Source organism: Aphidius gifuensis, linkage group LG2 (assembly GCF_014905175.1).
Source record: "Aphidius gifuensis isolate YNYX2018 linkage group LG2, ASM1490517v1, whole genome shotgun sequence".
NCBI lineage: Eukaryota > Metazoa > Arthropoda > Insecta > Hymenoptera > Braconidae > Aphidius > Aphidius gifuensis.
The window spans coordinates 16,201,844-16,256,078 of NC_057789.1; the positions used below are offsets into that span (position 1 = coordinate 16,201,844).

Genomic DNA, 54,235 nt, shown 5'->3' on the forward strand with positions numbered 1-54,235 from the left:
TATTCATATATATATCAGATCAAAATTATTTCGCATCTTATTTAATTTTTATTTTTTTTTTTACCAGGTAAAGTAATCTAATAATCATTAACATTGAATATATTGTATATCATGATCCATTTATTCACTATTTATTATACATTATTAATATTATCAAAGAATGGTAAGAAAAATATATATGCATATGATTAAATTAATTTTTTTTATTGATTACATAATAATAATATATTTTGAGCAGGTTGTTTAAATTTCTTTTTCAAATTCAATCAATTTTTAATTAATTTATTGAATATAAAATATTATCATGACAAATATATCTAGGTATCTTAAATTTAATATTTTAAATATACAAACCTTAAAGTTTCCATCGAAATAAAGATTTTTTGCCTTATTCAATCGTTTTAAAACATCATTATCAGCAAAAAAAAGAATCGTTCCTTCGTCTCCATTACTTGGATACAACAATGCTTGGTAATATTTTTTATATTCGTGGTGTTTAGATAATTTTTCTGCTAACTCTTCAAGGGATTTAGCCTCTGTAATCCAATTATTTTTTCTAACATGGTTAATTATTCCCGCAGCAACACGCAATGGTACAGCCAGAGCAGCATTTGGATAACTTAAAAATACAATTAAATAGTTGTCAATAAATATATAAATCAGTAAACGAAAATTCTATTTTACAATAATAATTAATGATAATATAGAATTATTTATGATAAATTCAATGCTTGCCTTTTAATGACCTGGTCGTATATTACTTGAGATTTTCCAGGATGTTTTGCTGCATCTCGCAGTTTGTTTTTCATAGCATCAATTTCGATTACATTGGGTTTAGGATCATGCTCATGACCTTTTTTTCCTGGATTTAAAATTAATTTGCCATTGATGTTGCGTGTAATTCGTACATCACAATGGTACAGTTTTGATTTCTTATAGCTGCATTCATATGTTTTCTTTGTAGAATTATTGTTGGCTGGTTTATAAAATATATTATCTTTGTAAAGGTATTTATATGTGCCCTGTTTTATTCCATGAAGACGCTGCAAATCAGCATCAATCTACAAATTATTAATTTTATTTAGTTTTTAACATTCATATATACATAGATATACATAGCTATATAAATAATGTTTTAAATGTTTTTAAAAAATTATATTCAGTGATATATTAAAAATATACTTGGAAAAATCGTTTACTTCTGTAGATGCTAGATATTTTAAGATAATTTCGAAATTACCCAAAAAGTTACTTGAAAAAAGTTTTACTAATTATATATTATGACATATAATAATATATTTATTTTGGCATGTAAATTGAATTATACATTACTGGTAGTTTTTTAATTCACATAATGATAATTTCTACAGATTTTTCTTGGGGCAAATATTAAAAAAAAAAAAATATTCATCGATTAATACATCGAATAACCTTTTGAAAATTTGACCAGAGGTTCATTATTATATAACAATAATAAAACAATGAATATTGTAAAGTTATTAGATGTAATTGTTTATAATAATAATTATTCAAAGTAAAAAAAATAAGAAAAAAACTTTTTTTTTTTGCTAATTTTTTTTTTTTTACAAGTAATTACGTCTAATAACTTTACAATGTAAATTGTTTTATTAATTACATGACGTAATGAACCTGTGGTCGAATTTTAATCAAGTTATTCAATGTATTAGTATGTGTAAATGATTTTTTGAGTTGTATGTGTAAGTGTGTTTAAACGCATTGTCCCGCGGTATTTTAATTTTTTTCTAACACTAATACATCGAATAACCTTTTAAAAATTTTACCAGAGGTTCATTATTATATAACAATAATGAAACAATAAATATTGTAAAGTTATTAGACGTAACTTTACAATGTTGATTGTTTTATCAATTACATGATGTAATGAATTTTTATCAAGTTATTTAATGTATGAGTATTTGTAAATAAGTTATTAGACGTAATTACTTGTAAAAAAAAAAATAAGCAAAAAAAAAATTTTTTGATGTGTAAACGTCTTTAGGCGCGGGTTGGGTTAGAGTAAAAGGAAAAAACATAGAGTTTAGACGTCAGATCCGGTAACGGATCTGGGCAGGAATCCATTTTCTGTTTGCGTTTTTACATGGCTGCCATAATTCTAAACATGGCTGCCGTAATTTTAAACATGGCGCCTCCATGATCCAAGCTTTGAACACTAGATACACTACACACACATTACACACAGCTACATTTTTCAGTGATATTTTGGCAATATATAGTAATTTCGAGTGATTTAAACGCGCGTGTGAATTAAACATTGTCGAGCGGGTGGATTAAATGACGGAGGCGCCATGTTTAGAATTATGGCAGCCATGTAAAAACGCAAACTTTTGCGTGTCGTGAGTTCGCACCCTCAGTCTACATTGCGCCTTGCAGCGCCATGGTAATCGGTCGGTAACCGTTCCCATCAGCCGTTCTGTAGTATAGATGAATTTAAATGCGCGTATTTATATATTTAATTTATTTATTATTATATATATATATGCGCCGTTGTATATATTAATATACAAGTATTGTATTTGTATGTATGTATTGTATGCAAGTATTTTTCATTTACAAGATTAATATACCTATTATTATTGTTTATATAAAATAATATTTCCTAAATACAAAACATAATATTGAATTATTATACAATAATAATTTATTTATAATATTGACTAATTTTATGTTTTAAATAAAGAGAAATAGACATTGATGACTGATGTGTTAGTTTGAAAGAGAAAATTATTATTGTAATTGTACAGAAGAATTTCAGAAGATATTATCATAACCGAGACAACATGTTTTTTTATTCGGTTTTTATAGAAAATTTTCTCACGATTACGGGAAAAATACGGAAAAAATTCCTACGAATGCGCAGTGGTTAAAAATGGAGTTGAAATATGAAAAAAACGGCTATTTATCGGTTATAAATCGTGTAGTTATTGAAATAACGATTAATTCTCGAATTTAATAATGGCCATCAATGAATCTCGTCAAGTAAAAAAAAAAGTCAACATAAAAAAATTCGATATCGCGAATAGTTTTCGAGTTATAATAACTTATATATTTCGATATATTAAGTTTTTTTTTTAAATATTAATAAAGGCAATCGATAAAACTCGCCAAGCTCAAAAAAAAGCCCAATAAAAATTTTTATATCTCGAATAGTTATCAAATTATCGATATTTTTTTTAAAATGTATACAATTTTTTTTTCTCAAAAAAAAAAGTTGAAATTTTTGTTGTTTTTTTCAAAAAAACTGCTAATTATTGATTGTCGCGTATTGTTAAAAAAATGAATTGACGCATAGAAGGACGTCGGAGGTAACTGCTAATTATTGATTGTCGCGTATTGTCAAAAAAATGAATTGACGCATAGAAGGACGTCGGAGGTAACTTGATGAAACTTAGAAAAAATAAGAAGCCTCGTGGTCTAGTGGTCAAGGCGTTTGCCCAGAAAGCAAAAGACCCGGGTTCGATTCCCGGCGGGGGAACTTCGATATTTTTTCTAAGTTTCTGGTTTTTTTCAAAGCACGAATATATATTTTTTTTGCGAAAATAATGAATATATCCAAGTTTTTTTTACGTGGTCGCTAGGTTTTTTACTTAGCTATATTTTTTACTTAGCTATTTGTTTTACTTAGCTATATTTTTTACTTAGCTATATTTATAGCCAAACACACAATACCTACATAATTTTACCAGCTATATCTTTTACTTAGCTATATTTTTTACTTAGCTATTTTTTTTACTTAGCTATATTTTTATAGCCGAACACACAATATCTACATAATTTTACCAGCTATATTTTCAACTTAGCTATATTTTTAACTTAGCTATATTTTTTACTTAGCTATATTTTTTACTTAGCTTTATTTTTTTACTTAGCTCTATTATATTATCAATTATGAAAAAAATTATCATTAACATTAGAAAGATATCGATAATTCGAAAACTATTCGCGCGATCAAAAAATTGTATTCGATTTTTTTTTCTCCTTGATGAGTTTAATCGACTTCCATTATTGAATGAATTAATAAAAAAAAATCGATATATCGAAATTTTAAAAAATATTATAACTTGAAAACTATTCGAGATATTGAAATTTTTTTAAAAACATTTTCTTCTCCCCGACGATCTCTATTGATTGCCATTATTAAATTTGAGAATAATTCGTTATTTCAATAACTATACGACATTCAACCGATAAATAGCCGTTTTTTTTCATATTTCAACTTCATTATTAACCACTTTGCGCATTCGTAGGAATTTTTCGTAGAAACACGCCGAAGATGTTTACACATAATAAACCCGCGAGTCTAGATGGCTCACAAAATTTTTTTTATATTAAGTTATATGTAAAAGGATTTATTTTTGAATATCTAAATCAGCTGCCAGAAGCATCTGTCTATAGAGCAAAAAAGCTAACATATTTTTAAATTTGACCACAAAACAATTAACATTGTAAAATGATTAGACGTAATTACTTGTAAAAAAAAAAAAATTAGCAAAAAAAAAAAGTTTTTTTCTTATTTATTTGATTTTAAATAATTATTATTATAAACAATTACATCTAATAACTTTACAATATTTATTGTTTTGTCATTGTTATGTTATAATAAACCTCTGATTAAATTTTCAAAACGTTATTCGATGTATTAGTGTTAGAAAAAATTAAAAATACCGCGGGAATATTCCAAACTGTCTCATGGTACTTATAAATGTTAAAAAAAAAAATCTGTCTTTTTTTAATAAAATATTTAAAAAAAAAAAAAAAAAAAAAATGTAAAGTTATTCAAACAAAATCATTCGAAAGAAAGAAAAAAGAAAGATTATTAAAAAAAAATTAATATTTTACATTATAAAAATTATAGAATGAAAAAAAAAAAAAATCTATTCAATTTTTTTTTTCACTAAAATTTTGGGGCAACGTAGTTTGAGCCGGCCCTGTTAGAGTGGCTGATTTGGTGAGTAGTGTACATAGGAGAGTTCTGGACCAGCCCCCTGCTGTGCCCCCCCTTCCCCCCGCGAAACCCGCGACCCCCCACTGTGATTCACGGGTGATTTCCCGGAATCCGCGAGGGCCCACCTCAGTGGTCCGCGAATTAATTAATTAATTAGAGCACCGTCATCATGGGGGGTCCCGATTTAATTTCGTAAGATTGCATAATGGATTTCTATTATTATTTTTATTATTATTATATTATTTATTTATTATTTATTTATTTATTTTATTTATTTATTTATTTATTTTTTTTTCATGGGAGGCCATCTTGAATTTTTAAATTTTTAAATGCCCGCGGAATATGTCGGTAAAATAGTTTTGAATTATTATTTTTTTTTCATAGGAGGCCATCTTGAATTTTTTAATTTTGAATTTTTAAATGCCTGCGGGATATGTCAGTAAAATAGTTCTTATTATAGAGAAAAAAAAATTTTCCCCAACCGGGATTTGAACTCGGACCCTTGGCATGAGAGTTTACACGCTATCCTCTGAAACAAACATGAGATTATGCTATATCCTATCGGTAAAAGAATATTCCTTCATATATTATACAATGAAGAACTAAATTGCCTTCGATAGCTCAGTTGGTAGAAGCAATGGACTGTAATTAGTTTGATTAAAATATAAGAGATATCCAGAGGTCGCTGGTTCGAATCCGGCTCGAAGGAATATTTTTTTTTTTTTTTTTCTATTTTATATTGATATATAAAAACAATGTTGATGAAATTAAAAAAAATTTGTCTTGATGATGGTTCGAACTGAGGACCAATCATTTTATAGGTTGGAACCTTAGCTCTTGCATCATCAAGACAAATTACAGAAAGTATTGTAAGTAGTTTCATTATTTCATCAACTATTTGATGTTTGTAAAATAAGTTGTAGAGGGGGTAAAAAAATGGTAGGGGTAAATAGGAAGTGGAAGGGATAGAAAAAAGAGGGGAGTGGTTATTCAGAGGTATAAAAGAAATTTCATCAGTTCAGAACTGGTCACTATTCAGTTGAGTTGAGTTGAGTTGAATAGATATATATTGAAACAAAATGTCAGCATTCATTGATTTTCAAGGATTTCAAGAACCTCAAGGTTTATTTTTGTTGTAAAAGAATTGGTTATTCAACCTTTAAATTCTAGATCTTCACCAACTAACTGAAGAGTATAAAAAAACTGTGAATATATGTGAAAAAGATTATCATAAGATATCTTGGGAAGCTGGTCATGATCAATATAATAACGTATTAACAATCAATGAAGAATTAGTTGGAAAATTTAATTATTTATTTGTCAAAGGTAAAGATAAAAGAAATGGTTAACATTTATTTTACGTTTTAATCCAATGACAATTTTTAATTTGGAAGACTTGGGATGTCCAGATATAAAAATATTAGAGATGGAACATCCAGCAATACGACATATGAATTCACATCCTTTATGCAGTTCTTACAAATGTGCATATGAAAATGCACAGAGATACAAATACTGGTATATTAAAAAATTTTCAACAAGAGCCAACATGAAAAAATCCATTTTACATTTTTGTGCAGTTGAAAATATAACTGACTTGACACAAAAAGATATTGCTGCACTTCCAGTGATGGCTATTATAAAATTTGCATCACATCAAATTGATGAAATTTGGGAAAAATTATTAGTAGAACAACGTTCAAATCCAACAATTTCAAAATTAAAACGATGTAAAAAACATCCAATACAAAATAATTGTGAAGATGATGTTGGAATATCTTATTATGTACTAGAAAAAGATTGTTTAAAATGTAAAGAAGGAACTGACAATGGAGAATTGAATTTTATTAATGAATAAATGATGCAAAACCGAATTTTTAAAAGTTGTTAATTTTTTTTTTAGAATTATCCTTCCTTCCTTTAAATATAAGATATGAAAAAATAAAGATTTAGTTTGTATAATAAAATAATAATAGAAACAAGTTTCAACAAGTTTTAACATGTTTGAACAGAAAAAGAAAAAAATTCTGTCTAGATTTCATTGTTATAAAAATTGATGAATCATCTGACGATGATGGATTAAAAGATTAAATTTTAGAAAATATACTGAAACATGTTCAAACAGGAATTATTAGCTTTTTCTCAAAAAAATATTTTTTTACATCTATTGTTATAAATTCCATGAAGAAGATTATAGGACTAAAAGATTAAAAGATTAGAATAATAGAAAGTAAAAATTATTTTCTGAGAAGAAAAATTTTTAGTCGGGATAAGCATCACCTGATTTTTCCTTCTCCCACAAAATTTAAACCAATCACAACGTTCCCCCACTCTTAAAAAATTTATAGTAGGGATAAGCATAACCTGTTTTTCCCTTCTCCCACAAAATATTAACCAATCAAAACGTTCCCCCACTCTTAGTGAAAAGAGGAAAGGGAACTTTTTCGTTGGTGGGGGACCTGAGATTTAGTATATATTCTCGTGCACAGAGACTAAGCATCACTCATCGTTCAGTCCATCAGCTGTAGTGCGCCCAGTCTTAGAAACCAACAAGTAAGTTTTATCATATATTTATAAATTTTTATTAACTTATTGATATTATCATTGTTTTTTAATTATTTTTTTAACTAAAAAATAACTTTTCCATTTACAGATATTAAAAATGGGTTTTGCAAAAGCAAAAAAACTTCAAAAAGCTAACGAACGCAAATCATTAAAAGATTTTAAGAGAAAAGTAGTTTATAAAATTACTAAAGTAGCGAGATTTCCAACATCAAAGTATGGTCCAGCGCTAACAGTTGAAATAAACAATGAAAATTATGCATATCTACCAAAAAGATTTGCTACACATTTCAATCAAGATGATCAAGAATTTAAGGAGCTAGAAAATGCTGTCAAGAAAGGAACACTAACCATGGTTCTTGATGGTGAAAATAACCAAGATGTAATATTAGATGATAGTACATATGATCTACGTGATTTCGATGATGATGAGGAAATGTGAATAAATAAATAAATAAATAAATACACTAAATCAAATTATTTTCGTTTGTTTTTATTTAATTAAAACCATAGGTTACAATTAATTTATGTTAACTTATGTACTATTCCACTTATTGGTCTATATTCAATTATTTTATCATGTAAAATTAAGCAATATGCTGTCGTTCCTTGAGGAAAATTTTCTTTTGATTCAAATTCCAAGCGTACATCTACAGCACCAGTCTTCAAAAACTCATTTTGTTTACTACAATCAATAACAATTAATGGAGATTTTTTAATAAAATTATCTTTTGTTACTAAATCTATTTTTGAGCCATAGTAAGACTCTGCAAAATTAGCATACATATCATATAATAAAGCAAATTGATTTTTTTCAATATCAAGATTCAAATTCCCATATGAAAAGATAAGAATTAAGATAAAGTTTAACATTTGTTATTTTACAATGATCAAAATGTGTTACATCTTTTTGCCAATCATTTTTTCTATTTGATTGAAAACCAAGAATAACATAACGTGGCTTTTCCAGTTGAGTTGCAGTTTTCACTGTCCATATATGATGAGTTGTTTGTGGCAGCAATGGATACTCATATAAGTCCCACGATCTAAATCCAATAGAAATGACAGGATCTTTTTGTATATATTTCATTATATCAATTTTATTTTTGTTTGATAACATTATATACGGTACAAGCCATTCAGCTTTTGTAAGTTTTAAATCAAATTCTGGCATATTAGGAACTCTCTCATTATCTCGTACGATCGCATTCAAATTTGAACGTGATCGTATCATAATGAGTTCATGTTTCGCATTGACAATTATTTTTTGATAATCTTCAGCAAAGCCAAAAATTATATTTAATGGAACGCATATATCAAAATATCCATCATCATTTATCAATTTCATACCATTTTGATTTATCCACCCTGCATTTTCATAATTCATTCTTGAACTTAATGACAAATAATTTTTCATTGTAGATGTTATACCAACATTCTTTGATTTATCAATTAAAACTCCATTTAATTCATAACGCATTTCATCAAACAAAAAACACATAGCATTATTTACTAACGTTAAAGGATAAATATCAGCAAGTGGATCTTCTGCATTTGCAGCAACACGTTCTTGCGTTAATTTTCCACTCATACGTATGTAGCTTTTTGATGGTAGAACAAACAAATCTTGATTCTGTATTGATATTCTTATTTCATCACTATTATCGAAGCTCGTTGATCCAAATGACTGATGAGCATGTAGCTCATAGTTGGATATTTCATTGTTAAATTGAACTGGCGCGTTTATATCGAAAATATTTTCATCACTCATTTTGACGTGTAAAACAATTAAGACAAGTTATATTTATCCAATTAAAGTTCCAAAATTTTTTTTTACTTTTAGACCTAGACTCTGCAGGTAATTTATATTCTGAGATGTCAACTTCTTGACTGCTCGATTCAGACTGACTGGAGGTGTCCATGATGTGCTGCTTTTATACGATGCCCCACGTTTTATAGCGCGTGAATTGAAGCAAATTCCCATTCCTATGATTTTACGTGTAACGTAATGGTTATAGTTTCACCACGGAAATTTACTAATTTTCCGTTTTGATCAACAATTTTTAATTGTAAATGATCAATGGTTTTAACAGTAATTGGTAAATAGATTGGATTAGCTGGTACTTCAATTATTTTATAACCAGGTGGTACAGCAGGAAAAGAGTTATATATTGTATGAACTTTTTGTTGATTCACGTAAGCTCCTGTTGTAATGTTGCACTCGATTCTCAATGTATTCACTTTTAAAATATTAATCGGGTAGTTTGATTCATATTTTGTTTTAGAACTCAATATTCTCGGTGTAAATCCTAGTAAACGTGCTGGTGATTTTGGTTTTACAAAATCAATGTCTCTTTCACTTGTAATATATGAATGTAGAGTATTTTTATTATATGTAATTTTGATATTATATTTTTCTAAGTAAGCAGCTAGATCATCTATTTCATAACTTCCAGTTGGTATTTCAATTGTATCATAACTGTTCAAATATGTAATCATATTATTTTCATGATCGATATTTGGTAATGAATTAAATGATAAAAATGAAATAAGTGCTAATGAATAATTTTTTTCACTTGATAATTGTATGGGTGGAAAGTAATCAGTTTCTAAGACTGAAGATTTACCGGTGAGAGTTAAAGTAAACGTATCGTTCATTGTCAAGGTTGATAAATAACTGATTGGAAATTTTCTTTTCTTCTGCTTTTATAGTTTTCCTGTGAGAAATGCGAGACATAAATGTCCACAATTATACGTATTCCAATCTTGATAACGTTTATGATTATAATTGATGCTACCAACATTAAGATAACTGACAAGATCTTTCGGTGGCTGTAAGTTGCCAAAACTATCAAAGTATATTGCTGAATTATTATTGAGTTTTTTATATGCTACCCAATGTGTTCCAGGATTCCTTTTATCATCTAAATTAATGATTCCACACTCTTGTTTCCAAGGTCCATCTTTTGGCATATCATTTCGCATAAAAACTCCACGGAAATTAGCAATTTTTGATTGTTTAGCAAATTTTAATAAATCACCATCAGTTAAAGCTCTTTGTGGTAGCATCAGTTGAAGTTTTTTGGAGAGAGATAAAGTCCCATACCGCTTTTATGTGGTGTTAAATAAAGTCCTTTTCCTATTGCAATTGATTCCATCATTTTATTGTGTCGCTTATTTTCATTTAATTGTTCTTTACTTGTCTTTACTGCATTGATAGCTTTGACAACACCAGATGCTCCACCAACTAATCCACCCAATGCTGATATAGCTGAGAAAATCGGGATTAAAAGTGGTAGTGCACCACCGATATGTTTAGCAACTGGTAAAACTCTAGGTACTGTAATAGCTTTCTTGCCACCATTTTTTTTAATAGCTGCTCTCGCACTGTTTATTGCTGATTTAATTGCAACTGATGAATTATTTGATCCCTTCATTGCTTGTTTTGCTGCTTGTACGATTTTTGAAAATGATATTTTCTTTTTTGTTATTTTCTTTTTTTTAACTGCACGTTTTTTTTTATTTTTTATTAATTTTCCTCCAGTCTTTTTTTTTATTTTTCTATTTTTCAACGAAGATAATGGTTTTTTTTTTTTTCTCGTACATTTCTTTTTCTTTTTTTCATTAACACAACCCATACCAAATTTTGATTTTACTTTCATTGCTCCAGTAACGAATGTAGCTGCTGCTCTCTCACTTAAACTTGCGTCTTTAGAAAAAATACGTTTAGCTGCTTCACGAGCTAAAATATCATCAGCTGCGTTTCTTGCCTTGATATCGTTGCGATTTTTTGAATAAGCAATATCGTGATTTTTACAGGCTGCGTCCAAAGGATTAATTCCCGGATCTCCTCTTGCTAAACGTTTTTCTAACTTGGTACCTGGTCCACAATATGAATAACCAGGCAGATGGAGTTCGAATGGTAACTTGTTGATTATTTTATTGAGTATTCCTTTTCCACAACGTTTTTTGTTCTTTTTCTTTTTTGATGTATGCTCAATCATAGCTTATAACAGACTGATTTGCTTTGGTATAAAACGGTTGAATTTATATGATTTGAGCTCAGTGCTCATCACGATGGAATACCAGAAACAAGCTTTAAAATTACCAGTTATAAACTTTGATATAATTACATCGAAAAGTGGTAATGGTTTAAAAGAAAAACGACATGGTGATTTACTACCTAATACAATAAGATGTGCGATAATTGGAGGAAGTAATTGTGGTAAAACGAACGCTTTAATGAGTTTAATTGTTGATCCAAATGGTTTACGATTTGCAAATATTTATATTTATAGTAAATCATTATACCAACCAAAATATCAATATTTAGAAAAGTTACTAGAACCACTTGAAGAAATAAATTATTATAAATTTTCCGACAACGATCAAGTCGTACCAGTTTATATTTGACGACGTTGCAACTGAAAAGCAGGATCATATTAAAGCATTTTTTTGTATGGGAAGACATAAAGCTGTTGATTCATTTTATTTATGTCAATCATATGCGCGAATACCTAAACACTTGATACGTGATAATATTAATTTTTTGATTATCTTTCCACAAGATGATACGAATTTAAAGCATATACATCACGATCATGTTAACATTGATATGGAGTATAGTAAATTCCGGCAGATGTGTGTGGATTGTTGGAAAGAAAAATATTGCTTTCTGTGTATCGATAAAGATAGAGATATAGATAAAGGAAGATATAGAAAAAATTTTGACTGCTTCATAACTATAAATAACAAAACGATTTGTTAAATTTTATTAGTTAATTGTAAAATCGCAAAGGATCAACATGCCTCTTTGTGAGCAAGAACTAGTTGATGAAACAAAATTTTTAAGTGAAATTGAAAAAGTACAAGACGTTATTCGGAAAAAATATCAATTGATAAAATTAGGGAAAGAAAATATATCAGATGCTGCAAATGAATATCTTAAACCTGTTGTCACACCGCTCAACAAATTAGCTGCACAACTGCCAACAACAACGGTTAGCAAAAAATCATTAATTGATGATGATAAATCATTTCCGGATGAAAAAAATACGAATGATAAAAAAAAAAATAATTCAACACATGAGGACAATTTTAGTACTTCTGATATTGAAGAATCAGTTTATGAACAAGAAGCTGAATATGATACTGCTGATGAAGGCGAGGAAACATTTGTGGAAGAATCAAATAGAGATTTAATAGATGATTACTTAGGAAAAATCAATAGTATACAGTGGGATAAAGATTATGGTGTTAAAAAAGTGAAATCTGACTACAAAATTGGAAATGCGAAAATTTTCTTTAACGATGATGAATTAAATATTTTTGATACACTATACAAAATAACACCTGGATTAATGGAATTATTATTTATCAAATCACCAGACAGAAGAACTATTACTGATATTGATGAAAAAAATTATAATGAAATTATTAATAATACAAATGCACATCATCAATATCATAGATCTAATATGCCAATAAAAAATTCAGCATCTCGGAAATACATTGATTTTATTGCACCTCATAAGAATGATAATAATGAGCATTATGGTACTGGATTATTACCAACGGTTATGACTCTTAGAAAAAATAATCCAACTAGAGTCAATTATATCTATTGGGACGATCCGAATGAACTTGTTGATCGATTACGATTATTAGTAGCATCAAGAACAGCTGGTAATCCGAATCATGATAATGAGATCATGTCAATTATTGAAGAGTTGAGAGAATGTGGATTAATATATTAATATATTAATATAAAAAAATCAGTCTGTATACATCCGTCAGTGAACTATGACTGATTATAAAAGACGTTGTGCGTGAGTTACACGCTCCAGCAAGAAAAATTTTTACGACGTAAAGTTGATATTCGTGATAAGGATGAAACGTGGCAAGCTGATCTTGTTGAAATGATTGAACATTCAAAGATCAATTCTGGATATAATTATATTTTAACAGTCATTGATATTTTCTCAAAATTCAGCTGGGCTGTTGGACTCAAAAATAAAACTGGAAAAGAGGTAACAGCAGCAATGGAATCAATATTCAAAAAAGGTCGAATATGCAAAAATCTTCATGTGGATCAAGGAAAAGAATTTTATAATTCAACATTCAAAACAATGTTGAAAAAATATAATGTTCATATGTATTCAACATTTACTCATTTAAAAGCATCAATAGTTGAACGATTCAATAGAACACTAAAAAACAAAATGTTTTTTGAATTTAGCATGCAAGGAAATTATAAATGGTTGAAATTGCTGCCAGAATTAATTAAAAAATATAATAATACAAAACATCGCACAATTAAAATGAAACCAGTTGAAGTTGTTGGTAAAAATATTAAAATATTAAAACAAACTGTATTTAAAAGTTTAAATCATTGTCATGTTAAAATCAAATTTAAATTAAATCAACATGTAAGAATAAGTAAATATAAGCATGTCTTTGATAAAGGATATAAACCAAATTGGACAAACGAAATATTCACAATTACTAAAATTAATAAAACATCACCTGTAACGTATAAGCTTAAAGACTATCAAGGAAATCCAATACAAGGAAGCTTTTATACTGAAGAGCTACAAAAAGTTCGACATTCTGACATTTATTTGATTGAAAAAGTTTTGAAAAGACGAGGGAATAAAATGTATGTAAAATATCTTGGATTTGACAATAGTCATAATCAGTGGATAGATAATCAATAAACTAATAAATAAAAAAGCAACGTGTATTTATTTTCTAACATTAATTTTCATTATATACATTTATACAACTTTTATTTACATCATTCATATTTTCTTTTATATATACTTTTACTCAAACACATTCGTTCAACAGGTATATAACCCCATGGCAAAGTGTCAGTCTCACCATCAATTAGCTGTCGTTTATCATCTTGCCAACTGAGAGCAGGTTTTTCAGTTGTTCTTGTTGTTACTTCATGTTTATGAGATCTTATTATATTTTGTTGTTTCTTTAAAATAACATGATTAATTAAACAATTTTTATAATCATTAAAAGTTATTTGCCTTACAGTTGATCTTTTTACACCCTTTGCTCTCATATGAACATGATTTTTTAATGAATCATTTTCATTCACTATAACATATGAGTATAATTTACTTCGTAAACCAATGAATTCCTTCATTATTTTTCCGTTATTTTCATCTTTCATAATACCAATAACTTTTTTATTTTTTAAAGGAATTCCATATTGATTATTTTCTGGATAATCAGATGTATCAAATTTATCAGGATTATTACGTATCAAATCATATATTATGACTAAATATGTGGTAAACAGCAGAATCAGTATCACCATATGAATATTTGACTTCATCTCCATATTCTGGTTTTATAAAATTATAATGAAAATCATACATATATGTTTTTGACATTTCCAAAATAGAAAGTCCAAGATAAATCGGTTTATCTAAAAGTATCCTTGTTGGTTTCATCACAATGATTACAAGATCATCAATGATTAAATGACTGTGAAAGTTTGGCTTTGATATATAAAATCTTGCTCCACCTCTACCACCATATTTTTGTACAAGTTTTATCGATTTACGAGTTCTTACAGATTCAAGAGTTTTACCATAAATTGCATTGATGAATAATTTTCTAAGATCTTTTTCAAATGCATTACGAGCTTGTTTTCGTAACTCTGTGTTGAGATCAATATATGGTTTAAGCCATGCACTTTGTTCAAATTTTAAAACACGATGAACTTTAGTAATAATCATCCCCAAAGAACAATATTGTTTCAAGTTCCTATAATGGATAACATAATTTTTTTTATTGTCTAGAGTTGCCAGTAGTTTTGGAGTTTTACTGGTTTCTAGAGGTGGTTTTTCGCGTACTGGTGCTAACGGAAAATCTTTATGATGATGATGCAAACTTGTAGGATAATCTAAATCAACTTCAAGAATGTATCCGCATTTTGAATTATCAGCAATTGAATTTAATGTGAATATATCAAAGTTATCAATCCATTGAAATTTACATGTTGGAAGATATTCCCTCATTGCAGCTCCGTACATATTGTTTAAATCGAAATACATTAAAAATGACTCTTCTTCTTCAATATTATATTCACTGCCCATATATCGATTATTAGCTCTTCCATATCGATTTGAGACTTGTGATAAACCACCTCTTATACCTTGCTCAATAAACAACATCATTTCAGGATCTGTTAACAATTCTAGTTCAATCTGAGTATATCTCAACATTGCACTAAAACTAAGTCCAGGTAGTGTATAATAATGTGCTGGGTCTAACTTATATGTATTCAAACAATCAGCTCTGAAGCTTTCAAAAACATCAGCTAAAAGGGCAACATCAGTTTGTAGATATAAATCAGAATATTCCCCAAGTGTTTTTATATTGAACTTTTGCCAAACATTTAGAGCATGTGCGTATGCTTCATCAGAAATATTTTCTTCATTCAATTTTGAATAAAATTGATCTTTCGATGGAAGTGTTGTATCATCAAATTTTTCCCATTTGTCAAGATAATCATATGGAAAAACTCCCTTCTTTGTAATTAAATTGAATTCATCAACATTTTTACATAGACTTTTTGTTATTGTTTTTTTATTATTATCTAAATTATTTGATAATGAATCGATGGAACTAGCCATGAATCTATATGAGTCAATGAATCTCAATCTTATTCTAGTACCCTTGACACGTTTTGTAAATGAAATATATCTTTCTTTATTGATTCCAAGTATATCAATTTTACCTTCGAACTGGTTTTTTAATTTTTTAATGATAAAATGTGCATCATAGCCTGTGAGGTTATGAAATACTACTGGGATAATACATGATTCTTGATAATTAATATTGCATATTTGATGGGCGGCACCTCGGTATTCTGAAGTCCAGTGCGAGTGATCACGTACTTTTACGTCATTTTTCGTGAAATTTTTGTTACAAATATAACATTTTTTTGCATTCAAAAATTGTAATTCTTCATCTCGCGTAAGAGACATTGGTTTAATATCATCTATTATTTTATTGACTTGATGAGCAATTTGTTCAAGCTCTGAAATAAACCATTCAATTGAATTTTTACCTCTATGAAGATTGAACTTGGAAAGTGAGTCATCATAACTACACTTTAAATAATATGCTGCACTACTTGGAACATGTTTTTGATAAACTTGATTTTTTTCAAGTTCTTCACTCTGCACTTTTTTCAATAAACATTCTAAATCACCATAAATTATAAACGGTACCGTTAATTGATGTTTATAGCTTATAAATTTTAAAATATTATTTTTTGCAGTCGGTAATAACATTGCACTTTTACATTTTTCACTACATAATTTTTCATGATTATCACAAGATTTTTGAGATTGAAAATGACATAAGCAGCGATCGCAAATTATTTTTTTTCCATTATGTTTAGAAATTTGCGCACTTACTAATCTTGATAAATTTTTAATCCAAGCGAAATGATATTGTGATAAATTTTTTTGTGAATCCAACTCATCATCATCATCATCATCATCATCGTCATCATCATCATTTTTTGCTTCTTCATCTCTTTTGATCATTATGAGATGAATTGTTTCCAAATTAGATTCATTCTTGCTAATATAATATGGTACAATCTTTTCTTTTCTACGTTTTTTATTTTTTTTTTCCTCATCATCATCACTTTCATCATCATCATCATTCTCTATTCCATAAATATTAATTTTCAATTTATTTTTTTTTTCAAAAATTTTGATTTTTTCCCATGTTATGGGGAAAGTGATTTCGCTATGATTTAACGTATCAAAATGTTTTTTATATTGACTCACACGGTCAGCATGGTGAGGCACCTTGTATAAACATGCTAAAACTGACCAAATAAAACAAAAATTGTCTGAATTTTTAACGTTCACAACTGAATGAGTTTTAATTATCCATGATGGCATTTCAACGAAAGATGAATTACCACCTTGCAGTGGTATGTAATCGTTTATTTGGATTTCAAGATGAAGGATTTCATGTAGTTTCCAACCAGATCCATTTAATTCAGCATCTTCAACATCTTCTAAAAAATGTTCAAAATTTTCCTTAAATAGTTGGCTTAGATCTGATGATTGTAAAACCTCAAAACTACCTTCGCTGAAATATTTTGTTTCAACTTCTACACTATTAGTCGAAGGTTTTTCGATTTCATAGTTTAGAGCTAATACAGTATTGACTTTGAGCGCATTTTTATCTTGTAAAATAAGAGCTATCTGACTAATCAACATTTCTTTAGCGTCAGAAAGAAAGTCTTTCACATCTTTATGTTTTAAATTAATTATAATGCTTGTCTTCATTCTGTTTCTGAATACATTTTCTAAATCTTGCCATTCAATGTAATTTTCAGAGGTATCGTTTGATACCTCAACTGTTGAAGATGCACCTGCACCTCGTACTTGCAAACTTTGCAGTCTGAATAAATAAGTTGTCAGTATTCCCACTGTTGCCTGAGTGCATTTTTTATGAGCAGCTGACAGACTTGCACATGATTTATTATAATTTGAAATATCTCTGCGTAATGAAACAATTGTAGAATTGATTTCATAGTGATCTGGAACTTGGTGTAAACGTTCAACTATTTTTCGATAATTCTCTCGAAGTTGTTTGCATTGTGCGTTTAAATCCATTTTATTTTAATATTTGTTGATTAACCTAAAAATCAAAAAAATATTAATGTAGAATGATTGCAAGTAAACAACTAATGATAATTGACTTAAAAAATTTCAAAAAATATGTAAAAATTGCAAAGATAATGATGGATTATAAAAAGATTTTGAGGTTATTTTTTTTTAGAAAAATATTCATGTAAAATGATAGCTAGTGAAAATCTAAGGATAGTTTATTAAAAAATTTTATAAAATATCTTAGGATTATTCAAATATTCATTGATTATTAAATTGTGGGTAAGACTCACCTGATATTTTTTATATAACTATATATCGTTTTGACAGCAGACCACAATAATATTCGTTTGGTTAACCTTAAAAAACGGAAAATATTAATGTAGAATGATTGCATGTAAAAATCTATAGACAATTAACTTAAAAAATATTCAAAATTGCAACGATAATGATGGATTATAAAATGATTTTGAGGTTATTCTTTTATAGAAAAATATTCATGTAAAATGATAGCTAGTGAAAATCTAAGAATAATTGACTTGAAACATTTGGAAAATATTCAGAAATTGACAAGATAATGATGGATTACAACAAAAAAATTTTGAGGTTATTTTATATATTGAAAAATAACAACCTAGTGCAAAAGATATCGTTGTAGAATGATAGCTAGTGAAAATCTAAGGATAGTTTATTAAGAAATTTTATAAAATATCTTAGGATTATTGAAATACTCATTGATTAATAAATTGTGGTTAAGACTCACCTGATATTTTTATATAACTATATATCGTTTTGACAGCAGACCACAGTGAATTTGTTAGAAGAATGAGTTGGATGTGCTATCATTTATATAGCTTTATCCCTACTTTTTTTGTTGAACACTAGCGACATCATCACACTAGCGCCACCTTTTTTTTTCATATACAACTAGCGACATTTTCAATAACTTCTATTAACACTCACAAAAAAAAAAAAAAAAAAAAATTCAGAAACAGGAAAATATTTCATATGAAAAAATAAAAAAACCAAAGGATTAATTTAAAAAAAAAAACAACATACTTGAATAAAATTTGAAATTATTTATTTATTTATTTAATCATTATTCAATAAAACAAATAATCTTGTGACCACATTGGGTCACGACAAATTCGTCCCCTTCTGGACCTCTCACTCGGCGTATAGGAGCAATTGTAAAAATCTGCATCCTCGACCCTCCGAACCAGCTCCTCTGGTTCCAAAATGACGGTGTCTGCATCATCATCATCATCATCGTCATCTTCATCATCATCATCATCATCACTAACCAAGTCAATGACTGGAATATCCATTGAAGCATCCTGATCATCATCATCATCATCATCATCTTCATATTCTTGTTCACGCGTGTCTCTGATCACTGTAAAGAAAAAAAAACAACAATGAATTAAAATATTTAATTAGAAAAAAATAATTGAAAAAATAAAAAATAATTAAGAAAATACTTACAATGTATTACATCGTCTTCATCATCGCTGATCAAGTCAATAAAAGGTATGTCCATTGAAAGATGCTGTAAAAATGATCAAAAAGAAACAAAATATAAAAACTAATTGAAAATTTAAAAAACTACTTTTCGTACTAAGTATATGAATTAAAAAAGAATTTTTTTTTGTACTAATTATCAAAGCAATACGTATAAATCTACTTATCATAAAAGAAAAAATTTTTTTGTATCAAGTATGAAAGCAATACGTATAACTTTAGTTACCATAAAATAAAAGAAACTATTTGTACTAAGTATGAAAGCAATACGAATAAATTTAGTTACCATAAAAAAAAGCAAATTACAAAGACCCAAAAAACAAATTTTAAAGACTCTACTGAAAAAAAAGCAAATTTCAAAGACTCTAAGAAAAAAGCAAATTTTAATAACTCTACTGAAAAAATAAAAGAAGAAAATTCCAATGGCTCTAAACAAAAGCAAATTACAATGACTCTACTGAAAAAAAAAATAAAAAAGCAAATTACAATGACTCTAAAAAAAAACAAACTTCAATGACTAAGAAAAACAAATTTCATTGACTCTAAAAAGCAAATTAATAAGACCCAAAAAAGAAATTTCAAAGACTTTACTGAAAAAAAAAGCAAATTTTAAAGACTCTAAGAAAAAAAAAAAAAAAAGCAAATTTTAATGACTCTACTAAAAAAAAAATAAAAAAAAGCAAATTTCAAAGACTCTAAGAAAAAAGCAAATTTTAATGACTCTACTGAAAAAATAAAAGAAGCAAATTCCAATGACTCTAAACAAAAGCAAATTACAATGACTCTACTGAAAAAAAATAAAAAAGCAAATTACAATGACTCTAAAAAAAAACAAACTTCAATGACTAAAAAAACAAATTTCATTGACTCTAAAAAGCAAATTAATAAGACCCAAAAAAGAAATTTCAAAGACTTTACTGAAAAAAAAAAAGCAAATTTTAAAGACTCTAAGAAAAAAAAAAAAAAAGCAAATTTTAATGACTCTACTGAAAAAAAAATAAAAAAAAGCAAATTTCAAAGACTCTAAGAAAAAAAGCAAATTTTAATGACTCTACTGAAAAAAACATAAAAAGCAAATTTCAATGACTCTAAAAAACAAATTTCAATGACTAAAAAAACAAATTTCAATGACTCTACTGAAAAAAAAAAAAAAAGCAAATTTCAAAGACTCTAAGAAAAAAGCAAATTTCAATGACTCTACTGAAGAAAAATAAAAAAGCAAATGACAATGACTCTAAACAAAAGCAAATTACAATGACTCTAAGAAAAAAAGCAAATTTTAATAACTCTACTGAAAAAAAAAAAATAAAATAAAATAAAAAAAGCAAATTACAATGACTCTAAAAAACAAATTTCAATGACTCTACTGAAGAAAAAAGCAAATTACAAAGACAAAAAAGAAAAAAAAAAAAAAAACAACAAAATAGAGGGATTGAAGGAAGAGGAATTAGTATTGTTTTTTGTTTTTTTGTTTTTTTTTTTTTTTTACAAATATTAATTGATATTATCCTGCATCTATACCTCCTCCTCATCGGGTTGAATTTCCTCCTGAAAAAAAAAAAAAAAAAAGAAATGAATTAACATAAAAAAAAAAAATGATAAATGTACGAGAAAAAAACTAATCAATTACCTCGTCTTCGCTTGCTACCTCATCGTCAGCATCATATCCTGTATCCTCTTCATCTGCAACAAAAAAAAAAAAAAGAAAAATATGGATTAGAAACTAAAATTAGTGAAATAAATGAAAATAATTAAAAAAATAGAAAAATAAAAAAATTACCTCTAGGAATAGAAATGGGAACGATGATGACTTCCATTGGTTGCTCCTCGTACTCCTTCTGCAACCTCTCGAGCGTCAAAATCCTCCCTCTGAAACGCTGCTTCAAGAGCCTCTTCCACAAACATGTTCTCTGAAAATATAAATAAATAAAATCAAAAAAAAATTTTTACATTTTGTAATGCATTTCCTTTTAATTTATTTTATTTAATTTATTCTTTTTATTAAATAAATTCGCGGTTTTTCTATTATATTTTTTCCTTGCAAAACACGTGTGTAAATTGCACGCGTGTTCAGAAAAGAAAAAATATAATAGAAAAACCGCAAATTTATTTAATAAAAAGAATAAATAAAATAAAATAAATTAATAGAAAATACAATTCAATTAATAAGAAAAACTAAAAAGATTAAAGAGAACACGTGCTTGAGTGATGCAATTTTCTCATGCATGCATTCTAACCATTCTTTTTGTTTTTTCACATTAATTTTATGATTTTTATTGTATTTTCTTTTAATTTATTTTATTTTATTTATTCTTTTTATTTAATAAATTTGCAGTCTTTTTTATTATATTTTTTCTTTGCAAAAACACGTGTGTAAAAAAAAAAATTGCACGCGTGTTCAGAAAAGAAAAAAATATAATAAAAAGACTGTAAATTTATTAAATAAAAAGAATAAATAAAATAAAATAAATTAAAAGAAAATACAATAAAATAAAAAATTAATAAGAGAAACAAAAAAGAAAGGTTAGAACACGTGCTTAATGATGCAATTTTCTCATGCATGCATTCTAACCATTCTTTTTGTTTTTTCACATTAATTTTATGATTTTTATTGTATTTTCTTTTAATTTATTTTATTTTATTTATTCTTTTTATTTAATAAATTTGCAGTCTTTTTTATTATATTTTTTCTTTGCAAAAACACGTGTGTAAAAAAAAAAATTGCACGCGTGTTCAGAAAAGAAAAAAATATAATAAAAAGACTGTAAATTTATTAAATAAAAAGAATAAATAAAATAAAATAAATTAAAAGAAAATACAATAAAATAAAAAATTAATAAGAGAAACAAAAAAGAAAGGTTAGAACACGTGCTTAATGATGCAATTTTCTCATGCATGCATTCTAACCATTCTTTTTGTTTTTTCACATTAATTTTATGATTTTTATTGTATTTTCTTTTAATTTATTTTATTTTATTTATTCTTTTTATTTAATAAATTTGCAGTCTTTTTTATTATATTTTTTCTTTGCAAAAACACGTGTGTAAAAAAAAAAATTGCACGCGTGTTCAGAAAAGAAAAAAATATAATAAAAAGACTGTAAATTTATTAAATAAAAAGAATAAATAAAATAAAATAAATTAAAAAAAATAAAATAAAAAATTAATAAGAGAAACAAAAAAGAAAGGTTAGAACACGTGCTTAATGATGCAATTTTCTCATGCATGCATTCTAACCATTCTTTTTGTTTTTTCACATTAATTTTATGATTTTTATTGTATTTTCTTTTAATTTATTTTATTTTATTTATTCTTTTTATTTAATAAATTTGCAGTCTTTTTTATTATATTTTTTTTTTTCAAAAACACGTTTGTAAAAAAAAATTGAACGTGTGTTTAGAAAAAAAAAATATAATAAAAAAAGACTGTAAATAAAAAGAATAAATAAAATAAAATAAATTAAAAGAAAATACAATAAAATATAAAATTAATAAGAGAAACAAAAAAGAAAGGTTAGAACACGTGCTTGATGATGCAATTCTCAAGCACATGTTCAGAAAAGATAAAGTATTATAAAAAAAAAAACCACACCAATAAATAAATAGAAACAGAAAAACAATAGAATAGAAAATAAATTAATTGATAAAATAAAAAATGAATGACTTACCCTTTTATTATTTCTTCCACTCATTTTACTTTTTTCTTTAAAACTTCTATCAAATAACCGCATCACACACAAGACCGAACTTAAAGAAAATCGTTCAGGGAAAACGTTGGAAAATCGGTAGCCATAGAATAAAATAGAGTCCATGATGGAATATGCTGCAAGAATGCAGCGCCTTCTTGCAGAGAATAAAAAACTATCTTACCGACATAGTCCGCGGGCATTTGAAAAATTTAAAAAATCGAAAAAATTGAAAACTATTTTACCAGCATATTCCGCGGCCATTTAAAAATTTAAAAATTTAAAAATTTAAAAATTCAAGATGGTCTCCTATGAAAAAATAAATAAATAAATAAATAAAATAAATAATAATAATAATAATATAATAATAATAAAAAATAATAATAATAATAGAAATCTATTATGTAATCTTAGAAAATTAAATCGGGACCCCCCCATGATGACAGTGCTCTAATTAATTAATTAATTCGCGGACCCCTGGGGTGGGCCCTCGCGGATTCCGGGAAATCACCCGCGAATCACAGTGGGGGGTCGCGGGTTTCGCGGGGGGGGGCAGCAGGGGGCTGGTCCAGAACTCTCCTATGTACACTACTTTGGTGGCGAGCTTCAGCGTCATTTAAGCAATTTACAATAAATTTTCTCTTATGATATATTTTGCAGATATTCAGATATTGACTATAAAAAAAAAAACCAAATAAAAACCTATATGTTTTAATTGGTAATATGACAAAATAAATTTTACAAAATAAATCCGACAAAATAAATCCGGACAAAAAACAACGATTATAAATGATAATTTTATAGATATTTAGTGTTGAAAATTTTTTGTTCATTTTATTTTATATTTTAGTTATTATTATTTACTGCGGGGTGTCAAATTCGACTCAACAAGGACAGGGAACAGAGAGATCTCTCTATTTCTCGTCCTATGCAAGGGATCCCTGACGCCCCGCAGAAAATAATCATAACCAGAATATACACTTTTTTTTATAAAATTATTTGACAAATAAAATCTTATATTATTATTTTAGGTGATTTTAAAAAAGTCTAAAATATTAATCGAAAAGAATGTGATACGGTAGCATACTTTTCATATTATTATATATATTAAATAATTATTTTTTATTATATTAAATATCTCAATAATTATGTCTTTAGAATAAAATCTTGATAGAAAAGGTCAAGTTGCAACATAAAGTCAAAGTTGCAATATTAAATGTAGAATATATAAATGGAAATTTTAAATTTAAAGTTGAGATAAAACAAATATCTGGATTATTAAAGTAATTATGAATAATAAAAATAATAATAATAATAATATTCCTGCGCATAAAAATAATGAAGATTCAAATATTGCATGAGTAATTAAATGAAATAAAGTTAATTTTGTTAAATTTAATGAAATAGTTATTATTAATAATCCTAATTGTCTTAATGTTGATGACGCAATAATTTTTTTAAAATCATATTCAAATTTAAAGAAGAGATTCTATTCTTATAAATAAAGACACTATTGGCAGTACCTCACAGTGATAGTTCGATTAAGTTGACAGATACAGTTAGTCACGCCCCATAAGGGAAAGCGCCCTTCAGGCGTCATTTTAATTTTATTTTAAACGTCTTCCGCCCTGTTAGTTTTTTCAACATATACATTTGTCAATATTAGAGGTTTTGCCAAATAAAGAAAATATATATAGGTATGTTTATATGTTAATTGACTCATTGCGTGAGGTTTCTTGTCTCGTTTTCTTTTTTCCTCAATTCATATCACTTATCAAAGAGTAAGTTCCAATTACAGTGATAATATTTTTACATAAAAATAATACAGAATAATTTTTAATTCTAAAGTGAATTCGTGATTGTAATTAGAAACCGTATAAGTCAAGCTATTTAATAAAAATAAGATACAAATATCTGTTTGCTAATTTAATAAATATTCGTCAAGATTAACATCAAATTGTTGTAAATGTAAGGATGTTTTGGGCCATGATTAATTCATTCCTACAATGACTTTGTTCTTTATTTACTTTCCGACTGTAAACATGTGATTCTTCTTCAAGGTTTATGGCCACTTATTGTGTGACCTGATATTTATTTTTTGTCTCTTATTTTTTTCTTTCTCATGTCTTTTAAGTTGTTTTTTTCTGGAAAAAAAGGAAAATAGTAACGGTTACACTACAAGGCCTTGAGGCCTTCAAAAGTTTTTTTGCGGCAAAGATAAAAATTTGAGGAGTTGAACACAAGATGTTCCATACTACCTAAATTTTCGAAAATATTCTTTTGTATGAATTTCGAGAAAAAACAAGAAATCTTAGACATCACCAATGTTCGGAGAATTTTTTTTTTTTTCATGTACACATAGATGTAAAACATTTGTAAAAAGCAATAAAATAAAATAAAATAGAATAAAACAAAATAAAATAAAATAAAATAAAATAAAATAAAATAAAATATAAAATAAAAGAACGTTTAGTATTTCACTGACGAATAATTTATTATTCTACGTTTTTCCATTTTAATTTTATAATGTATTGTTTTTAATTTTATAGTATATAATGTAAATTTATTGGAATATTTTTTAAATGCAAGTTATCAATATGATTTTGTAATTTTTGAATTATTATGTACATATTATAACGTTGTAATTCGAATTATATAATTAAAAATTATCCATAATACATTCGATTCAATGTCGATTCTTCAGTTATGCTTATTAAAATTTACTTTTTTGTATTTTATAATGTGATTAAGATGAAAATTTTACATTTATTTTTCTTTAAAATTTATTATTGTAATGTGTTATTATATTTATATTTATGCATATGTGAGTAGTCATATAAATTTTAAAAAATGTCAAATAATTATCGCATAAAAAAAAATTTGTTTCATATTTATGACTTTTTAAAATAAATTATTCGTCATTAAATTTAAAATAATAAAAAATCTCATGCAACTTTTTCATCAATAATTATCAACTTTGAATAAATTTATTTTTTATTTAAATTCTAAAATAACGACGATTTCTTACTGAAACTTGAAACTTTATTTTATTTGATTTTTATTGCTATTTACAAGTGACATGCAGCTGTAAATAAAAAAAAAAAATTTTCTTTTTTTTCTTTTTTTTTCATACAAAAGATTATTTCCAAAAATTTTGACCGTATATATTAGCCCTCTTCCTTTTCTCAATTTTGTTATCTTATGCCGCAAGAAAAGGTTTTCAAGGAATCTCGAAGATATATAACGGTTAATATTTCCTTTAATTCTATTTCATGTATTATTTTTTTGTACACTTAACTTTAATTTAGCGAGACAAATTATAAAATATGACCTTTTAAAAAAAATATAAAAAACAATTACATGATAAATTTCTTTTTTTTTTTTTTTACAAGCGTCTGACATTGACCATATAATATAATCAACTTTGTAAAATAAATACATTTTCTACTTTCATATATCAACAACAAACAATATAAATTGTTTAAAAAAGTCAAGCACGAAAATGGATGGTTTTTCATACTTGTTTCTGATTTTTCTATTTGTTTTTCTAAATGTTTTTTTTCAAAGCCATTAGATATTTTCTACTTGTAGTAGTTGAGATTGTCTCGAGAAAAAAAATGTCAGGGTTAAAAATTTTTTTTGTGTATATCTAGATTTATACTGCAAGCCAAAGTTTTTTTATTTAATAATATAGTATGTAATAATAGTTGTACAACAATTATTACATGAATTATTTGATGTTTATTTTCCGAAATATTACATTAATCTATATGTAATTTTCATTGAAATAAACTTTTTATTTTTTTACAAATTCAATAGTCTTTATAAACCTTGACATTAAGCTTTAATTCTTTTTTCGTTTTTATAAAAAAAAAATTGTATATTTAAATTTTAATTTGATTTGAAAAATAAATTTAAATATACACAGTTTTAAAATATTGATATATAACCAAACAAAATGAACAAGATTTAAATTTTTAAAATTGCATCTTATTATTTTTTTTTTCATTAAAAATAACTTGCACTTGCAAGGTTACTAGATGAAAAAAAAAATCAAGATAAATTAAGTTATTATTGATCAATATAGATAAAATTAAAGAAAAAACTCAACAGAGTTTATGATAGTTATTGTATAATAATTAAAAAAACCACTAATGACAATATTTCAAATTTTGCTATTTGCAAGTGTCTTGCAGCTGTAAATAAAAAATAAAAAATATGGGTACTGCCTGTTGGTGATATCTCATTTTTCCTTTTTTTTTTTAATTTTATATAAAAGATTTTTCTCACAAATTTGACCATAGGTTTTCAAGGGCTCTCATAGATGTAACACAACGGTTACTATTTTCTTTGTTTATTTTTGTATATACTTTCTTTAACTTTAATCTACCGAGACAAAAAATAAAATAAGACTTTACGAAAGGATTTACAAAATATTCACAAGAAATAATTACATTTTCAATTTTTTCTTGTTTGAAGGTTACAACCCGGAATATAATAATATTCAATACTATTCAATTATTTATTAATTTAGTTGTTTAAAATTATTGAGTCCTTTCCAGCACTGTGAAAAATTAACAAATCCGTGCAATCATTTATTGATCTCTATTGATTTATTTTATATTTATATTTTTCATTGTCTTTTTTTTTTATTTTGTTTTTCAAAGAATGAAAGACGAAACGGGACTCAATAAATTTAAGTGCGTGCCATAGATAGCCATCAAGAAAATAAAAAAAAACAAAAATTTTAAAAATAAAAATTAATTATCGTTTACAAAATGCAATTGTGAGAGTATTTTCGCTGCTTCATTTTTCTTATTTTTTTTCATATAATTAATTTTAATTTTTTTCAATGATACTTAAAAATCCAAATAATAGAAGAAAAGCTGCAACTCCAAGGAAGTTATATTCTCAACGCAAAAAAAACCATAAAGTATCTTATAAGCGAAGGCAGCGTTTATTCAGTTGGCAATTAGGTACACTGAGAAAAAAAAATTCTAGAACTAATACAAAAACTTCTCAATTATAGAACTTTTGTTCTTGCAAAAAAGGTTCTTGGATTATGGAAAAATTTTCTTATATTAAATAAAAAACTTCATAATTCGAGAACAAAAAATTTCTTGAATTATGGAAATATTGTCTTGAATTATAACAAATACGTCTTGAATTATAAAAAAAAATTCTTAAATAATAACAAAACTTTCTTGAATCATGGCAAAATGTTCTAATTTTTAGAAGTAAGGTTCTTGGTTTATGGCCAAATAGGACTTGGATTATGACAAATACTTCTTGAATTATAAAAAAAAATTCTCGAATAATAACAAAAATTTCTTGAGTCAAGGCAAAATGTACTAATTTTTAGAAGTAAGGTTCTTGGATTATAACCAAATAGGTCTTGGATTATAACAAATACTTCTTGAATTATAAAAAAAAATTCTCAAATAATAACAAAAATTTCTTGAGTCAAGGCAAAATGTACTAATTTTTAGAAGTATGGTTCTTGGATTATAACCAAGTAGGTCTTGGATTATAACAAAATGTACGCGATTTTAGAAGTAAGCTTCTTGGTTTATGAAGTATTTGTTATAATCCAAGAAAAATATTGAACAAATCAAGAAAAAAAATTCTTTTACATAAATAAATATAAGAGAAAAAAAAAATTATGTTAACAATCATTTTTTTAATTGTTTTTTTTTACTATTCGAACCTTTGTTGGTCGAATTTTTTTTTTTTTTTTGTATCAGAAAATTTTGCCTGAGAAGTGACTTGAACTCCTGACCCTAACAACGCTACCTAAAAATCTACCTATTCTAATTCCGACGCTTTACCGAGTTAACCACGACGCGATTATATATACGACTACGATTTTATTTTCCTTATGATACCAAATTTTTTTATTTAAAAATTAATGACTTGATCTAATAAAATTTATGTACTGAAATATTGATAAACACGAATGTGTTTAAATTATTACAAATAGATATAATAAAAATAAAAAAATTAGTTTATTCATTTATTAAAATATTTATATCAAAGAAAATTTAGGAGACATTTATTTTAATCTTTTATTGTATGAATAATATTAATGCATATAATACACAATATTTTTTTTTTCAAATTTTATAAACACTTGTTTTAATTACTGAATTTCGAATGAATTGTCAATTGAGGGTCTGAATGCAATGACACGTTGAAGTACACGCTTGAAGACATGGAAACGCATAAAAGGACTGGAAGATATTCCGGAAGTAACTATATTCAAAGATAATTTGAAAAAAAGATGGGCTGAAAAAATTAAGTATATTATTCCTTACTCTGCTGACCGAACATCTGACATAATAGAATCAGTTGCACGTCTCATCACTCGAAATGTTTTTCATGAAAAAGGAAGCATATTGAATGTTCTAGGTACAGTAACAATATATACAAATTTTTTATCATTTATTATTATATAGTAATAAAAAATGTATTACCCCCATATGTCTTAAAAAAACATCTATATAAGTGGCTCACTATCAGTAACCTAATAAAAGTGGCTCAATACTTTAATTCATTTTAAAAACGAACAAACATTTAAAGAACAATAGACAAATAAATAACGTGCTACTTTTTCGAGTATAAATCACTTTTAGACATATTTGTTTTTTATATTTTAGTTTTTTAATATAACAATAATAAAATTATAAAATAAAAATTTTATGTTTTATTATTTCGATTCTTTTGTATTAAAGTCGTGTGTCATGAATAATTTTGGGGCATTGTTTTTTGATTTAAAAATTATAAGTAAGAGTATGACTAAACAATTTATTATTTTATTGGGTCACCTTATATAAAAAAAAACGGGGCAACATAATAATTTTTGAAAATTGAGAAAAAAATGGGACAAAATGAGACACTTAAAAAAATTTAATCGTATAAAAATTTACAGTTTTAATTTTTTTTAATTTTTTTTTTTTATTAATTAATTTTCAACTTGAAAATCATCAAATCATATCAAAAATATTCAATGAACCTGCTTCCCCTTATACATATATATTTGTATATTTATTTTGATAAATTTCATTAAACATATATGTTTAACATTGTAACGATTCTCGTTGCCTTAAAGGCTAAGCCACATAGACAACGGTTCGACTCTTCAACTAGCGACATCATCAACATCAAGTCACATTAGAATAGGGCAAATCCCCCCTCTTTTGATTTGTAAAATCGAGTAAAATAATTAGTGAGTGAAAACTCGCTCTCTTGTCTTTGAGACGTCAGACTGACTGGACCTCTGTTTTAACCAGTCGTCTGGCGACGGTGAGTTGAGGTTATTTTTGTATGTTGAACATGGTGGATCAACCACCATGTGTTACCTTTTGTTTAGCTTTGTTTTTGGATGATCAACTCAAGGCGGATCCTCGAGCTGACCATGATACTTTCGATACTTTTGATATTTAGAATTAGTTTGTTTATTAATTAATAATTAATATTTTGTTGGACGCGGTCCCCTTTAGAATAGGATTTTTGAGATAAATATGGATTAGTTTATTTTGTATTTTTGAGTTACGTTGGCTATTTGAGTTACGTTGATAATTGAGTTTGTGTTTGATAAATAAATATAAAGTAAAATGAATTAATAGTGTTTCTTTTGTTATTATTTTGGGTTATTTATTTATTATTATTTTCAGGTAAAATTAATTATAACAGCTTTATCCGGCCCTTCTACCAAAACCCACACACTGAGCGACCCTGCGGCTTTCCTCTAGATTGCTTGTTTCGGTTGTTTTATTCATTTGTTTGATTGTATTTTGTCCAGGTATGAATGTGTTTTGAGCGCGAGATTGTGTTATGCCTTTTTCCGGTTTTAAGGTGATTTGAAAACCCCTGATTTTAATTACTATGTTTTTGGATACAAATTATTATTATTATTATTATGTTTGATTTATTGGTTTTTAGCTTTGTTTATTAGAAAGGACAATTTACAGGTAAAATGGCGGTAACAAGTGGTCCGAGAAGATAACTGGCAGAAATGTCATGTTACAACATTTATATATCTAATTGGCAGATAATATAAAAAAATGGTTTGTCAAACCAGTACAAATGAATGATCTTCTTAAATTATCAATAAAAAATGATATCAAAAAAGCAGCAAGGAATTGGCATCAAAGCACTGAGTAAATATCTTTAAATTAATATAATAACGATAATATTATTATCGAGCATCATAAATTTATTTTTTTTTTCAAGTTATAGATTATCTATAAATGATTTCTTAGAGACTTGTCTGCAAAAAGATGCATTGCGAATAATTCTTAGAAAAGTGGAAATAGAAAAAACCCGTTAGTATTTAAATATTTTTTAAATCGGCCATACATTTATATATACATTTTAAATAATAAAATGCGCATTTTTTTTAGGCAAATTGAGTGTTACAGCGTTGGAACAAGACATGAAAGATCATCCAAACAGCCCTCGAGACGTCCGTGAGCCAATTCTTTTCAAGAGATCCGTTCAATGCATATTGATGATGTCCTTGAAGCAGTTATTAATGAAAACAGTGACAATTTGGAAAATCAAATACCATCTAACCATACTTCAGAAGAATCATCTATATATTTCAATAATAGCTCTAATAAACCAAAAAAACAAGTAGATACAAAAGAAGCCGCTTCCAATCTTAAAGCTCTTCAAGGTAATACGTTATTGTCTACAACATCAGCTGCAAATCATATTAACAATAAAATCAGCCAAGTAATAATGCGACCCGCGAACAGCTCTCATAAAAAATGTCGCAATACACTTGATAAAATGTCAGCAACAATAAATGGTATTTATCCGATGTATTTGAATAAATTTAAAGAAAAAAAAAAACATATAAATAACATTCTAAGCATAAATATAATTGAATTTTTTTTCTTTTTCACAGCGAAACCAAAGTCAACCGGAAAAAAAAACACCCAGCTTAAAACGTCCATTAAAATCAACAATTAAAAATAATAATGGCCAACTGGAGGATAAAAAACAATGCCTCGAACAAAAACGAGATATTTTGGTTGACGACGAAGATGTGAAATCATATTTGATAGCAACATATCCATCTTTTGTCCAGAAATTTCAACAACACTAACATATTACTTATAATTATCATTTATCTATGATTCACACACGGAAAAAAATTTTTAGCTGCAGCAACGAGCTAGATAGCTGTCTCTCCTATCCACGGCTAACTAACCTTTGGATAGTTAGCAGAGGTTTGTTATTTTGGCAATCCACATTTGACAGGTTACTATTCTTGTGAAAACAGCGTGTCTACTCGTTACATTAGCTATACTTTGGATAGCTGTGGTAGCTATCCAAAGCCTGACAAGCTGGTATCGCTGTAGTAGCTATTTAGGATTGCGTATATGCATAACTATAAGTATATAGACATACGAAGTAAAAACAATATATTAATGTACATTTACTAATTTTTAAAATTATTATCTGATTAATTTTATACTAAATTTGATGCACCAAATAAACGCCAACTTAAATACAAAATCTTATGCTAAATTTTTAATAACTATATGCATTATTTTAGTCATTGTTAATAATAATTTGATGCATCTGTCAAAAAAGAGAGGTTATGAACACAACAGCTGTTAACATTGAGATTATGTCGAACCTGACAAGTTGGTTAGCCACGCTAGCTATCCAGTCGGCTGGAATAACTAACCAATTGTCTTTTTAATATAGCGGGCTTGATTATTAAATCAACTATCCTTTTTTAACTATCCAACGCCTCGTGAGTGCAGCTAAAAATTTTTTTCCGTGCAGTAAAAATAGGAATAAACAGAAAAAAAATTTTTGTTTAGTTTACAAATTTTGGAAAACAATATAAATTAATAATAATAAAAAAGTAAATTTAGAATTTGTCATGATAATATTTTATATTCAATAAATTAATTAAAAATTGATTGAATTTAAAAAAGAAATTTAAACAACCTGCTCAAAATATATTATTATTATGTAATCAATAAAAAAAATTAATTTAATCATATGCATATATATTTTTCTTACCATTCTTTGATAATATTAATCAAGAGGCACGGTAGTGCCTCGAGTCAAGTATGAGAAAGAAAGTTTATGTGTGTTGATGAGAATATGTGTGAGATGAGATTTTAACTACTACTACCGTGCCTTATTATACATCAAATATTTTGTCCCCTTCCGTCGCGAATCTATTAGAAATTTAATTAAAATATGATAGAGTTAAATGAGGATGCTGAGGTTTGGTAATGATCCCATAAATCGATGTCGAGCTTTTTTTTAAAAAAAAAATCAGATTTTTCCGTTGCTCAATTATATTTAAAGCATAATTTTGATATTTACGGTCTTTTCATTTTTCTCAAATCGACCAGATTTCTTCCGTTCAGTTGGTAATGGTAAACTTTGCAATTATTTCTTTTCTCTTTTTTTGTGTTGCTATATTGGCTGCACTGCATAATTTTATTATTATTTTATTTATATTCATTCATAACATAACCTCCAGAATATGTTGACTCTCACGTCAAATGCAGTTAAATGTAAGAAAAAAAATAAACAACATAAACAACATAAATATATAAATAAATAATATAAATGAATATTGTTTATGATGAGCTCATAGTTCAGTAAAAAAAATCCCAAAATGCACTCATGATTCTTGACAGCATATAAAAAACATTCAAGAGTTGCTTGTCAATATGGTCCTGAAAAATGTCATCAAGAAATTCAGCATCTCATGACAAATATATTTTATTTTATATATACATACAAAACATCCACCGAAAATATTTAAGGTATGTATCATTTGTTCATTTATTTATTTATTATTTTACAAATTATCATTTTATAAATTTACAAGGCTGAAAGTGTATTTTCATTTGATACACCGCTAAAATAATTGTTTAAAAATAATGAATTTATAAATACTTCTAAACATGAAAAAAAAAAAATTTATAAATTATTTAATTTATACTTCTAAACATGAAAAAAAAACATTTATAAATTATTTAATTTATATTATTCAAGGAATCACCAAATGGATTATTCATCAGTTTGAAAACATTTCTTGTTTTTAGTCGTGACTTTGTTAAATATAATGAAACTTATGAAATAATAATGTTCCCAAATTTTACAAGTATGATATATCCATCAGTTGATTTACCAGAACAGGTATAAATAAATAACGCTAATAATAATATACAAATTGAAATATAAATAAACATATCAAAATTAATTTTACAGATAATAAAATCGATTACTGGAATATTAGAAGCTGAATCAGCAATTAAAATTGCTGAAAGAGAAGCATTAGCTGGTACATGGGATGGTAAAGCAAGAATAATAACAAAGTAATTATACAAAAAAATAATAATAAGTTTAAGTATAAATATTTATTTGTTTTTTTGAATTTTTAGACATGCAACAACATTGCCACAATTAAATAATGGTAAAAAAATACCACCAACTAATTGGAAATGTAAAAAATGTGATTTGACACAAAATTTATGGTTAAATTTAACTGATGGTAGTATATTATGTGGACGTAAATTTTTTAATGGTACTGGTGGTAATGATTAATGATCGCATGTAATTAAGCATTATCGTACAACTGGTTATCCACTTGCTGTTAAATTAGGTACAATAACAAAAAAAGGTAATGGTGATGTTTATTCATATGATGAAAATGATATGGTTGATGATCCAAATTTAATAATACATTTATCACATTAGGGTATCAGTATTTCAAATATGGATAAAACTGAAAAATCAATGATTGAACTTGAGCTTGATTTAAATCAAAAATTTGGTGAATGGGTTGCATTACAAGAAGCATCAAGTAAATTAATACCAATTTATGGTGCTGGTTATACTGGTTTAAATAATCTTGGTAATTTATGTTATTTAAATTGTGTTATGCAAACATTATTTATAATACCAGATTTTATTAAAAAATAAGTTGATGAATCAGTTAATATATTTAATGATAATTATAATGATCCAGCAAATAATTTCGATACACAAATATCAAAACTTGGTTGTGGTTTATTATCTGGTAAATATTCAATCGAACCAAATAATAATAAATTAAATTAAATAATGAAGATTATAATCGTCAAGGTATATCACCAAGAATGTTTGAAAATTTAATATCACGTGGACATCCTGGTTTTTCATCAAATCGTCAACAATTGATTGTTTTAAATTTAAAGTTGAAGAATATAGTAGTTCTGGTAAAGTAAAATATTCATATAGACCAGAATATTTATTACCATTACCAATACCACTTAATAGTGCAATTAATAAAGATGAAGTTAAGGGATTTCGTCGATTTTTTTCCGAATATGAGAATGCTTTGAAATTTATACAGTAGATTCTTGAAATACTAATACATTTTATGTAATTTTTTGGTAATTGTTTGGAAGCTCGTTATTTTTTTATTAATTTTCAAAGTTGACAACTTTTAACATGGGCTCTTATGGAGAATACGATTTTTGTCAAAAAAAAAATCCATTAAAATACCAATATCTCCAATCGACAATATGACATCGTGAAAAAAAAACTATCGGGTTATAAAATGAGACAAAACAAAACGTATGGAAAAAAAATAAAAGAGGTTTGGAGCTTAGTTTTTTTACAATTAATAATTAAAGTATGAAAAAATTGATTTTTATGAGGAATTATTGAAAAATCACTAGAGACCTCTTGCGGATGACTTTGAGAAACACAATATTTCTATGAGTGCGAAAAAGACAAAAAACAGGAAAAATGTTGTCTCACTCTTCGTTTGAAAAAAAATCGACGAAATCCCTTAATACATATGAAAATGATAAAAAAGCAGCTGAACTAAATGGACAATCATTTGATAGAAATAATACAATTATTAGACCACATATTAAACTATCATCATGTTTAGAATCATGTTTATATTTATTAAAAAAACAACACTCACTCTTTTTTTACAACAATAAACCTAGATGGCATAAAAATCAACGTGTGAAAGAAAAAAAAATAAATAAATACCAATTTCACGTGATAACTATTGTTCAGTTGAGGAACAACATTCAGTAGATATTTGTATATACTTTTTTTAAGAAAAAAGAAAATTGGGGAATCAAAAATTGACAATAAATAAATTGTAAAAAAAATTTCTTTTGGTTTTGTTTTAATACAAATTATCTTTATTTAGTTTTAGTTGAGTCTTAATTTTTTTTTAATATTTAAAAGGTTATTTTTTTTTAGTTTTTCAGTATGTTTGTTTACTTATTTATCAAGAGGCACGGTAGTGCCTTGAGTCAAGTATGAGAAAGAAACGTATTTGTGTTGATGAGAATATGTGTGATTATGAGAGTTACCCTGGTAGAAATATTACTCCGGCATTATTCCGGCATTTCTCCGTTTTTGGCCCATTTCCGGAGAAATTACTCCGGCATGAGGTTGATGGCGGAGAAATTATTCCGGTATAAAAGTAGTGGCAGATTTATTTTTCCGACATTAATCTCATGCCCGAGTAATTTCTCCGGAAATGGGCCAAAAACGGAGTAATGCCGAAGAAAGCCGGAGTAATGGCGGAGAAATATTTCTACCAGGGTAACTACTACCGTGCCTTATTATACATCAAATATTTTGTCCCCTTCTGTCTCTAATCTTTTAGAAATTTAATTAAAATATGATAGAGTTGAATGAGGATGCTGAGGTTTAGTAATGATCCCATAGATCAATGTCGAGCTTTTTTTTAAAAAAAAATCAGGTTTTTTCGTTGCGGTAATATATATTTAAAGCATAATTGATATTTACGGTCTTTGCGTTTTTATCAGTTTTTATCAAATCGACCAGATTTCTTACGTTCAGTTGGTATAAAACTTTACAATTATTTTTCTTCTCTCTCCTAGACGTCTCTCTTTTTTTTTAGTTTTTATATTTTAGCTGCACTGCCAATATTAATTTAAAGTGGACATTTAGCTTTCTGAAATTTTTTTTTTCAAAAAGACTTTTGCTATTTATATTTATACTTCTTTAATAATTTATCTTCATATGTGCATCTATTTTTTTATTATTTTTTTTTCTTTTAAATAATGCTAAAATGGCTACGTGCAATAGAACTCACATTTTCTTGATTTTTTTTTAACAGATTCTGCCAGATTATTTTTACCAGGGATAGGTTAAAACAAATCAATTACAAAGAATAATAAGAACTAGGGTGCTATTCTTGGTCCCGTATTGCGGGAATTATTGCAAGTCTTGCAATAACGATTCGCCGACAAGAAATATTAGTCTTGATAGAAAAACATGAAGGTGCTTTTTGTTGCTTTCATGTAAATTTTACCTAATTTTTGCATTTGCATACCACAATGGCAGCTTCACATGAGAGCAACAACAAGCGCCTTCATGTTTTTCTATATCTTAAGATAAAAAATATTTTTTGTATGGGGTAGTCTAAAATAGACAAGCTTTGAACACCTTGTTTATTTTGATGATCAGGACGTATGATATGTTGTTATTTTTAATTGTAAACGATCAAAAGACTTTACAAAAAGATATGATATCAAACAAAAAACAAAAATAAATTTTTGTACAAAAAGGAGAGTCAAGTATTCGAAATTATTATTTTTTTTTTTTTAAACATACAAAAAAAGAGAATATCAAAAAAGTCAAGTACAAAAGTACTAATTTCTTTAAAAATCATTGACCCATATGAATGGTCTTAACTTTTGACAAAATTTTATACTTGACCCCGCCCGGTTCCTTTCAAATAAAATTTTGAGTCTTTCACACAAATTTAGACTCATCAATAAGAAGTGAAAAGTAGAAGCACTTCATCTGTATCAAATTGATTAATACGAATATGAAACATAATACGTATGTAATACTGAACTATCATACTTAGCCAACCACTCGTGAAAATATTTCTCCGCGATTACTTTGTATTTCTCCACGATTAGTCTGAATTTCTTTAAAATTAACCCATACGGAGAAATGTGTGAAAAAATTTTTTCAAATTTTTCTGAAATCGTTGTTAAGCGGCAAAAAATGACGTCAGTAATATAGTTCGAAAAGTAAAATGTAGGGGCGCTTTTAATCTATAATGCATAGAGTGGGTATAAGCATAAATAATAATGCATAAAGTCGGTATAAGCTTATCCCCCTTCTAATAATGCATATTGCATGATATATGAAAGATGTACATTATGTATAAATAGATATCCGTCGTCAATATTATAAACAATTATAAAAGTGTGTAGGCTTGAAACTTTATTTGGGAAGAACTGGGCGGGGTCAAGTATAAAATTTTGTCAAAAGTTAAGACCGTTCATATGGGTCAATGATTTTTAAAGAAATTAGTACTTTCGTACTTGACTTTTTTGATATTCTCTTTTTTTGTATGTTTAAAAAAAAAAAATAATAATTTCGAATACTTGACTCTCCTTTTTGTACAAAAATTTATTTTTGTTTTTTGTTTGATAATCTATACAATAAAAAAAGGACCAATTTCTTGGAAACGCAGTTTTATGCAAAGTACTCGTCCGATTTACTTGAAATTTAACATAGTTATTCAGTTTGGCTATCTGATTGTTTAGATGACAAAAAAAATTACCCTGGCGACTTTTTGCGATCACCAGGAGTCAAAAACTTATTTTTCCATCATCTTCAGGATTTTCTCAATTTGATAATATATCATCTATTTTTTCTTCTGGTTTACTTAAAGATGATATATTTTTTCTGGTCTATTGGAAGATATGATATTTTATTCATGAATTTTTGATTATTGCTTTACGGTATAGAAAAAATAATTATTATTTGCATTTTTTTTATTTCCGATTGATTCAAAATTTAACATATATATATGCTGTTTGGTTGTGTGATCATGTAGATGACAAAAAAAATAACCATGAATAAGATTTGTGATCACCAGGATGTGAAAACTGATTTTCTCATCATCCTCAGGGTTTTTTCAATTTGATAATATATAATTTGTTTTTTTTTTCTGGTCTATTAACAGATATGATATTTTTTTTTATGGTTTATTGGAAAATATGATATTTTATTTGGGAATTTCAGATAAATGTTTCATGTCATAGAAAAAATAATAATTTGCATTTTTTTTCAAGTATACAGCCTACTTCAGATATGTATACAATATAAAATAAAAAACGATCGATTTTAAAAAGTATAAGCTGTCAATAAGATTAACCTATATTAAAACTGATTCAAGTTTACGAAAGTTCAATAGCAACAAACTAACCGTATCAATGAATTTAATTTGAACAAAACTATCAGTAGCATACAAATAATATTCTTATTATGCCTAAAAGGAAAAAAAATATTGAATGAAAATCTTTGTTGGCAAAAAGATTGAAAAAATTTAAAGAACCTCATAATACACAACAAAAAAAATCTAAAATAATTCTGGACACGAAAGCATTTAACTATACTTATAGCGATATATATGATGATGATTGTCGTATTTCTATTGGTAATATGGATGTTGAATGTAAACATTGCCATGCTTTGAGATTTAAAGATGAATCTGATAGTATGTGTTGTGCAAACGGAAAAATAAAATTGCCTTTTTTTAGTGAGCCTGAAGAGCCTTTATTCACTTATTTATCTGGTTTAACAGATTATTCGAAGCATTTTTTAGATAATATAAGAAAATATAATTCATGTTTTAACATGACTTCATTTGGTGCAAATAGGAAAAAAGAGTCAGGTTATCAAACTACCTTCAAAATTCAAGGACAAGTTTATCATAGAATAGGGTCCCTTGTTCTTTATGATGTCGATGAATCTGCTTTTTTACAAATATATTTTATTGGTGATGATCAGATAGAGTCAGAACGTAGGTGCTCAATTGTCCCAAATGTACAACAAGAAATTATCGATTCTTTACAAAACCATTTGCACAAACATAATTTATTGATAAAATTATTCAAAATCTCATTAGAAAATATGCCAACAGATGAATGCAAAATAGTTCTCCGAGCTGATAAAATCCCTTCAAATGAACATGAACGACGTTTTAATTTACCTGTTGTTCAAGAAGTAGCAGCAATAATCAATGGAAATGAATTTATAAGACGTGATATTATATTACAAAAACGTAGTAACGAATTCGTCATATGATGCTCTACAATATCCACTAATCTTTTGGCAAGGAGAAGATGGATATCATTTTGAGTTGAAGCAAATAAAACCTAATACTAGATTAACTACAAATAAAAAAGTTTCAGCAATGGATTTTTATGCACAAAAACGTATGATACGTAATAATCCAAAAAATTATTTATTATGTTATAAGCAATTGTTAAATCAGTTTGTCGTTGATATGTATGCGAAAATTGAAAGTGAACGTTTACGTTATATTCGATGTAATCGAAAAACTCTTAAAGTAGAACAATACATTCATTTAAAAGATGCATTCGAAAATGATGAAAATGTAAATAATATAGGGCAAACATTTATTTTACCAGTAAGTTTCATCGGTAGTCCAACGCATATGCATGAATATATACAAGACGCTCTTTGTTATGTAAAACATAATGGAAAACCATGTTTATTTATTACATTTACATGTAATAATCGATGGGATGAAATTAAAAATTTATTGTTACCTCATCAGCAACCGAGCGATCGTCATGACTTGATAGCTAGAGTATTGAAATGTAAATTGAGAAAATTAATTAATCTGATAACAATACATAAAATTTTCGGTGATGTTATATCTTGGGTTTACTCAATAGAATGGCAAAAAAGAGGTTTACCCCACGCTCATATTTTAGTATGGTTGAAAAATAAAATTCATGCAAACCAAATTGATGATATTATTTCTGCTGAGCTACCAGATCCAGAACAAGATCCACTTTTACACGAAATAATTTAAAAAAATATGATACATGGGCCATGTGGACCATTGAATCCTATTTCACCATGTATGAAAAACGGTAAATGTTCATATAATTATCCCCGTGCTTTAATTGATGCTACAAGATCAGATAGAAATGGATATCCTTTGTATAGAAGAAAAAGTGTAGTAAATGGTGGTTTTCAGACTACTATTAATGCTAAAATTCATAATAAATATGAAAAAATAAATATCGATAATCGTTGGATTGTTCCTTACTGTCCACTTATTTCTAAAATAATGGAAGCACATGTTAATGTCGAATTATGCAGCTCGGTCGTTGCGGTTAAATATATATTAAAATATATACATAAAGGTAGTGATCAAGCAATTTTTACCATAGAAAATAAAAACGATGAAACATTGTAGGCATGGCCAATCGCTGTAAGCAGTTGGCAAAAAAAGAAACTAATGACTTCAAGTAAAGTATATCCCATTAGCATAGAATTTTATTGTTTATTAAAAAAATGTTATTAACTATTGAGCGAATACTTTCATGGGCACAAAAAACGAATTCCTCACGAAATTTCCTTGAAGAAAATCGTATTATATATGCGGAACATATTACGAGTATTGGTGTAAAAATTGATTCAAGTGATGAGTATCATGTGTTTGCCACTTGTAGACGGAGAGAATTTCCGATATATTATCAAAATGTGATTTTACTTTGACAGGTTGTTGTTTGTCTAACCTCGAAAATGCATAGAAACTTAGATCTCTATTTCTCCTGGAATAACTGTTGCACCCAGAAACGTAAAGTCTTGTTTTTTTTTTTTTTAATCAATTTCGGTGAAAATTTTGTACCAGACATTTCAAACTATTTGTAAAAATATTATTTGTTTAATAATTTAGCATATATACTGTGTATACCACATACGAATGACTGGAAGAGTTAGTTTCCAGAAATTCACTACCAGACGTCGTGGTGAATTGTGCGTTTCCCAATATAAGTAGTAATGAAGCAATATGGTGAATTTGTGGATTTAAAATTCATGATCGATAACCAAATATTAAACATTGGAATGTTCACCTCGAAAATGGACAAGGCGTTAATTTTTTAAATGAAAATATAGAAACAAAAGCTTAGACAGCACCAGAAACAACATTAACTGCTTTTTTTAAATTATGTCAAATAGATGATTTTGCAAGAACATTATTATACTATGAAATTCCGAAGTATTTTACATGGGATAATTCAAATAATGTTTATCAATATCTGGTCAAAATTTAGAGCATTGGGGCATAATATCCCCTGTTCGAAATAATAATATTCAAGATTCAGAAATCATACGTGAAACGTCATATGATATTAATAACTTGGGTGAATATATTAATGGTAATGAATTATTATTAATCGACGACCAAAAAAAAGCATATAAAAAGATTATTAAAATATGTGAAAATGATAAAGGAGGACTTATTTTTTTAGATGCCCCAGGAGGAACAGGTAAAACATTTTTATTGAATTTAATATTAGCAAAAATTCGCATTAGTGGAAAGATAGCATTAGCAGTGGCCTCATCTGGTGTAGCAGCAACTTTATTACATGGTGGACATACTGCACATTCAGCACTCAAATTGCCAATTAATTTTAATTTATCTGATGAGCCAATTTGTAATATTATAAGTAACCCTGCAACATGTAAACTGTTAAAGCAAACTAAAATAATTATTCGGGATGAATCTACAATGGTCAAAAAAAAAGGATTAGAAGCCTTATAGATAGAACTTTGCAAGATTTAAATAACAAAAAATTTATAATGGGGAAAATTGTTGTTATTTTGGCTGGTGATTTTTGACAAACTCTACCAATTATTCCACGAGGAACATCAGCTGATCGAATAGATGCATGTTTAAAAAAATCATATTTATGGAAACATGTACAATTAATAACATTAACGAAAAATATGCGAGTATTTCTAACGGGTGATTCTACTTTAGCAGAATTTTCGAAACAATTATTACTACTTGGAGATGGAAAATGGGAGAAAAATTCTGATGATACCATCACATTCCCATCAAATTTTTGTAATATTGTAGAATCAATAGATTCATTAATAGAAAAAGTCTTTTCTAATATACATTAGGGTGGCCCTTAAAAAGGTCAATGGTGAATTTTTATGAGTGCACCCTCTAGAATGGTTCCAAATAAATAAAAAAAAATCCTGACAAAATTTCAAAGCTCTATCTTAATATTAACCCGTGCCTCAAGTCACTTACTTTTTCCCGTTTAATTAACATGGTATATTTTCTATATTTTAGTAACAATACTGTAGCGTCATCAAAAAATATGTAAAAAATCGCATATTATGCCAATTTCTTTATTTTTCTATGTAGAATTTAACCGCTTTCACCGCTCGCCGAAATTTTCAATATTGGACGTACTATATGGGTTGACCCAACCCAAAACTCTCTGAATTACATCCCAGAGAGAAATCTAAGTTGATTTCCGACAGTCAACATCCAGTGGACGTCGAAAATCGAGCTCGGATCGACGTCGAAACGTTACGCGAAAAACGCTCGATTCGACGTCGATCCAGAGGGAGCCCTAATACAATTCTGTAATAGAGATTGAGACAAGGGTTCTCATTATGAGAACTTTCATATCAATTAAAATAAATAGTTTAATTTAATATAATGATGATAATATAATCATTAATTTTTGAATTTAATCTTGTCTAATCTGGACTAATTTATGCATTTAATATTATTGAATATTTGATAAATAGTTATTCTTTATTACTGCAATAGGATTTAATTGTTGATTTATTTATTTATTTCGATTGATTCTATTTCTTGGTATTTCAATTTATTAAAATAAATTGTATGTATTTTATCTGTCAAATAAGTGATTGAAATACTAAGAAAAAGTAGTAGCTGAGAAAAAAATGTAGCTAAGGAATGAATGTTGCCAAAGAATTATTTTTCAGGAAATAATGTTGCTTGAAAAATAAATTTTGGCAACTGTAATTCTAGCTCATCTTTCTTAACTACATCTTTTCATAACTACTGCTTTTCCTTGGACTTTTTGTGTCAATATATAATATACATGTAATTTTATTTTTAAAAATATAAAATGTCCGGGAAAAGTAGTAGCTCAGGAAAAGATGTAGCTATAAGGAATTAATGTTGCCCAAGAATTATGTTTTAAGGAATTAATGTTGCAAAAAACATAATTTTTTTAACCACATTATTTTCTCAGCTGCTGCTGTCCCTTGTTATTTCATTTTTTTATTTGACAAATAAAATTAATACAATTTTTTTTTAATAAATTTAAATACCAACGAAAAAATTAATATGAATAATAAATCAATAAATAATAAAATTCCTTCGCAATAATAGTGAATTACAGCTATTCATTAAATATTCAATAATAATAAACGGATAAAATAATCAATCGGAAAACAAATTCATAAATTGATTATTATCAGAGCCGGGAAGTTCGTCTGTTAATTCAGCTTGCCGTAAATACCATGGCAACATGGTGAAATATAGTTTAAAAAAAAGACGATCTGAACCTCGTACATGGAAAAAATGGCCTCAAAAAATGGCCTTATTTTTTTTGGCCTCTTAAAAATGGCCTCAAAAAACGGCCTTATTTTTTTTTGGCTTCTTAAAAATGGCTTTAAAAAATGGCTTTATGTTTTTGGCCATTTTTTGAGGCCATTTTTAAGAGGCCAAAAAAAATAAGGCCATTTTTTAAGGCCATTTTTAAGAGGCCAAAAATATAAGGCCATTTTTAAGGGCCATTTTTAAGCGGCCAAAAAAAATAAGGCCATTTTAAAGGGCCATTTTTTCCATGTACGAGGTTCAGATCGTCTTTAAACTATATTTCACCATGTTGCCATATTATTACGGCAAGCCAAAATAAAGACGAACTCAACTCTAATCGTAATTATTCAACACTGTCTTACGCATGTTGAAGAATCAGCTGTTCATATAGTACGTCGTTACATACTCGAGCCTATATTGAATTTTGACAGTAAATTAAATATTACTCATTGAGTTTTAATTATTGTGTTTACAAATCGATATAGATTAGCTCAGCATTTGCAATATGGATTTTGCAATACGACCTTTATTTTGATAATAATGTTAATAATAATAAAAATAATAATAATATTAATGTTAATAATGAGAATAGTAAAATCAAATTTTTTACAGAATTGAGTGTTTTTTAAAATTTTTTAATTAATTAGATCAATAAAGTCAGACCGCCATTTCGTATTTGAAAGAGCAGTTAATAAGTCTAAATCATATGAGATATTTAAAAAAAAATGACCTATTATTTTTATCTTTCAGATTATAAATGTTAACAGAAGAATCCAGTGTAAACGGATTGTAGTTTTTTTTTTTAATGTAATTCAGAGAGTTTTGAGTTGGGTCGACCCATATAGTAGGTCCAATATTGAAAATTTCGGCGAGCGGTGAAAGCGGTTAAATTCTACATAGAAAAATAAAGAAATTGGCATAATATGCGATTTTTTGCATATTTTTTGACGCCGCCACAGTATTGTTACTAAAATATAGAAAAATTGCCATGTTAATATCAAGATAGAGCTATGAAATTTTGTCAGGATTTTTTTTTATTTATTTGGAACCATTCTAGGGGGTGCACTCATAAAAATTCATCATTGACCTTTTTAAGGGCCACCCTAATATATATGCTAATTAAACAATTACAATATCATTTATCGAATGATTAACACATACCTTATATAATTAAGAATTATATTTGATATTATAATTACTAATTTATTATTTAAATATTTTTTTGTTTATTGCTAAATTATTTTCTCATTTATATCAACTGATATTCCTTTATAAAAGTACAAAATGTAAATGGTGTTGCCATCTCTTAACAACTTGGAGAACTTATTATAATCTTTTTTACCATAGAGTACTTACCATATCGCCATCTATTGAAAAATTAAAAAACTAACAATAACCATTTTTACCAATTCACAAAAAAAAAAAAAAAAAAAAGTTACTAGTGTTCAGTTTAGATGTGTTCAGTTTCGTTTTCCCTAGGAGTTTAGTTTTGTGGAGTTCAGTTAATTTGTGTGCAGTTTCACTTGTGTTCAGTTAATGACCTACCAAAACCGACACCCCAGGTGGGGATCCTTCGGGGATGTTCGGTTTTCCTCCTTGGTCCAGTTCCACTTTCCTTATGTCGCTTATTTTCTTATTGGTTGAGAAAAATCTTATGATTTACCAACCTTAATTAAAATTATTTCTAATTGTTTAATTATGACATGAGTGGTACCGTGAGAATCCATATATTTTTAGGATTCTGTCGATATCACTCATTATATTAATTTATATTTAAGTTTCTTAATTAAAATTGGCGGTAGATGAGCTTGGCAATAGTGCCGGCTCAAGTAATTTGTTGGGGGTGCAAAACCTCTAGCTCCCTTAAATAGAATACATTGACGGTCCGTAAGATGGAGCTAGGGGTATTAAAAAGTACCCTGAATATTTAAGGTTGTATATAAATCGGGACGTACCGCAATTCAGGCCCGTGGCACCCCATGGCGGCTTATTGTGTATTATGGCCTTTTCTACTATTCGTGTTTTTATTTTATTTTATCTAGTTTTGGCTCCAAAATAAGGGACTTAGTTTTTTTTCGTGAAATTTTCTGGACTTAGGAAAAATGTAGCTAAGTAAAATAATGTAGATATTGATTGTTTGGCTTTCATTACAGCTAAGTAAAAAATTCAGCTAAGTAAAAAAATTTAGCTAAGTAAAATCATGTAGATATTGATTGTTTGGCTACAATTACAGCTAAGTAAAAAATTTAGCTAAGTAAAAAAATTTAGCTAAGTAAAAAATCTAGCTAATTAAAATAATGTAGATATTGATTGTTTGGCTACAATTACAGCTACGTAAAAAATCTCGTGGATAAATAAAAAATTTTGACATCACGAAAAAAAAGTCTCAAGCCTGGGTAAAATGTGAAGGGAAATTCTATAGTTAAACTTAGTTTTTTTCCTAAGTCTTCCTAAAATTTCACAAAAAAAAAACTAAGTCCCTTATTTTGAAGCCAAAACTATAGATAAAATAAAATAAAAATACGAATAGTAGAAATGACCATAACCCACAATAAGCCGCCATGGGAAGCACCATGGGTGTCACGGGCCTGAATTGCGATGTTTCCGTAAATCGCATGATCGGGCGACTTTTTGGGTCCAGTAGGGTGCTTATAATCTCATATTAAAAAAAATTTTGTGAGCCATCTAGACTCGCGGGTTTATTGTGTGTGAACATCTTCGGCGTGTTTCTACGAAAAATTCCTACGAATGCGCAAAGTTGTTAAAAATGAAGTTGAAATATGAAAAAAACGGCTATTTATCGGTAGCCAGTATCTTTGAAACGGTGTTGAGGAAATGAATAATTTTTTTTTCATAACTTTTGGAATTCTACAAAGTACAAATCTGTAGAAAAATATCAAAATTTAAATTAAGAGTTTTAAAAATACAAGCGCAAACGTACCTATACTTCCTATGCTTGCGTGTTAAAGTTGGCAACTTTGACACTAATTATCTGGATTTTCGCGAAGAGGAAAATTACGAAAAAATTCCACCAAATAGAAAATTATTTCATTCAAACATTAAAAGAAAAAATCGAAAATTAAATTCAGGGAAATCCATTTACATACAACCTTAATGTAAAATAATATAAAGAAAAATGAAAAAGTTTGTGCGGCTTACCGCCGGACATTACAAATATTTAAATTATCAAAAAAAAATTATCAAAAAGCCAAAGACACACTTATATAAAAAGGAGAATAAAGCCTCTCTTCGAGCAATTTGATTGGCTGTTTATAATAATTCATTTGTTTTTGTTTAAATAATTCATTTTTTATTTTGTTTATCCGTTGCTATGTGTACCCGTTGTTATTTTATTTTTTGCTTATATGTGATGTTTTGTCAATGATGTCAGAAGGTGTAGTAAATAGTAAGAAGTATGTATGTAATAAATACATTAACAATTTTCATTAATTCTTCAGCAATATTTGCCATAAAAAATTGATATGGTTATGGAAAACATTGCTGAAAAAATAATTTAGATAACAAATCAATTTATTTGGCTATCAACGTTTGCCATATTTAATCAGTTGAATCTATTGGCAAATGTTGCTAAAGGAAGGAGGTAACCAGAAAAATTAATTTATAATCTAGATTAATTTTACAGCAATATTTTTTATATTAAATTAGAATTACTGTGTCAAATAATTATGCGAAATGTTGCTAAGGAAAAAATGTGACCAAAAAAATATTGCTTAGGAATTTATTGAGATTACTGATTAATTTATTTGGTCACTTTTCCTTATCAACATTTGCCAATAGTTGCCAGTACTTTCTATATTAAATTAAAAATAGTTTCAAATGGCCGAGGAATTAATCTAGACTAATAATTAGTTTCTTTGGTATTCTTTTTTTTTTCTACTATATACTCAAAAAGTAAATTATAATTTGGGAGATATCGTGAATTTTTACGTAGTGATCAAGATCAAAAAATTTCTTACTACGACCTTCTTACATCATTGACAAAACATTACATAATACATATAATAGCTAATTGGTCGAGTATGAAAAAAATCGTAACGAGTTGTTTTTGGCATAATTAATTTCGTATAAATTAACATGTGACAACTTCCTTTCCTTAGCTACTATTTTTCCTATAGCTTTTTATTAATTTAAATAAATAAAAAGCTATGGAAAAAATCATAGCTAAGGAAAGGGTGTTGCCTGCATGTTTATTTCTTTGGCAAAATTAATTTCGTATAAATTAACATGTGACAACTTCCTTTCCTTAGCTACCATTTTTCATATGACCATTTATTAATTTAAATAAATAGAAAGCTATGGGAAAAATTACAGCTAAGGAAAGGATGTTGTCTGCATGTTTATTCCTTTGGCAAAATTGATTTCGTATAAATTCACATGTGACAACTTCCTTTTCTTAGCTACCATTTTTCTTATGACCATTTATTAATTTAAATAAATAGAAAGCTATGGGAAAAATTATAGCTAAGGAAAGGATGTTGTCTGCATGTTTATTCTTTTGACAAAATTAATTTCGTATAAATTCACATGTGACAACTTCCTTTCCTTAGCTACCATTTTTCCTGTGACCATTTATTAATTTAAATAATTAGAAAGCTATGGGATAAATTATATCTAAGGAAAGGATGTTGTCTGCATGTTTATTTCTTTGGCAAAATTAATTTCGTATAAATTAACATGTGACAACTTCCTTTCCTTAGCTACTATTTTTCCTATAGCTTTTTATTAATTTGAATGAATGAAAAGCTATGGGAAAAATTATAGGTCAGGAAAAGATGTTGCCTGTATATTTATTTCTTTGGCAAAATTAATTTCGTATAAATTAACTAGTGACAACTTCTTTTCTATAGCTACCATTTTTCCTATAGTTTTTTGTTAATTTGAATAAATAAAAAGCTATGGGAAAAATTATAGCTCAGAAAAAGATGTTGCCTGCATGTTTATTTCTTCGGCAAAATCAATTTCGTATAAATTAACATGTGACAACTTCCTTTCCTTAGCTACCATTTTTCCTATAGTTTTTCGTTAATTTGAATAAATAAAAAGCTATGGAAAAAATTATAGCTGAGGAAAGAATGTTGTCTGCATGTTTATTCCTTTGGCAAAACTGATTTCGTAAGAATTAAAATGTGACAACTTCCTTTCCTTGGCTACCATTTTTCCTATAGTTTTTTGTTATTTTGAATAAATAAAAAGCTATGGGAAAAATTATAGCTGAGGAAAGAATGTTGTCTGCATGTTTATTTCTTTGGCATAATTAATTTCGTATAAATTAACATGGGACAACTTCCTTTCCTTAGCTACCATTTTTCCTATGACCATTTATTAATTTAAATAAATAGAAAGCTATGGGATAAATTATATCTAAGGAAAGGATGTTGTCTGCATGTTTATTTCTTTGCCAAAATTTATTTCGTGTAAATTAACATCTGACAACTTCCTTTTCTTAGCTACCATTTTTCTTATGACCATTTATTAATTCAAATAAATAGAAAGCTATGGGAAAAATTATAGCTGAGGAAAGAATGTTGCCTGCATGTTTATTTCTTTGGCAAAATTAATTTCGTATAAATTAACATGTGACAACTTCCTTTCCTTAGCTACCATTTTTCGTATGACCATTCATTAATTTTAATAAATAGAAAGCTATGGGATAAATTATATCTAAGGAAAGGATGTTGTCTGCATGTTTGCTTCTTTAGCAAAATTATCTTCGTATAAATTAACATGTGACAACTTCCTTTTCTTAGCTACCATTTTTCTTATGACCATTTATTAATTCAAATAAATAGAAAGCTATGGGAAAAATTATAGGTCAGGAAAAGATGTTGCCTGTATGTTTATTTCTTTGGCAAAATTAATTTCGTATAAATTAACTAGTGACAACTTCCTTTCCTTAGCTACCATTTTTCCTATGACAATTCATCAATTTAAATAAATAGAAAGCTATGGGATAAATTATATCTAAGGAAAGGATGTTGTCTGCATGTTTATTTCTTTGCCAAAATTAATTTCGTATAAATTAACATGTGACAACTTCCTTTCCTTAGCTACCATTTTTCGTATGACCATTCATTAATTTTAATAAATAGAAAGCTATGGGATAAATTATATCTAAGGAAAGGATGTTGTCTGCATGTTTGCTTCTTTAGCAAAATTATCTTCGTATAAATTAACATGTGACAACTTCCTTTTCTTAGCTACCATTTTTCTTATGACCATTTATTAATTCAAATAAATAGAAAGCTATGGGAAAAATTATAGCTAAGGAAAGGATGTTGTCTGCATGTTTATTTCTTTGGCATAATTAATTTCGCATTAATTAACATGTGACAACTTCCTTTCCTCAGCTACCATTTTTCCTATAGTTTTTTGTTAATTTGAATAAATAAAAAGCTATGTGAAAAATTATATCTGAGGAAAGAATGTTGTCTGCATGTTTATTTCTTTGGCAAAATTAATTTCGTATAAAATCACATGTGACAACTTCCTTTCCTTAGCTACCATTTTCCCTTTAGCTTTTTATTAATTTGAATAAAGAAAAAGCTATGGAAAAAATCATAGCTGAGGAAAGAATGTTGTCTGCATGTTTATTTCTTTGGCATAATTAATTTCGTATAAATTAACATGTGACAACTTCCTTTCCTGAGCTACCATTTTTCCTATAGTTTTTTGTTAATTTGAATAAATAAAAAGCTATGGGAAAAATTATAGCTGAGGAAAGAATGTTGTCTGCATGTTTATTCTTTTGACAAAATTAATTTCGTATAAATTCACATGTGACAACTTCTTTTCTATAGCTACCATTTTTCCTATAGCTTTTTATTAATTTGAATAAATGAAAAGCTATGGGAAAAATTATAGGTCAGGAAAAGATGTTGCCTGTATGTTTATTTCTTTGGCAAAATTAATTTCGTATAAATTAACTAGTGACAACTTCTTTTCTATAGCTACCATTTTTCCTATAGTTTTTTGTTAATTTGAATAAATAAAAAGCTATGGGAAAAATTATAGCTCAGAAAAAGATGTTGCCTGCATGTTTATCTCTTCGGCATAATTAATTTCGTATAAATTAACATGTGACAACTTCCTTTCCTTAGCTACCATTTTTCCTATGACAATTCATCAATTTAAATAAATAGAAAGCTATGGGATAAATTATATCTAAGGAAAGGATGTTGTCTGCATGTTTATTTCTTTGCCAAAATTAATTTCGTATAAATTAACATGTGACAACTTCCTTTTCTTAGCTACCATTTTTCTTATGACCATTCATTAATTTAAATAAATAGAAAGCTATGGGAAAAATTATAGCTAAGGAAAGGATGTTGTCTGCATGTTTATTTCTTTGCAAAAATTCATTTCGTATAAATTAACATGTGACAACTTCCTTTTCTTAGCTACCATTTTTCTTATGACCATTTATTAATTTGAATAAATAGAAATCTATGGGAAAAATTATAGCTAAGGAAAGGATGTTGTCTGCATGTTTATTCTTTTGACAAAATTAATTTCGTATAAATTCACATGTGACAACTTCCTTTCCTTAGCTACCATTTTTCCTGTGACCATTTATTAATTTAAATAATTAGAAAGCTATGGGATAAATTATATCTAAGGAAAGGATGTTGTCTGCATGTTTATTTCTTCGCAAAATTGATTTCGTATAAATTAACATGTGACAACTTCCTTTCCTTAGCTACTATTTTTCCTATAGCTTTTTATTAATTTGAATGAATGAAAAGCTATGGGAAAAATTATAGGTCAGGAAAAGATGTTGCCTGTATGTTTATTTCTTTGGCAAAATTAATTTCGTATAAATTAACTAGTGACAACTTCCTTTCCTTAGCTACCATTTTTCCTATAGTTTTTCGTTAATTTGAATAAATAAAAAGCTATGGGAAAAATTATAGGTCAGGAAAAGATGTTGCCTGTATGTTTATTTCTTTGGCAAAATTAATTTCGTATAAATTAACTAGTGACAACTTCCTTTCCTTAGCTACCATTTTTCCTATAGTTTTTCGTTAATTTGAATAAATAAAAAGCTATGGAAAAAATTATAGCTGAGGAAAGAATGTTGTCTGCATGTTTATTCCTTTGGCAAAACTGATTTCGTAAGAATTAAAATGTGACAACTTCCTTTCCTTGGCTACCATTTTTCCTATAGTTTTTTGTTATTTTGAATAAATAAAAAGCTATGGGAAAAATTATAGCTGAGGAAAGAATGTTGTCTGCATGTTTATTTCTTTGGCATAATTAATTTCGTATAAATTAACATGGGACAACTTCCTTTCCTTAGCTACCATTTTTCCTATGACCATTTATTAATTTAAATAAATAGAAAGCTATGGGATAAATTATATCTAAGGAAAGGATGTTGTCTGCATGTTTATTTCTTTGCCAAAATTTATTTCGTGTAAATTAACATCTGACAACTTCCTTTTCTTAGCTACCATTTTTCTTATGACCATTTATTAATTCAAATAAATAGAAAGCTATGGGAAAAATTATAGCTGAGGAAAGAATGTTGCCTGCATGTTTATTTCTTTGGCAAAATTAATTTCGTATAAATTAACATGTGACAACTTCCTTTCCTTAGCTACCATTTTTCGTATGACCATTCATTAATTTTAATAAATAGAAAGCTATGGGATAAATTATATCTAAGGAAAGGATGTTGTCTGCATGTTTGCTTCTTTAGCAAAATTATCTTCGTATAAATTAACATGTGACAACTTCCTTTTCTTAGCTACCATTTTTCTTATGACCATTTATTAATTCAAATAAATAGAAAGCTATGGGAAAAATTATAGCTGAGGAAAGAATGTTGTCTGCATGTTTATTTCTTTGGCATAATTAATTTCGTATTAATTAACATGTTACAACTTCCTTTCCTTAGCTACCATTTTTTCTATAGTTTTTTGTTAATTTGAATAAATAAAAAGCTATGTGAAAAATTATATCTGAGGAAAGAATGTTGTCTGCATGTTTATTTCTTTGGCAAAATTAATTTCGTATAAAATCACATGTGACAACTTCCTTTCCTTAGCTATTATTTTCCGTTTAGCTTTTTATTAATTTGAATAAAGAAAAAGCTATGGAAAAAATCATAGCTGAGGAAAGAATGTTGTCTGCATGTTTATTTCTTTGGCATAATTAATTTCGTATAAATTAACATGTGACAACTTCCTTTCCTGAGCTACCATTTTTCCTATAGTTTTTTGTTAATTTGAATAAATAAAAAGCTATGGGAAAAATTATAGCTGAGGAAAGAATGTTGTCTGCATGTTTATTCTTTTGACAAAATTAATTTCGTATAAATTCACATGTGACAACTTCTTT

The 54,235-nt window shown here is 27.2% G+C and overlaps 3 protein-coding genes and 1 long non-coding RNA gene across 4 annotated transcripts; 2 read left to right on the plus strand and 2 right to left on the minus strand.

Moving 5' to 3' along the window:
- The first annotated feature begins 7,345 nt into the window (after window positions 1-7,345).
- Window positions 7,346-8,355, plus strand: LOC122849242. The gene is made up of 2 exons (XM_044147920.1): window positions 7,346-7,537; window positions 7,638-8,355. The coding sequence occupies exon 2, from the start codon at window positions 7,647-7,649 to the stop codon at window positions 7,986-7,988; it is 342 nt and encodes a 113-aa protein (XP_044003855.1). The 5' UTR covers window positions 7,346-7,537; window positions 7,638-7,646; the 3' UTR covers window positions 7,989-8,355.
- Window positions 8,356-14,829: 6,474 nt separating this feature from the next.
- Window positions 14,830-17,814, minus strand: LOC122850432. Its single transcript, XM_044149583.1, has 5 exons — window positions 17,376-17,814; window positions 16,468-16,775; window positions 15,657-16,098; window positions 15,393-15,590; window positions 14,830-15,287 (listed from the first exon to the last, which is right to left on the minus strand). The coding sequence occupies exons 1-5, from the start codon at window positions 17,812-17,814 to the stop codon at window positions 14,830-14,832; spliced, it is 1,845 nt and encodes a 614-aa protein (XP_044005518.1).
- A 3,434-nt stretch (window positions 17,815-21,248) lies between these two features.
- On the minus strand, window positions 21,249-21,651 carry LOC122849254. The gene is made up of 3 exons (XR_006373550.1): window positions 21,509-21,651; window positions 21,359-21,411; window positions 21,249-21,276 (listed from the first exon to the last, which is right to left on the minus strand). It is a non-coding gene; the product is annotated as an uncharacterized LOC122849254 (long non-coding RNA).
- Window positions 21,652-31,911: 10,260 nt separating this feature from the next.
- Window positions 31,912-35,852, plus strand: LOC122850433 (ubiquitin carboxyl-terminal hydrolase 5-like). The gene is given in 6 exon segments (XM_044149585.1): window positions 31,912-32,148; window positions 32,324-32,464; window positions 34,450-34,593; window positions 34,666-34,772; window positions 34,839-35,077; window positions 35,155-35,852. Coding segments are annotated over 6 exon segments (894 nt in total). The 3' UTR covers window positions 35,181-35,852.
- Window positions 35,853-54,235: the final 18,383 nt, after the last annotated feature.

Bases quoted from the DNA above. Each gene is read 5' to 3' on its own strand.
- LOC122849242 (XM_044147920.1), top strand. From the start codon at position 7,647: ATGGGTTTTGCAAAAGCAAAAAAACTTCAAAAAGCTAACGAACGCAAA.
- LOC122850432 (XM_044149583.1), bottom strand. From the start codon at position 17,814: ATGTTGATTAGTCAGATAGCTCTTATTTTACAAGATAAAAATGCGCTC. The intron at 16,099-16,467 runs GTACGTGATCAC...TTAATTACAAAG, and splicing joins TCACGAAAAATGACGTAAAA to AAGGGAGTTTTTCCATATGA. The intron at 15,288-15,392 runs GTAAAACTCCAA...TTATTACTAAAG, and splicing joins AAAACCACCTCTAGAAACCA to TTCATCGTGTTTTAAAATTT.